We start from the raw sequence: 64,533 nt of genomic DNA on the forward strand, positions 1-64,533 counted from the left end.
TGGGACTGGGGCACAGGGGACACTACTCTTTTGTAATAGCCAGCCTTTATGAGACTCTACAGGGACCCAGGGGTCCACTCTGCTGACTGTCCAGGGACAGAGCAGCTTCAGTGGCCTTTGGCTTTGGAGAAAGAATAAGGAATGATTATAATGACTTCAACACCAGGAGATAAAATTGAGAATTAGTATTCTAGGAATCAAGTCTCCTAGAAAGGACAGGGAGAAATATGTGCTCTGCTGGCCCATGGACTGAAGAAGCACACAGGATTTTTCTACTTTTTCTCTAGACACTAGCCACCCCTGTCTCTGCTCCTCTGATGGGAATGACCCTTCTTTCTTTCATAATGAAATCAACTACTTATGGTGAAGAAGGACGAGGGTGATGAAGGCAAGGACCAGACAGTGTCAAACTTCCCTCCTTGGTAGTTTCACACAGAGGAGCTGTGGCTCAAAATATCTTTTCTATGAATCCTCCTTCCTTTCCTGAGAATGGTAGAGCAAATGCTAATGTGGAGTAGTGGATACTTCAGAGTGAGAAGGCTCTGGGTTTAAATTCCATCTAATTCAGGCACACTGAGCCTCCGTGTCCTCCTCCATAACAGTGAGACTAAGAAGTGTGTACGCTGAATCATTGGGATGTTTAACTGCAGACTCACAATAGGCAGGGAAGAGGGCACAGCTTATCGTTAAAAAAAAAAAAAAAAAGGAGGATCCTAAAGGCTTTAGTCACTCCACGCAAATATTTTCTGTTCTGCATACGTGTAAGGAAAGAGACCAGATTCTGCAAATCAGACCTTATCCCTATCTTTCCTATTGCCTTGCTCTGATTGCATTTTGTTAAGAATGGGAAGGGGAGGTAGACAGTATGGTTTATGCAACATGACCCCCCTTCTGACACCTGGCCTGTTGGGTTCACACAGCTTTGGATTCCAGAGTCATGGCCAGGCTGGTGGGAGCAAAGAGCAACCTGGTGTTTTGCAAAGAGAAGCTCAGGTGACACACTCCCAGCCCCTGAATTTGCATAAAGAGCTCCCACAACATGAGTCCCAGAGAGGAAGATTGGATTTCACAAGAGCTGACACCTAGAATTGTTTGCTTATGTGCAAGGTCCACATTTTGAGCCTCAGCTCAGCAATCTCTGGAGGAGACAGACCTAAACTCAGTCTGAGAGATCTTGCCGAACTGACACCATCAGAGGGAAATTTCATAGCCTGGAAGTCTGCTCTTCATTTGTTCCTGGGGACACCTGCAAAGATTGGTGTGGAGACAGCTTTCCAGGTGGGGGCTCATACCAAAAAAAAAAAAAAAAAAAAAAAAAAAAGATAGTCATTGCTTTGTGACATCATCTCCACTTACATGAGACAAATCAAAATGCCCATACTGTGTTACATCAGAATATGATGGCAAACATACTTAAGGGAAAGAAATAACTTTAACTTAAGAAACCTATATCTAGCACTTACTCTGTGAAGGCTAACTTGCTAGGTACTATGAAAAGTTCTTACAGGTCTCTGATTTGAACTAATAAATGAATGAGGAGAGATTTGGATGCTTTCTGGAAGCGGCGGGGTGGGGGTGAATGGAGTCTTTAATGTGTGGAGACACTGCACATATTACCATATTTAATCCTTCTGGTTGTATTACCAGGTAGGCAGTTTTGTTCCCTGCCTGTGATTCCTAAGAAGGTTGCCGTACTTAAAGTTAGAAAAGAAATAAGTGGATGAATACAAGTGAACCTTGTCTGATCAAGCTTCACCTTGTTGTGCTTTGCAGATAGTGTGTTTTTTCAAACTGGAGATTTGTGGTGACCCTGCATCAAGCAAGTCTATTGGCACCATTTTCCAATAGCATTTGCTTCTTTTGTGTCTCTAGGTCACAGTTTGCTAATTCTCACCAATATTTCAAACTTTTCCATTATTATTATATTTGTTGCATTGCTCTGTGATCAGTGATCTTTGGTGTTACATTTCTAATTGTTTGGGAGGTGCCACCAACTGTGTGCCTATAAGATGACAAACTTCATCAATAAATGCTGTGTGTGTTCTGACGGCCCTTAAATTGTCTCTCTCCTCCTCCTTGGGCCTCCCTATTTCCTGAGACAAACAATATTGAAATTAGGACAAGAAATCACCCAACAATGGCCTCTAAGGGTCAAAGATAAAGGAAGAGTCACATGTCTTTCACTGTGAATCAAAAGCTAGAAAAGATTAAGCTTACTGAAGAAGGCTTACCGAAAGCCAAGACAGGCCAAAAGCGAAGCCTCTTCCACCAAAGAGTTAGCCAAGTCGTAAATGCAAAGGAAAAGTTCTTGAAGGAAATAAAAAATGCTACTCAGTGAACACATGAATAATAAGAAAGCAAAACACCCTTATTGCTGATATGAAGAAAGTTTTAGTTATCTGGGTAGACAATCAAATCAGCCAAAATATTTCCTTATGTCAAAGCCTAATGCAGAGCAAGGCCCTGGGTCTCTTCAATTCTATGAAGGCTGAGAGAGTTAAAGCTGCAGAAGAAAAGTCTGAAGCTAGCAGAGGTTGGTTCATGAGGTTTAAGGAAAGATGTCTTCACAACATCAAAGTGTAATGGGAAGCAGCAAGTGGTGATACAGAAGCTGCAGCAAGTTATCCACAAGATCTAGCCAAGATATTAATGAAGGCAGCTACCCTAAACATCAGATTTTCAATGTAGATGAAATAGCCTTCTGTTGGCATAAGATGCCCTCCTGGGACTTTCCTAGCTACAGAGAAGAAGTCAATGCCTGGCTTCAAAGTTTCAAAGGATGGGTCGTCTGTCTTGTTAGGGGCTAATACAACTGGTGACTTTAATTTTTTTTAACGTTTATTTATTTTTGAGACAGAGAGAGACAGAGCATGAACGCGGGAGGGTCAGAGAGAGGGAGACACAGAATCTGAAACAGGCTCCAGGCTCCAAGCTGTCAGCACAGAGCCCAACGCAGGGCTCAAACTCACAGACCACAAGATCAAGACCTGAGCCAAAGTCAGATGCTTAACAGACTGAGCCACCCAGTTGCCCCACAACTTGTGACTTTAAATTAAAACCCATGCTCATTTACATTCTGAAAATCCTAGGGCCCTTAAGAATTATGGTAAACTTATTCTGCCTGTGCTCTAGAAATGGCACAAAACAGCCTGGATTACAGCACATCTGTGCACAGTTTGCTGAATATTTTAAGTCACTGTTCAGACCTACTGCTCAGAAAGGAAGATTCTTTTCAAAATATGACTTCTCACAGACAATGCACCCACTCCCCCAAGAGCTCTGATGGACATGTGCAATGAGATTAAAGTTATTTTCATGCCTGCTAACACAACATCCATTCTGAAGCCCATAAGTCAGGGACTAATTTTGACTTTCAAGTCTCATTCTTGTTATTTAAGATATAAATTTCATAAGGCTATAGCTTCCACATAAGGCTACAGTGATTCCTCTGATGGATCCTAGCAAAGTAAATTGAAGACCTTCTGGAAAAAATTCACCATTCTGGACGCCACTAAGAATATTCGTGATTCATGGGAAGCGGTCAAAATATCAACGTTAATAGGAATTCAGAAGAAGTTGCTTCCAATCCTCATGGATGACTTTGAGAGATGTTCAAGACTTCAGTGGAGGAAGTAGCTGCAGGTGTAGTGGAAAGAGCAAGAGAACTAGAATCAGAACTAGAGCCTGAAGATGGGACTGAACTGCTGCAGTCTCATAATAAAACTTCAATGGATAAAGAACTGCTTCTATGGATGAACAAAGACAGTGGTTTCTTGAGCTGGAATCTACTATTGACGAAGATGTTGTGAAGACTGTTGAAATGACAACAAAGAGTCTACACTATTACATAAACTTAATTGCTGAAACAGAGGCAGGGTTTGAGGGATTGACTCCAATTTTGAAAGAAGTTCAGGGACATGTGAGTGGCTCAGTGGGTTAAGCATCCGATTCTTGATTTCAGCTCAGGTCATGATCTCATGGTTCAGGAGATTGAGCCCCACATCAAGCTCCTCGCTGACAGTGCAGAGCCTGCTCAGGATTCTCTTTCTCCCTCTCTCTCTCTGTCCCTCATCTGCTCACATGCATGCATGCACACTCTCTTTCTCGGTCTCTCTCCCTCAAAATAAATAAACAAACTTAAAAAAATAAATAAAGAAGCTCTACTGTGGGTAAATGCCATCAAACAGCATCACATGCTACAGAAATCATTCACAAAACAAGAGGTCAATCGATGTGGTAAAATTCACGGTTGTCTTTTTTTAAGAAATTGCCACAGTCACTCAACCTTCAGCAACCGCCACTCTGATCAGTCAACAGCCATCAATGTCAAGGCAAAAAAAAGATTATGACTCACTGAAAGCTGAGATAATGGTTAGCATTTTAAAATTAAGGTTATGTACATAGGTTTTTTTTTTTGCAGCATAATGCTATTTCACATTTATCACATAATGCCATTTCATCATTTTGTTTTCTTCAAATGATTGACAGGGACTTGGAAGGAGACAGAGGACACACACATAGAAAAATCAGGAACATTTGACGATCTACACATTACCCAACATGTTAAAGCAACCAAAACATAGTGAAATCTTTGTAACCTAGATATGTTTTTCCATAGAAACAAACTAATATTGGTTCCACTTTTGCAAAACCAAATCTTTCATGACCACCCTGAAAAACTAGTAGTCTGAGGAGCTAAGCTGAAAAGGAGAAGTCTCTGAGTCCTAGGAAGTCAAAGCAAACAGTGAACAATCCAGTAGGAACAAATGCCTCAGAGCTAAATATTTAAATAAGTGTCAATAACTTTTTTTTTTAATTTAAATTTTAGTTAACATACAGTGCAATATTGGTTTCAGGGGTAGAATTCAATGATTCATCACTTACATACAACACCCAGTGTTCATCATGACAAGTGCCCTCCTTAATACCCCTCACTCATCTAACCCATCCCACCAACCTCCCTCCATCAACCCTCAGTTTGTTCTCTATTGTTAAGAGTCTCTTGTGGTTTCTTTCCCTCTCTTCTTCCCCTCCCTTCCCATATGTTCATCTGTTTTGTTTCTTAAATTCTACATATGAGTGAAATCATATGGTATTGTCTTTCTCTGACCTATTTTGCTTAGCATAATACACTGTAGCTCCATCTACATCATTACAAATAACAAGATTTCATTCTTCTTGATGGCTGTGTAATATTCCAGTGTGTGTGTTTCTGTGTATCTGTGTGTGTGTGTGTGTGTGTGTGTGTGTGTGTGTGTGTGTGTGTACCACATCTTTATTCGTTCAGCAGTCAATACACATATGCGCCCTCTCCATAGTTTGGCTATTGTTGATAATGCTGCTATAAACATTATCAATAACTTCTAGTCAAAGGCCATGTAGAACACACCTGTAACCCAGCAAAGTTGGGATTTATTATCTGTTGCAACAAAAGGGAGAGCACACTATAAGGAAGGAAATGTGGTACACCTCAGTAACAGTGTCAGGAGGGACTTGACACACGATTTGGGGAAGGATTCAAGGAAGCATGGATTTGCTCTGCCTTGAATATTGTCAGAAAACACTGCAATTGTATGGAAGACTTTTGTCCATGAAGCAGGAAGAAAGATTAGGGGTAAAGAAGTGGCAGCCACTTGTTACCTGGGGAGAGTATTTGGCTGTTTTTGCAGATAAGACTGCCTTCTTGTTTTGTCCATGCTCAAACATGATTGTGGAATGATCTCGTTTTTGTCCCCTTCCATCAAGGCCATTGAATGACCTTGCCAGGTTCTGCTGTTCTGTGAAAATGTTATGTTTTGGGTGCTGCTTTTTTTCTTTCTCAAATTCATAAAACACCCTAAATGGAATGGGGATCTATTTTTAGATAAATGACCTGGGGAGCAGAAAGTAGCAGAGGGACAAGTAAGTATAGACAAGAGTGACTTTCTTCTAACGTCTACATTTAGAAATTTACAACTACTGAGTCTATCAAGAAGTAATCTTGACTGTTTAAAAATAATCAGCACCATTTATTGAAAAGAATATCCTATCTCCCATTTGTCTGGATATTTTTGTAGCAAATCAATTGACCACAAATGTCTATCAATTTCTCTATTCTGTTTCATTGGTTTGTCTATCTTTATTCCAAGACCACTCCATGATGATTACCATAGCTCTTTAGTAAGCCTTGATATCATGTAAATTTTAGAATCTGTGATTTCTACAAATAAAACTTGAAACGTTTTATGGCTAATTTGAAATTGTAGATCAATTTGGGGGATAAATGGTGACATACTAGCAATAATAAGTCTTCTGATCCTTCTTGTTTTTTGCTCCATGCATCATTGTTGATAGTTTCAATTGCTGCATCTTCAATCTCACTGATCTTTTCTTTTGGAATGTCTAATCTAGTGCTAATCACATCCACTGTATTTTTTATTCTAAATGCTGTATATATTCATTTCTATAAGTTCAATATGCATCTTTTGTAGCTTCCATTTCTCTTATCATGATGTGTCCCTCTATCTTCTTAAACATGAAGAGCAGCATTATTACAGCTTTTTAATGGCTTTGCCTGCTTGTTGCAATATATCTGCATCTACTCATTTTTATTTATTCAGGTAAAGAGAAACCTTATTTGCAAATGTTGCAAGAAGGTGAGAGAAGGACTATTGCATCATGGAGAAGCACTGTTGCAACAGAAAAAAACATTTTGATTGTAGGTCTGACAGTGTCTCCTCTGGGCCTGTCTTTACTGATTTGTGTTTGTCTTCTGCTTCTGAATCATATTTTACTGCTTCTTTCCATCGTATCAGTTTTTATTGGAGGTGAGACAATATGAATTATATACTGTTAGTTGATAGATTTTGTTGTACTTGCATTTTTAAGTACGTTTTGTTCTGGTGCACAATTAAGTTATTGGAATCAGATGGATCATTTCAAGACTTTCTTTTAATCAGTGCAGGGTGAATTTAGAACAGACAAGTCTGAATTTAACCCCCTTGTTGAGCTTCTTACTCAATGCCCTTATGCTACAAGGTCTTTTCACTTCAGTGTGTCAGAACATAAACTATTCCCAGACTTGTGTCAGCTATAAGAATTTTTCCACCTGATCTTTTCCAGTGGTTCTCTCCCTAGGCCAAAGCCCAAGGTAGTTTCCCCTTATACAGTTCAGTGATGAGCCAAAGACTCTAGGAGACTGCTCTTTCCCAAAGATCTCCAGAACTCTCTCTCATTCTCCCTCTCTCTCCCTCATTTTCCCTCTCTCATGCATTCTCTCTCCTTCTCGTTCTCCCTCTCTCTCTTTCTCCCTCTCTGCTTTGTCTCTTTCTCAAGTTCCACACTGGCCTCTACTTCTATATGCTCAAGTCATTGAGACCCCAGTGATCTGGTCAGGCTCCATTTCCCTGAGCTGCAGTCTTCCAACAATAAGCTATGCAATCATTAAACTCACCTTTTCTTTTTTCCTTTTCTTGGGGATAGTGGCTCTGCTCTGTGCAATGCTGTTTCATTTACTGTTTAGTTTTGTCTTTTTTTTTTTTTTTCAGGTGAGGAGGTAAATCCAGATCCTGTTATGCTCTCTTGGCCAGAAGTAGAAGCCTCCTCCGTGCTGTTGTAAAATCAGCTACCCAGTTCCGACCTGGAGCATGGAATCTCACACACAGCCAGTTTTAATGCAACATCCTCTCTGAACACTTCTTTGGTTCCTTCACTTAGAAGTGATGTATTCCTCCAGGGATCCTGGTTCCAAAATAGAACGCTGTGACACAGCCCTTTCTGCTTTTTCATGTAGTTGGGGTTTTATAGAATGTTTTGGTAAATCCCAATTTCACGCAGTGAATCAAATATGTAAAAATGCTATTTTTATTCCACCTCGTAATCCGTACAATATGCAAGACACATGCAAGAGTGAGATACAGTAAGACTAAAAAAAAAATAGGGTGAAAATACCAGCTTGGAATATAGCTTGGAAATTTTTTAAAAGGTTGTTTATATTTTAGACCATGTCCAAATGCCCACATTAAAAAGATTGCAGCAAAATGTACTGCAGTAAACAGCACTTTAACTCAGGTGGCAAGGAGGAGGAGGAAGAAAAGGAGGGGATGAAAAAGGACAGGAAGGAAGAGGAGAGGGAGGAGGAATAATAAAATAACATGTTCAGTGCTTTTATACAAGAGATACTCTTTTTCTTTTTAGTGGGCTCCATGCCCAACATGGAGCTTGAACTCATGATCCCAAGATCAAGAGTCACATGCTGTACTGACAGCCAGCCAGGAGCCCCTGACAGATACTATTCCAAGCACTTATTGACTCCTTTAATGTAATAACTCAGTTAACCCTAAAAAAAAGTCTGTAAGTTAGATGGTGCTGTTATCCCATCCACCTTCGAAGTGTGAAAATCAATAAAAGGAATCCTCTGGAATGGAGTCAGGAAGCCAGCAGCGGGGAGCTCTTGCCATACAACTCCTGCTTGCATTCACCGCAGACCCAACAGGAATAGAGCGCCTTCCAAATTCCATTTTATTTATAATTATTTTTTTAATATAATTTATTGTCAAGTTAGCTAACATACAGTGTACACAGTGTGCTCTTGGTTGGGGGGGGGGGGTAGATTCCTATGATTCATTGCTTCCAAATTCCATTTTACTCTAGCTACTACTTTCCTACTGAGCAGACAGGTTTCCTCCTCCCTTCAGCAACAGCCCAGCCAATGAGAGAGTCACCACTCAGCCAAGAAAAAGCCCTGATACTGGGAACTCCACCTTTCTACCAATGGACTTTTTGTTTATAACAGTCCTCTTCCTCTCCTTTTTATAAAAGAATGTTCCTCTTTTTTGTTCTCCAGACTTGCTTATAATTTTCTATAGCTTCATTATCTGGTATTGCAGTTCCCTGCTATTTCCAAATAAACCATTTTTGATGGTAAGATAGTTTTATTTTTGAGGTTAACAGAGGCAAGCAAGGCACAGAAAGAGTAAATAACTTCCACAATGTTATACGGCTTATTACTGGTGGTGTCACGAGAATCACTAATGGCAACTAAATTTCAAAAGATGTTATATGTACTTAAAAATGCGCTTGTTAACCTAAAATGAAACAGATGGCTGGAATGCATTGAAATGTAAGGAAGTGAATTTAAAAATGTATAAATCCTCCCACCCCCCATGCGTTCTACCAGTCTTGTCCTTCCTTAGAGTTGGTGAGAGCTAGTGAAGACTTTACTGAAGGTGACACAGATGAAGAGACACTGAAGGGGGACCTCGCCATTAGAAAAGAACTTCCTACTCATATTTCTGAATCTCTTCCAGCTTCTTCTCATTCCTAGCTGTTTCCTGTTTCTCTATTTAGGCTAAGGTACCTTCCATGATGTTCCCACTGCAAGGTGCCCAAATGCTGCAGTCACTGGAGAGGTCCTTGAGGAAGAGCCTTCCTGAATCCTTAAAGGTGACAATGGAAAATTCTGGGTGGAGAGTAAGGAATAGAAACCCCATGAGTCAAGAAGAAAAGAGACTAACATTGAGCCTCTGTCCTGTGTCCAGCATTAGTCCATGTTTTCTCTAGCTTAGTTTGCATTACCTCTCTAGAAGATATTTGCTACTATGTCTGTGTTACTGATGAGAAGATGGATCTCAGTTAGGGTGATTTAGCCAATATCACACAAATAGTGAGTTGCAATGCCATGGCATGAACACAGGTATGCCTGGGACTTCACCAGCTTTTGCTCTGTCATTCATAAAGTGTTCCCTTTCTCCTTTCCAAAAAACATTCCATAATAACATTGGTGTTTTCCTCAAAAGTTGGCTGAGGGTTTTCCTCAAAAGTTGGCTGAGACGACGTATTAGTGTTAAAATTGTTCTTCTTAAAAGAACACTTGCTAGGTGAGAGGTTAACCATCAGGAGTCTTCTCTAAAATTAATAAGGAGTCAATTCCAATTTTGACTTAAATTTCCCAATTTCCCTGAGCTGACTGCATATCAGGCTATTTTATGGTGTCTCCTTTAACCTAGTACAACTAGGTGTCTCCTTTAACCTAGTACAACTGATTAGAAATCTCAGAATTAACTAAGATGTACATGTAAATACTTACATCCAGAACTGTGCAAGAGCAACTCTAGTGATAGGCTATGGTACTTGCTTGTGTTTTTTTTTTTTTTAGCAACCAAAGGCATAGGGTCCGTGTGTGTGTGTGAGTGTGAGTGTGTGTGTGTGTGTGTTAGAGGACAGTTACTTTTCCCTAAAAAAACCTCTGTAGACATAGAAATTAGATTTTTACTATTTTATAAGACATTCCTATAAGATGCATACAATTTAGATAAGATAAATGCATTTGCCTCCTTTACTCCCTTATAGCTCTGCTACTCCCTTCTTTCAGTATAAGGAGAAAAATATTAGCATTATTTTATTTGTAGATCACAAGGCTTAATTTTCTTTTATTTATTTATTTTTTAAGGCTTAATTTTCAATTATTAGAAACAGACTAATGAAATAACTGTTCTTTAGTTCCTACTAAAAAAAATGACTTCTACCACAGCTAACCCTTAAATATGTGAGTTCACTTATATTCACTTGGATTTTTTTCAACAAATATAGCACAGAACTGTAAATGGATTTTCTCTTCTTTGTAATCTGATTAATAACATCTTCTTATGTCTAGCTTACTTTATTGTAAGAATAGAGTATATAACATACTGTACATCTTAATCAGCTGTTTAAATCATTGGTAAGGCTTCTGGTCAATTGTAGGTGATTCGTAGTTAAGTTTGGGGGTAATCAAAAATTCTAGACAGATTTTCCACTGCAAGTGGGGGATCAGTGCCCCCCAACCCCCATGTTGTTCAAGGGTCAACTGTGATCTAAAACTAAAGTTAACCACGTTAGTAGATTCCTACTACCATTAATCTCTACCACCCACTATTTAACTCCTTTCACTTAATAATCCTTAAGATCCAGGCAACCTTACAATCAATTCTGCGGGGTTGGGAGGGAGGTTACATCAGTTAGAAACTCTATAAACAGTTGCCTAAGATATTTTTATGGTGAATAGTTATTTTTAACAATTCTTCAGGCCAAAGTTTTTTTTTCCCCATGAATTTAGTGTAGAATTTTGTCACTTAAATTTCTCTTTACTGCTTATGTTAAGTTGAGCCCAAATATTTTGAGAAAATGGTGCATTCCAAGTGTCCTTTCTTGGAAGATCTCTGTGGTAAGATAAGGTGGCCCTAACAGCACCTTCAATTTTTGGTTGCATATTAAAGACATACATTGCCCCCTAATTAAAATCCAGAATATGTGTAGTACTTGTAATGGATGTATAACCTAAAATTCAATACTTATTTGAGTCTCAGTTGAGAAAAAGCCCAGCCATTCCTCTTAGTGCTAGATATTAAATACATTTTAGTGCGTGTATCAACTCCAGTTGAGTCAACTTAGAGTAGCTGGCTGGTATGTTCTGAACTGAGCAGGAAAAAAGAAATTTTTTTAATTAATTAGGCCATGGGAATAACAAAGAGTAACAGTTCTACGTATTTTCAGATCCTATAATGGATAATAGTATAGTGTAAATCAGTTTTACAGGGCCCAAATGCAAATATGTAAAAAGATAATGTCTCTATTTTCCCAAATTATGCTGAATTCTATATCAAGCCTCCACTCATGGCTGAAAACAAAATAAATTCAGATAAATTCAGTCAACTGAGCTTTTTTCCCCCTTCTGTCTAACATCAATAGTTTATGTGGGGTGGAGAGTGGCAGGGGGAAAGATACAGGCATAGTTCTTAGTCATCATGTATCCAAGGTGGAAATATTAATGCATATACCATCTTTTTGACCTCAGGTCATTGGCATGCTTCCACGCTGGTATCTGCAGAGGCTTCATGTTCACAGTTGCCCATGCTAGTATCTGCTGCTGCATTCCAATCCCCCAAACCACAAAAACACAAGACTTGTTCTCATTCATTCTCTCCCCATCTTCCTGTCTCTCAACAGCCTGCACAACACAAATGGGGGTAGGGGGATCCAAGACTGGACTTGGACCCCAGGCCATGGGACCACACAGCACATTCTGTTGAGCACTACGCTGTAGCCTGTTTGTTGGTGGAAGTTCATTTAATCCTTCCAGAGAATAACGTGGTCATTTATGTTAAGAAGTTTTAAACATGTGCATAACATTTGAGCCAGCAACTACTCTTCTGAATATTCTAAGAAAATATCAGGAGCCCATGCAAATTTTCTGTCAAGCATGCTCTATGAAGAATTATTTGTCAAAGTGAAAAGCTGGAAACAGCTGAAATGACTATCAATAAGCAAATAAATGAACTGTGATATATCCATACGATGGAATCCTATGCAGCCATCATAAAACAATTGAAAATGTTTGTGTTTATGAACATAAAAATATGCTCACAATGCATTCTGGGGGAGGGAACATGTATCAGATCATTTAATTTTTGTAAAATTGTGTCTATGTGTATGAGTAGAAGAAAATCTTGAAGGAGAAAATTTTAAATCCTAAAATGAAGAATGGTATTCTTAAAATCAAATTTTATCTGGCCAAACATTTTACTATATGCATGTATGATTCATATCGGGTGGGGAGAAAAAGCTCTTCTCGTTTGAGGTTAAAAAAAAATGTAGTACATGGAGACTGTTTGACCTAGATGCCCTACTTGGCCCTTTTCCAACATAAAATTTCATGATAGAAATGATCCTTGTCCTGACCAAACAAGGCACTTTACCAGTCCTTCCTAACAAGCTGACCCTCTCCCTTTCTTGGGATGCTGCAGGTTTATGGGACTGTCTTCCACATGAACCAGGGAAACCCATTCAAGCTGAAGGCTCTAGTGGACAAGTGGCCTGATTTTAACACAGTGGTTATCCGCCCTCAGGAGCAGGTAAGGTGCCAGACGTGGAATGAATATGCCTCTGTTCATTTTTGCAGTGTACCTGCCATGTGCTTGACAATATGGCAGCCCAGGGATACAGAAATGAATTGTGTGACGGAAAGTAAGTCCCTCTCTTCAAAGAGCTCAGAGCCTTGGAAGAAAAGATCAATAAGCAAATAAATTCCAATATAGAGTGAAGTGTGTGGGAAGAGAAGATGTACAACACAGAAATAGCGAAAGCTGATTCAACAACGGAGGCTGGAGATGAAGGTTAAGGTCTGAGACACTTCCCGATGGGAGGTTTCACCTGCACTGGATCTTGTACATATTTTGTAGATACTGTTAGGCTGACAAAAAAAAAAGAGGACATTCCAACAGAGAAAACACAAGGGGTAAAGATAGGAAGGTGTGAGACAGTACAGTGAGTTAGGGCAATTATAAAAAGCAAACTTATAATACTATAATCGCCATATGCATTTTGAGGAAACATTTAAAAACTAGCAAAACTAAACAGTAAACACATTTCAAAGACAAAAATTCACAAGCTTATTTTTAAACATTCAGTAAAATTATAAATTTATAAAAATACAAATATTATACCTTTCATAGAAATAAAAATTTATTTGAAAACCACTAAGTTAAACAATATATAAAGAAATCTGTATTAGTAGTAACAACTGACCTGAAATAAAATTATTTGATCTTTTATCTTAAATGTGATCTTAAGTAATAAAATGTATTAGTGGATATCCTTGCTGACTTGTCAGTGTATTTTTGGGCAACATTTTCCAACCATTTTTTAACGTTTATTTATTTTTGGGAGAGAGACAGAGCATGAACGGGGGAGGGGCAGAGAGAGAGGGAGACACAGAATCGGAAACAGGCTCCAGGCTCTGAGCCATCAGCCCAGAGCCCGACGCGGGGCTCGAACTCACGGACCGCGGCTCGAACTCACGGACCGCGAGATCGTGACCTGGCTGAAGTCGGACGCTTAACCGACTGCGCCACCCAGGCGCCCCTCCAACCATTTTTTAAAAAGCTTTTGAATTCTGCACTGAGTTGTGGTAATATTTTCTTGTGCCTCCCACTTCCCAATAATCTCATCTGTTTAGTAAGTTGAGAGGGTCTTCTTAAATAAGTACTCTCTTTATTTTTCTGGAACTACCGTTTGTTTAACTATAGCATTGTTTTAAGGAAGCATTTCTAATTGGTTTTCATCTTCTTTGGCTTCATTAAGTATAGATGGAGATTTTAATCCAGAAATATCTATAACTAAATTTAATACTGTGATGTTCATGGTTGGCATGTTCTGCAACTATCTGAACTGTTTACTACATGGATTCTTGCAACAGAAGTTTTGCTTTTCCTTGTCAAATGTTTTTCTCTTCTTCCCACTGAGAATAATAGAAGTATAGAAGAATGCTTCCTAATAATTGTGTCTTTGTTTGATTTGTTCCAGTTCTGTGAAAAATGCTATTGGTATTTTGATTTGGATTGCACTGAGTCTATACACTGCTTTGGGTAGTATGGACATTCTGACAATATTAATTTCTCTGCCCCATGAACGTGGAATATCTTTTCCTTTGTGTCATCTTCAATTTCTTTCATCAATATTTCATAATTTTCACAGTACAGGTCTTTCACTTCCTAAGTTTATTCCTAGGTATTTTCTTTCTTTCTGATGCAATTGTAAATGGAATTGTTTTCTTAATTTCTCTATTACCTAATTGTTAGTGTATAGAAACACAACCAATTTCTGTGAATTCTGTATCCTGGAACTTTAATGAATTCATTTATTACTTTTAATAGTTTGTGGGTGAAGTCTTAGGGTTTTCTTTGTATAGGATTATATCACCTGTAAATAGTGACAGTTTAACTTCTTCTTTACCAATTTGGATGCCTTTTCTTTTTTTTCTTGCTGGATTGCTGTGGTTAAAACTTCCAGTATTTTGTTGAATAAAAGTGGCAAGAGTGTAAATCCTTGTCTTCTTCCTGACCTTACAGGAAAAGTTCTCAGTTTTTTACCATAAGGAGTTAATATCCAAAATACATAAAGAACTTTTAACTAAACACCAAAACCTAAAGAATCCAATTTAAAAATAGGCATAAATACATGAAAGACCCAATGGTAATACCATCCTCAATGGGGAAAAATTGAAAGCTTTCCCCCTAAGGTCAGGAATAAGACAGGGATGTCCACTCTTGCCACTGTTATTCAACATACTATTGGAAGTCTTAGCCTCAGCAATCAGACAACACAAAGAAATAAATGGCATCCAAATCGGCCAGGAGGAGGTCAAACTTTCACTCTTCGCAAATAACATAATATTCTATATGGAAAACCCAAAAGATTCTACCAATAAACTGCTATAACTGACCCATGAATTCATCAGCAAAGTGGCAGGATATAAAATCAATGCACAGAAACCGGTTGCATTCCTATACACCAACAATGAAGCAACAGAAAGAGAAATCAAGGAATCAATCCCATTTACAATTGCACCAAAAACCATAAAATACCTAGGAAACTCTAACTAAAGAGGTGAAAAATCTATACACCAAAAACTATAGAAAGTTTATGAAAGAAATTGAAGAAGACACACAAAAAATGGAAAAACATTCCATGCTCCTGGATAGGAAGAACAAATATTGTTAAAATGTTGATACTACCCAAAGCAATCTACATATTCAATTCTATACCTATCAAATAACACCAGCATTCTTCACAGAGCTAGAACAAACAATCCTAAAATTTGTATGGAACCACAAAAGCAATCTTGAAAAAGAAAACCATAGCAGGAGGCATCACAATCCTGGATTTCAAGCTGTAATACCAAGCTGTAATTTTCAAGATAGTATGGCAATGGCACAAAAACAGACACTCAGATCAATGGAACAGAATAAAAAACCCAGAAATGGACCCACAAATGTATGGCCAACTAATCTTTGACAAAGCAGGAAAGAATATCCAATGGAATAAGGACAGTCTCTTCAGCAAGTGGTGCTGGGAAAACTGGACAGTGACATGCAGAAGAATGAACCTGGACCACTTTCTTACACCATACCATACACAAAAATAAACTCAAAATGGATGAAAGACCAAAATGTAAGACAGGAAGCCATCAAAATCCTAGAGGAGAAAGCAGGCAAAAACCTCTTTGACCTTGGCCACAGCAACTTCTTACTCAATACATCTCCAGAGGCAAGGGAAACAAAAGCAAAAATGAACTATTGAGACCACATAAAAATAAAAAGTCTGCACAGCGAAGGGAACTTCAGCAAAACTAAAAGGCAACCAATGGAATGGGAGGAGATATTTGCAAATGACATATCAGATAAAGGGTTAGTATCCAAAATCTATAAAGAACTTAATCAAACTCAACATCCAAAAAACAAATAATCCAGTGAAGAAATGGGCAAAAGACATGAATAGACACTTCTTCAAAGAAGACATCCAGATGGCCAACTGACACATAAAAAATGTTCCACATCACTCATCATCAGGGAAACACAAATCAAAACCACAATGAGATACCACCTCACACCTGTCAGAATGGCTAACATTAACAACTCAGGCAACAACAGATGTTGGTGAGGATACAGAGAAAGAGGATCTCTTTTGCATTATTGGTGGTAATGCAAGCTGATGCAGCCACTCTGGAAAACAGTATGGAGGTGCCTCAAAAAATTAAAATTCTAACTACCCTATGACCCAGCAATTGCACTACTAGATATTTACCCAAAGGATACAGGTGTGCTATATCAAAGGGGCACATGCACCCCAATGTTTATAGCAGCACCATCAACAATAGCCGAAGTATAGAAAGACCCCAAATGTCCATCAATGGATGAATGGATTAAGAAGATGTGGGGTATATATATACTCATATATATATACACACACATATATATGATATATATATATATATATATATATATTTATAGTTATTTATGTTTATACACACACACACACACACACACACACACACACTGGAGTATTACTCAGCAATCAAAAAGAATGAAATCTTGCCATTTGCAACTACATGCATGGAACTAGAGGGTATTATACTATGCGAAATTAGTCAGAGAAAGACAAATATCATATGACTTCACTCATATGAGGACTTTAAGACACAGATGAACATAAGGGAAGGGAAGCAAAAATAATATAAAAACAGCGAGGGAGACAAAAATATGAGACTCTTAAATATGGAGAACAAACAGAGGGTTACTGGAGGGGATGTGGGAGTAGTGATAGGCTAAATGGGTAAAGGGCATTAAGGAATCTACTCCTGAAATCATTGTTGCACTATAAACTAACTAACTTGGATGTAAATTTAAAAAATAAATTAAATACAATTTAAAAAAGAAAAGAAAAAAATAGGACAACATGAATTAGATATTTTCCCAAAAAAGACATACACATAGCCCAGAAACATGAAGGATCCTCAACATTACTAATCACCAGGGAAATACAAATCAAAACCATAATGAGGTATCACCTTACAGCTGTCAGAATGGCTATAGTCAAAAAGACAAAAAACAAGTGTCGGTGAGGATGTGGAGAAAAAGGAACCCTTGTGCACTGTTGGTGGAAATGTAAATTGGTATAGTCACTGTGGAAAACAGTAAGGATGTTTTTCAAAAAAAATTAAAAATAGAGGGGCATGTGGGTGGTTCAGTCAGATGAGGGTTTGACTCTTGATTTCAGTTGAGGTCAAGATCCCAGGGTCGTGGGATCGAGTCCCACATGGGGCTCCATGCTCAGCATGGAGCCTGCTCAGGATTCTCTCTCTCCCTCTGCCCCTTTCCCCTGCTTGTGCTCTCTCTCTAAAAGAAAAAAAAATAGAAAAAAAATTAAAACTAGAAATACCATACGACCCAATAGTTCTACTACCGGGTATTTGCCCAAAGAAAACAAAAACACAAATTTGAAAAAATATATGCACCCCTATGTTTATAGCATTATTTACAATAGCCAAGATGTGGAAGCAACCCAAATGTCCACCAATAGAAAAATGGATAAAGAAGATGTAGTGTGTACACACTCACACACACACACACACACACAATGGAGTATTACTCAGCCGTAAAAAGAATGAGATCTTGCCATCTATGACAACATGGATGGACCTAGAGGGTGTTATGCAAAGTAAAATAAGTCAGACAGAGAAAGACAAATACTGTATGATTTCCCTCATATGTGGAATCTAAGAAACAAATGAACAAACAAAAATCAGAAACAGACCCATAAATACACAGAACAAACTGGTGGTTGCCAGAAGGAAGAGGGCAGAGGGATGGGCAAAATGGGTGAAGGGTAGTGGGAGATACAGGCTTCCTGTTACAGCATGAATAACTCATGCTATAAAAGGTAGAGCATAGGGAATATAGTCAGTGGTGGTGTAATAGTGTTATATGGTGACAGATGGTAGCTATAATTGTGAGCACAGCATAAAGTATAGACTTGTTGAATCCCTATATTGTACACCTGAAACTATTGTAACATTGTGTGTCAACAATATTTCAATGTTAAAAACTCACAGTATAGTGGAATTTAGAAAAAGTATTGCAATAGTGAAATATAAGTAATTTGTTTTATCTCCCTTTTCCCAATGATCATAGGAGATGACAGATGATCTTGATCACTACACCAATACTTACCAAATCTACTCCAAGGACCTCAAGAACTGTCAGAAATGTCTTGTCTCACCAGAAGTCATCAACTGGAAACAGCATTTGCAGATCCAAAGTAAGAGAAATGGGATGGGTGCGGACTCACTTCTCTGTCCTGAACAATTTTCCCTATGACTCATATCTCCTGCCCCCAAGCTCCAGACCCTCAGCCTGCTGCCAATTTTTTAACTCCCTCATAAAGGGAGAAAAAAACACCTTCAAAGCTTGCAAAAAATGGGCTTCATATAGGGGAACATAATATAATTCCTGGAGAGCCAACGATTTATGGCATATTTTGTAGACATATGCAGGATCCCTTAGGGTAACTGGGTACCAAAGGAGGGCTTCACCCAAGGTCTTCCATTCCTGGAATGAGAATGATGACTTGTGCCATAAAGCACCTCCCAGATCATAAAGGACAACTGTCATGGTGTGGATATGCCCCCTGCCCCGAGTCAGACTCCCTAGGATGGCATCTGCCTGTTACTTGCTATGTGATCCTAGCCACATGACTTATCCTCTTGGAGACCATGACTTTCATATACATAAATGAGGATAACAATAGTTCCTAGAACACAGGGGCATTGAAAAGATTAAATTAAATCTTGAATAGGGATTTCTTACTATAATACCTGGATGTGTAGTTGACTTTTGCTGCATAATTCTGTGAATCTACAGTTTGTATTAGGCTTTGCAAGGCAGTTCTGCTGGTGTCTCTTGGGCTTACTCATGCAATTGCCATCAGTTGATGGGTGGACTATGGCCTGATTGCTCTAACATGGCCTCAGTCACATGTCTGAATGATGGTTCTGGCTGTCAGCGTTGGCTGCCATGGTGATGGAATGATAGGAGCACCTGACCTCAGCAGGCTAGCCTAGGCCTATTTGTATGGTATTGGTTTAAAAGTAATTGAGATCACAAGGAGAGGGCAAACCCCGATGTGCAAGCACTTTTAAGCTTCTCTCTGCATCAAGTTCATTCTTCCCCATTGCCAAAGCAAATCATATGGCCAAGGTCAGATGCAGTGCAGACGAGGACTACCCCAAGGAATGGATACAAGGAGATGTGGGCAAATATAGGCCATTACTGCAACAATCTACTACACTGGGAACATAGTAAATACACAATGGATATTGTCTACTACTTTTTAAAAAAAACTTCTCTCCTTTAATTATCAAAACTACATGATTATGTAGCCCAGAAAACCTGGTTCCAGTCTCGCTTTGCCACCAATGGCTTAATGAATTTCTGGGCATGTTTTCCCTTACATAAAACAGGGAAAATTGCACAAATCCTGACTACTTGACTCTGGTTACACAGCAGCAGCACTGAGCCCAGAACCTAGGTTCTCTGACTGTAAATCCCAGACACTTCCTACTCCAATGGGGAGCTTCTCCACAGCATATACTTATTAAATCATTGTCTCTCCTCATAATCCCATCTAGGTTCACAGCCCAGCCTGAATGAGGTGATACAAAATCTTGCAGCTACTAAATCCTTCCAAGTCAAGCAAACACATTGCATTCTCTATATGATGGCTGAGACGATAAAGAAACTAGTTCCTTCCCTGCTGGAGGGAAAGAACTTATCACCCAACAGTGGCAAACCCGAGGCCATGTGAGTTGGATACAAATCACTCTGCATCACTTACTGCTCTCAGTACTGAGACAGCCTCCAATTTTCCCACCCTGCTTTCACTCTGGCCCATCTGCTGTCAATATTCTTCAAAACAGTCAGAGTAATCTTTTCTTAAGATGTAATTCATACCATATTCCTCCTTTGCTTAAAATACTCCACCATTTCTTTTCTCATCTGGAATATATCTGATTTCTGCCAGCTTCTTCGACCTATCCTGTTCTTCCTGCTCACTCATTCCAACAACAGTGGACTTTTCCATCCCTTTGTCATCACAAACTCACCTACACTCCAGGGCTTTGTGTTTCTTATTTCCTCTACCTACTCTGCCTCTCAAAACAGTAGAGGGAAGAACAAATAAAAACCTCCATACTCACAGACTTTGCTTTTCCTCCATAGCTGCCAAGAGATGTTTAAACCCTCCTCCCTGGATGTTACCCACGCTGCCTTGGTGAATAAATTCTGGCATTTTGGCGGCAATGAGAGGAGCCAGAGATTCATCGAGCGCTGTATCCAGAACTTCCCCACCTTCTGCCTGCTGGGGCCTGAGAGGACGCCTGTATCCTGGAACCTGATGGACCAGACAGGAGAGTTACGGATGGCGGGTACCCTGCCTGAGTACCGGGCCCACGGCCTTATCACCCAAGTCATCTATTCCCATAGTCACTATCTAAACAAACTTGGCTTCCCCATATATTCTCACGTTGACAAGAGTAACACAACTATGCAGAAAGTTTGTAAGAAACTTGACCATATCACCATACCCTGTGGCTGGAACCAGTGGCACTGTGTGCCCCTGTGAAGCAGCCCTGCACAGAAGACCATGTCAGATAGGCCTGGGAAGACACAAAGAATAAGTTATAACTGTGATCATCAGTAAAGGAATGGCACTGTTTGGGCTCCAGGGAAGCAGTGTGATTGGTCAGCAAGACCACCCCAGTCCCTGCACTCGAACTGCAGATGGGATTCCTTTAGATTTATCACTATGAAGCAGCCCAGGTACTCCTTCACTGGGCCCCACAGAATTTAGCCTCCCATACTTCTGGGATCTCTGTGATGCTCCTTCATCAGCTACCTGGTGCCCCAAATAGCTTCTCCTAGAACTCCCAGTACACGGATTGGTAGAGCCCTGCCAAATCTTCCAGGAAACGGTAATATTTCCTGGGCACTATAACTTATTCCTCTTTCTTTCTATGGCCTTTTCCTTAGTACTCAGCAAGCATATTCTGCTCATTAGGTCTGTAGAGATTATCTTTTCCTCTGATTACTGCTTTAGAGGTACACTAAATATATACAAGTACATAGGAGAAATTAGGTTAAATGTGATACACATGATATAGCAGAAAGGGTTAATAAGACAAAGACTTAATGGTAGCCTGTCTGTCCCCTCCTCACACTCACACCAGGGAAAATGGTTCAATATTGTTTCTAAAATTTTTTTCATGTTTGTTTGTTCTTGAGAGAGACAGACAGACAGAGCACAAGTGGGGAGGGGCAGAGAGAGAGACCTAGAATTCGAAGCAGGATCCAAGCTCTGAGATGTCAGCACCAAGCCCAACGCCGGGGCTCGAACTCACAAACTGTGAGATCATGACTTGAGCCAAAGTTGGATGCTTAACCAACTGAGCCACACAGGTGCCCTGGCTCAATATTGTTTCTAAAAGCAGACCTTCCTAAACCCACCTGAAACCCCAGACAATAAAAAGATTTTGTGTTTCACTGTATAGGTTGAAACAAAGTGATTCATAATGGAGAGTGCATGGGTGAGTTTATGGAGAGAGAGAAGTAGGAGTGCCAAGACCTAGGGAGTGGATATTAACTGAGAGAGACAGAAGGTGATGGGGAGGGCATGGTTACCCATTGCCCCCACTTGCCCTGGGCACGTTATTTCAGGATGCCTGGATTCTGTGAAGTTCTGATAATTGTCTCATGGGAGAGTCTAGTTGGGAGTGTGGAGGGATATTCTTCCTGGTGGTGACAGGTGAGCTGGGAGGGGTCCTTGCCCCAACAGTTCAAAAGAAATAGCAAAGAGAACACTGGAATGAAGGTAATCACCTGGATTAAGAACCTGTTGGGGCGCCTGGGTGGCGCAGTCGGTTAAGCGTCCGACTTCAGCCAGGTCACGATCTCGCAGTCCGTGAGTTCGAGCCCCGCGTCGGCTCTGGGCTGATGGCTCGGAGCCTGGAGCCTGTTTCCGATTCTGTGTCTCCCTCTCTCTCTGCCCCTCCCCCGTTCATGCTCTGTCTCTCTCTGTCCCAAAAATAAATAAACGTTGAAAAAAAAAATTAAAAAAAAAAAAAAAAAAAAGAACCTGTTTCCTTCTGGTCCACCTAAGCCTGGCATTAGGCTACAGATTGAGAATGAAGTCCCTCCAACCCTCAGAAACTGACTGAGGTTTAATTTCTTGGCGAGTTAGGGTTTCTCAACCTTGGCACAATGGACATTTTAGGCTGGACAATTCTTTGTTGTGGGGTGAGGGCTGTCTTGTGCATTTTTAGAATACTTAGTAGCACCCCTGGCATCCATCCACTAGATGCCAGTAGCACCTTCTGTCCCAGTTATGACAACTAAAAATGTCTGCAGATATTGATAAATGTGCCTTGAAGGCAAAGTCACCTGTGACTGAGAGCCAGTGGTCTAGAGGAAGGATTCTCAAATTTGAGCCTGCATCAGAATCACAGACTGTGATTTAACTGTCAGACCTGTTAAAACACAGACTGTGAGGCCTATCTCCTAAGTTTCTGATTCAGTAGATTTTGGGTAGAGCCCCAGAATTTAAATTTCTAACACCTTTCCAAGTGATCCTGATACTGGCATTGGTCCACGAATCGGGCTTTGAAAACCATTGGTTTAGAGAAATAATTGAACATATTTTATGTCCTAGAACAATAGATGAAAATTCATATTGCACACTACTTAGGTATATCATTTTACTTTTGTAATTATAATTTCCATTGTGCTTTAATTGATTGATAATATTACTTCATTACAAATTCTTAAAGCTTCTATAAACGTTGTCATTAAAGAGTGCATTAGGCAGACATCAAACTACACTTTCACTACTTCTTCATAAAACGTGGTCACTAGAAAATAGCATAGATTAATTTTTAATAAAGCAAAATAATATCTTCAGCTGTTGAGAATTGTGCCATGGAAAAACAAGATCTTTCAGTGCTATGAGTTGGAAATGTGACCTGAAGGATCTTTTGTATTCAGAGTAACATCTTTACTGTCTTCCATGGCTTCAATTCAAGGCCACATTCTCCATCTACACTGCTCAGCACCAGCTCAGCTTCCCAGTCCCTTGTCTTGAAGGTCCTTCACACCACTCCATGATCAGTCATATCTACAATCTGGCATTCCTCAAAGTTCCTTGAGAACTAATTGGGTTTAGTGTTTTCACATGCAAAACTATAAACTTGGAGAACTTTTTGGATCTGAAGGGAACCACTGAGGGATGCTTGTATTCTTTTGTACTTAGGACATCACAACTCCTAAGGATATCTTTTAAAAAATCTCTAAAATTTGGATATTTCATATGGCTTTGGAGATTTCAAATACAACATATGAGTTTTTTAAAGTGCCTCCTTAACCAGGTGAACAAAATTTAATATCATCAACCGTAGGACCTATCATGGGTCTCTGGATGTGATTCACCAGTGAAGAAATAATAATGTTAATATATTACCATCTAAAATGCATAACCTGAAAAAAATAAAATTTATAACCTGAATATGGTCAATAGGAAAAAATTAAATACCTCAGAAAAGAATACAAGAGCCAAAATTAAAGGACATTCTATAATACAACTGACATGTACATGTAAAAATGCTAAATATCATGAAAGAAGAAGGAAGGTGGAAGAAGTGTTCCAGAGAAAATGAATCTAAAAAACACAACATCTAAAAGCAATCTGAGGTTCAGGATTGGATACTGGATCAGAAAAAAAAATTCCATAAAGGATACTATTGCCATAATTGGCAAAAATTGTACATGGTCCGTGTATTAGTTACTAGTAGTAGAGAAATATTAAGTTTTATGAATTTGATCATTATACTATGGTTATATAAGAGAATATCCCTATACTTCCATGATACATGCTAAAATATTTGGAATAAATTGTCATAATGTCTGTAGCCTACATAAGAATTTAAAAGACTTATACAGAAAATATGGCAAACTCTAATTGGTGAATAGAGGTGAAGAGTATGTGTGTGTTTAATGTAATGCTTTTGCAATTTTTCTGAGTTTTTTTTTTAACAAAATAAAAGTTCAAATAGAAAAGAAAATGCTGGGACATACAGAAAAGGAGTTAAGATGGTGGAGCAGTAGGGGGTCCTATGCTTTCCTTGTCCCTCAAACACAGCTATATAAATGCCAAATCACTCCAAACACCCAAGAAATTTATCTGAATGCTGAGAGAACAAACTGCAGAACCAGAGGGAGAAAAGAAGCCACACTGTGGAAGATAAAAGTTGTGGAGATATGACTGGGGAGAAAAGAACTGTGGGTGTTGCAGAGGGGAGGGAGCCTTGATCTTGGAGAGAGGAGAAAGAGAGAGAGAAACAGAGAGAAGGTGACACACAGGAAATTGCACAAGAGAAACATTCCCCCAAAACCATTGACTAGGAAAAGTAGAGAGGCTGATTATCACAAGTTTTTACAAGCAGGGAAGCTCAAAGTCTGAAGTTTTAGGAGTCTGCACCACCCCCAGGTAAAGCCTGGCAGCAATAGTGGTACTCCTGTGGGGAAGGAGCCAGAGGCCCCGGAGTGGACAGTGTGGTTTGAGATCCTTTGGATTGCACTGGAAAAGACAGTTCCCCTCTTGGAATGCATTTGGGAGATGTGGTACAGCCTCTCAGGAGGCAAAAATGCTGGCAGGCACCAATGTGCTGCCCTGTTCATTAACATAGGAGCAGAGACATCAGATGAGAGTAGCAAACCTTGGTGCTGTCTTCTTTCGGTGCTTTACCATGTAGTCTGAGCCCTTGTGTGATTGTGCAACTGCTTTTCTGGGACAAACTAGCACCAGCCACAGCATGGTAAGACCCTCCCCCAGATGATCAGTGTGAGTCCACAATGTGCCAGTCCCCAAAATTTGGAGTTTTGAAACCTAGCATGCACCTGAGGTATAACACAGGACTGGCTTGGACACAGGATGAAGGCAGGGATCTAATAGAAGCCAGGGACACAAAGGGGAGATTCTTCACTCTTCTGTGAGGGCTTCCTGAACAGCAGCAGGCATGAGTGCTCCTCTCCAGGGATGAGAAAGCCAGGGAAATAATATTTTCCCCCTCTCCCATCAGCACTGCTGACAGACTTCCATGAGCAACACAGCACCCCAGTGGAGGCTGGAGCCATTTATACCATGCCCTGCACCCTGTGCTCTGCAGATGCTTCTGGACTAGGGCAAGTGTGCCTGAGAACCAGTGCAGCAGGCTCCTACCCTAGACGACCAGCACAAACCCTTGCACACACCAAGTCTACTGTTCATAGAGTGCTGAAAAGCTTCAGCTCTAGTGCATATAGGATCAGACTTATTTTAACAATGAGACCAAAGCATAACTAGTTAAAATGCCACACACTGGACAAAGTCCAAACACCCCACTGCAGGCAAGGAGAAACTCTGCAGAGGATCAACTGAGGGTAAGAGCAGCCAAAACACAAAAGCAGAGTACACACTCCGAAACACTTCCTGAAGCATCAGCCCTGGACAGTATAGGACCTCTTCTTAACATAGCCGTTACTCTCAGGAGAAGGAAATAAAACAGGCTTTCCTAACACACACACACACACACACACACACACACACACACACACACACAGTGACCTAGAAAAAATAAGATGGAGGAATTCACTCCAAAAGAAGAACAAGAAGAGGTCACAGCCAGTGATTTAATCAAAACATGTATGTAATATGCCTGAACCAGAATTTAAAACAACAATCTTAAAGATACTAGCGGGGCTTGAGAAAGGCATATAAGACACTACAGAGTCCCTTACTGCAGAGATAAAAGAACTAAAAACTAGTCAGGCAAAAATTTTAAAATACCATAACTGAGATGCAAAACTGATAGGATGTAATGACAACAAGGTTGGAAGAAGCAGAGGAATGAATAAGTGATAAAGAAGATAAAATTAGGGGAAATACTGAAGCTGAAAGAAGAGGGAAAGGAAAGTATCAGATCACAAATGTAGACTTAGAGAACTCTGTGACTACATGAAGCATAATAACATGAGTATCATAGGAGTCCCCAAAAAAGAGAGGAAAAGGGGAGCAAAAAGTTTATTTTAGCAAATTATAGCTGAAAATTTCCTTAATCTGGGGAAGGAAACAGACATCAAAATCCTGGAGGCACAGAAAAGTCTCATAAAAATCGACAAAAGCTGGCCAACACCAAGACATATTGTGCTAAATTTTACAAAATACACAGACAAGGAAAGAAGGCTGAAAGCAGTAGGGGAAAAAAGTCCTTAACCTATAAAGGAAGACAAACCAGGTTCACAGCAGAGCTCTCCACAGAAACCTGGCAGGCAAGAAAGGATTGGCATGATATATTCAAAGTACTGAATGGGATGGGGCACCTGGGTGGCTCAATCAGTTAAGCATCTAACTTCGGCTGAGGTCACACTGGACAAGACAGACTTAACAGATATATACAGAACATTTCACCCTAAAGCAGCAAAGTACACATTATTTTCTAGTGCACATGGAACATTCTCCAGAACAGATCACATACTGGTCACAAATCAGGCCTCAACAAGTACAAAAAGATTGAGATCATACCGTGCTTATTTTCAGACCACAACTCCAAGAAACTTGAAGTCAACCACAGGAAAAATATCAGAAAGAACCACAAATACATGTAGGTTAAAGAACATACTACTAAAGAATTAATGGGTTAACCAGGAAATTAAAGAAGAGATCTAAAATATAAGGAAGCAAATGAAAATGAAAACATGACAGTCCAAACACTTTGGGATGCAGCAAATGCAGTCCTAAGAGGGAAGTATGTAGCAATATAGACCTACATCAAGAAGCAAGAAAAGTCTCAAATACACAACCTAATCTTCCACCAAAAGGAGCTAGAAAAGGAACCTCAAATAAAGCCTAAAGCCAGCAGAAGAAGGTAAATAATAAATATTAAAACAGTAATAAATAATATAGAAACAAACAAAACCACACTATAACAGATCAATGAAACTAAGAGATGGTTCTTTGAAAGAATTAATAAAATTGATAAACCCCCAGCCAAACCTATCAAAAAGAAAAGAGAAAGGACGCAAATAAATAAAATCACAAATAAAAGAGGAAAGATGACAACCAATACCACAAAAATACAAATAATCATGAGAATATTATAAAAAATTATATGCCAAAAAACTGGGCAATCTGGAAAAAATGGACAAATTCCTAAAAACATATAAACCGCCAAACTGAAACAGGAAGAAATAGAAAAAAATTTTTGTTTAATTTTTACAACAATTTTCTTTTTAATATAATTTATTGTCAAGTTGTCTAACATACAGTGTATATAGTGTGCTCTTGGTTTTGAGGGTAGATTACCATGATTCATCGCTTACATACAACACCCAGTGTTCATCCCAATAAGTACCCTCCTCAATGTCCATCACCCATTTTCCCCTCTCCCCTGAAGAATTAGAAAATTTGAACTGACCCTTAACCAGCAAAGTAATTGAATAAGTAATCAAATATCTCCCAAGAAACAAAAGTCCAGGGCCAGATGGCTTCCCAGCAGAATTCTACCAGACATTTAAAGAAGAGTTGATACCTATTCCTCTCAAACTGTTCAAAAAATAGAAATGTAAGGAAAACTTCCAAATTCATTCTATGAGGCCAGAATTACTTTCATTCCAAAACCAAAGACCTCACTAAAAAGGAGAATTATAGGCCAATATCCCTGATGAACATGGATGCAAAAATTCTCAACAAGATACTAGCAAATTGAATCCAACAGTACATGAAAAGAATGATTCACCATGGTCAAGTGGGATTTATTCCTGGCCTGCAGGGGTGGCTCAATATCCACAAATCAATCAAGGTGATACACCACATTAATTAAAGATAAGAACCATATAATTCTGTCAATAGATGCAGAAAAAGCATTTAACAAAATTCAGCATCCATTCTTGATAAAAACCCTCAACAGAGTAGGGACAGACGGAACATGCCTCAACATCATAAAGGCCATATATGAAAGACCTACAGCTAATATCATCCTCAATGGAGCAAACTGGTAGCTTCACCTCTACAGTCAGGAAAAAGACAGGGATGTTCACCCTCACCATTGTTATTTAACATAGTACTGGAAGTCCTGGCCTCAGCAAACAGACAACAAAAAGAAATAAAAGGCATCCAAACTGGCAAAGAAGTCAAACTTTCACTATTTTCAGATGACATACTTTACATAGAACACCCAAAATACTCCACCAAACAATTGCTAGAAATGGGGTGTGTGAGTGGCTCAGTCAGTTAGGCATCCGACTCCTGGTTTCAGCTCAGGTCATGATTTCACAGTTTGTGGGATCAAGACCTATGCTGACAATATGGAGCCTGCCTATAATTCTCTCTTCCTCTCTCTCTCTCTCTCTCTCTCTCTCTCTCTCTCTTTCTCTCTCTCTCTCTGCCCCTCCCCTGCGCATGCTCTCTCTCTCTCTCAAAATAAATAAAAAAACTTTTTTAAAAACCCAAAACAAAAAATTACTATAACTGATAAATGAATTCAGCAAAGTCCCAGGATATAAAATCAATGTACAGATATCTGTTGTATTTCTATATACGAATGATGAAGCATCAGAAAGAGAAATCGAGGAATCAATCCCATTTATAATTGTACCAAAACCGTAAGATACTTAGGAATAAACCTAACCAAAGATGCGAAAGATCTGTACTCTGAAAACTATAAAACACTGATAAAGGAAACTGAATAAGACTCAAAGAAATAGAAATATATTCCATGCTAATGGACTGGAAGAACAATTGTTAAAATGTCTATACAGTTCAAAGCAATCTCGGGGCGCCTGGGTGGCGCAGTCGGTTAAGCGTCCGACTTCAGCCAGGTCACGATCTCACAGTCTGTGAGTTCGAGCCCCGCGTCAGGCGCTGGGCTGATGGCTCAGAGCCTGGAGCCTGTTTCCGATTCTGTGTCTCCCTCTCTCTGCCCCCTCCCCCATTCATGCTCTGTCTCTCTCTGTCCCAAAAATAAATAAACGTTGAAAAAAAAAATTAAAAAAAAAAAATAAAGCAATCTACACATTTAATGCAATCCTTACCAAAATACCAACAGCATTTTTCACAGAGCTAGAACAAATAACCCTCAAATTTGTATGGAACCACAAAAGACCCTAAACAGCCAAAGCAATACTGAAAAAGAAAAACAAAACTGGAGGTATCACAATTCCAGATTTCAAGCGATATTACAAAACTATAGTCATCAATACAGTATGCTACTGGCATAAAAACAGACATATAGATCAAAGGAACAGAGTAGAAAACCCAGAAATGGACCCACAACTCTATGGTCAACTAATTTTCAACAAAGCAGGAAATAATATCCAATAGAAAAAAGACAATCCCTTCAACAAATGGTGCTGAGAAAACTGGACAACATGCAGAAGAATGAAACTGGACAACTTTATTACCTACACAAAAATAAATTCAAAATGGATGTAAGACCTAAATGTGAGACAGGAAACCATCAAAATCCCACAGGAGAACACAGGCAGCAACCTCTTTGACATCAGCCATAGCAACTTCTCTCTAGATATGTCTCCTGAGGAAAGGGAAACAAAAGCAAAAATGAACCATTGGGACTTCATCAAGATAAAGAGTTTCTACACATCAAAGGAAACAATCAACAAAACTGAAAGACAGCTTATGGAATTGGAGAAGATATTTTCAAATGACATATCTGATCAAGGATTAGTATCCAAAGTCTATAAAGAACTTATCAAACTTAACACCCAAAAATAAATAATCCAGTTAAGAAACGAGCAGAAGACATGAACAGACATTTTTCCAAAGAAGACATACAGGTGGCTAATAGACACATGAAAAGATGTTCAACATCACTCATCATCAGGGAAATACAAATCAAAACCACCATGACATATCACCTCACACCTGCCAGAATGACTAAAATTAACAACTCAGGAAACAATAGATGTTAGGGAGGATGTGGAGAAAGGGAAACCCTAGTGCACTGTTGGTGGGAATGCAAACTGGTGCAGCTACTCTAGAGAACAGTATAGAGCTTCCTCAAAAACTTAAAATAGAACTTAAAATATTTCCTTAAAATTAGAACTACCTTGAGATCCAGCGATTGCACTACTAGATATTTACCCAAAGGACACAAAACTAGAAATTCAAAGGGCCACGTGCACCCCAAAGTTTATAGGACATTATCAACAATAACTAAACTACAGAAAGAGCCCAAATGTCCATCGAGCGATGAATGGATAAAGAAGTGGTGTTAAAGGGGCGCCTGGGTGGCTCAGTCGGTTAAGTGTCCGACTTGGGCTCAGGTCATGATCTCACAGTTTGTGGGTTCAAGCCCTGCTTTGGGCTCTGTGCTGACAACTCAGAGCCTGGAGCCTGCTTCGGAATCTATGTTTCCTTCTCTTTCTGCCCCTCCCCCGATCATGCGCTCATGCTCTTTCTCTCTCTCTCTGTCTCTCAAAAATAAAATAAATGTTAAAAAATTTTTAAAAAAGAAGGTGGTATACACACACACACACACACAATGGAATACTACTCAATGACAAAAAAGAATGAAATCTTAACATTTGCAACCATATGGATGGAACTAGAGTGTATTATGCTAAGTGAAATAAGTCAAGAGAAAGACAAATATATGATTTCACTCATATGTGGAATTTAAGAAACAAAACAGATAAACATAGGGGAAGGGAAAAAAAAGGTAAGCAAACCAAACTGACTTTTAATGATAGGGAACAAATTAGGGTTGATGGAGGGAGGTGCATGGGGGATGGGTTGAATAGGTGATGAGGATTAAAGAGGGCACTTGTGATGAGCACTGGGTGTTATATGTATGTGATGAGTCACTAAATTCTACACCTGAAACCAATATTACATCATATCTGAACTAACTAGAACTTAAATAAAAACTCGAAAAAAAAGAAAAGAAAATACTGTCTGTTGTAGTTAAGATTAATTTTCACATTTTTCAATGATTCAATAGGTAAATAATATCACACTTTTTGAGACTTTGTCAGTTTTCCCTGAGTATCTTTTTGTGTGTCACACAGACTCAATTTTCAGATTCAGTGTATTTGAACCTCAGTCATAACTCTCCATTATTACAGCTTCAGCCTGTAGAACATCCTGTTCGTCTGGTCTTTAATTCCTAATTCTTTGGACATGGCCTCATTAATGTTTGAAAGCTTTCTTGCTTTCTGACACATAAAATGGCTCAATGTACTTCGCATTTCTATACAGGTAAACATAGAATCAATCACTCAGTCAAGAGGTCTTGGTTCTGAGCACCTGGATGGCTCAGTCAGTTGAGCATCCAACTTCGGCTCAGGTCATGATCTCATGGCCCATGGGTTCAAGCCCCATATCAGGCTCCCTGCTGTCAGTGCAGAGCCTGCTTCAGATCATCTGTCTCCCTTTCTCTGCCCCTCCATCCCTCTCTCTCTCAAAAATAAATAAACAAGAAAGAAAGAGAAAGAAAGAAAGAAAGAAAGAAAGAAAGAAAGAAAGAAAGAAAGAGGGAGGGAGGGAGGGAGGGAGGGAGGGAGGGAGGGAGGAAGGAAGGAAGGAAGGAAGGAAGGAAGGAAGGAAGGAAGGAAGGAAGGAAGGAAGGAAAGCATAAGAGGCACATTCAGTCCAGAGTCAATAGGCATACAGGTTTTAGCAAACACAGCTCAGGGCTATTATTTATCAGAGCTAGATGATGCAATGCTTTGCTGGTTGACCCTTGATTCTATACTGATTTTTTGCTAAGTGTATTGCCAGTGTGAGGACTACTGCAACACGAGGCAGTTAGGAAGGGTACTGGGGACTGAGAGCAACCGTAGCTGACTCTTGGAAGAGCAGAGGGCCTCACACAAAGATGGCAAACTTTAGTCACATTTTGTAACATGTCCCATCCCACCCCACCCCCCCATGCCAGGACAGGCAACAGTAATGTCCTTTTTAAAAGTGTGAAGAGGAACTCTCAAACTCAAAGATGAAAAGAAAACCAGGAATAACTAAAGACATGACAACCAGAGAGAGGAATGAAACACCTGTAGATGAAGTCACACCTGCTAAGAGAGAAACAGAGCAATTAGAAGACCTCAAATAAGCGTAACTGTGCTATTTGTTGCGTGCATAAAAAAGAATCACGTATAGATTTTGGAAATGAAATACTGGAACTCTGAATAAAAAATCTCAATAGAGGGAGTGAACAGCAAAGTGGCAAAGTGGATACAATTGACAATCACAAAGCTGGAAGATCTAGAAGATTCTCTCAGAACACAACCTGAAAATGAAGACGAGATGGAAAACACGAAAGAAAAGAGAAGCGAACAACGCTGACAAGTCTTAACATCCATCCAAATGGAATTCCAAAAAATGAGAACAGAGCAAATGGGGTGATATAAACAATTTAAAAGGAAAAAGAGGAAAGAGGTAGCAGAAGCAGCAGATTTTCAAAAAATGAAGAATGCCTTCAGATTGAAAGAACTCACTTAAAAGCTGAGTGTGAAAAGAACTCATTAGATATATTACTATGGAATTTCCAGCATCAATGATGCTGACAAGATATGATAAGCCTCCAGAAAGAGGGAAGAGGCTGGTTATGTTCAGAAGAATAACAATCACACTGACTTCAGGGTCCTCATGAGCAGCCCCAGATACTTACCAGAGAAGTGATAACATTTAAGTTCTCAGGAAAGGTTCAGCTCTAATTATAAGGTTTAATTTAAGGCCAACTACAGACATAAAGACAGGCAAAACACTTAATTAGAAGGACGGATTAAAATAATTTTTGCACATACAGTAACTTGGAAAGCTTAACACAGAGAGTCTTTTAAAATGAGGTATAATTGGGGCGCCTGGGTGGCACAGTCGGTTAAGCGTCCGACTTCAGCCGGGTCACGATCTCGCGGTCCATGAGTTCGAGCCCCGCGTCAGGCTCTGGGCTGATGGCTCAGAGCCTGGAGCCTGTTTCCGATTCTGTGTCTCCCTCTCTCTCTGCCCCTCCCCCGTTCATGCTCTGTCTCTCTCTGTCCCAAAAATAAATAAACGTTGAAAAAAATTTTTTTTAAATAAAAAATAAATAAATAAATAAAATGAGGTATAATTTACAAACACACAGATCTTAGGTTATAGTTCAGAGAGTTGAAACAAGCTTACACTCTTGAAACCCGCATCCCTTCCAAAAAATAGAACAATTCTATCACCTCTGAAAGTTCTTTTATGCCCCCTTGCCAGTCAATTCACAGCCTTACTAGACACAACCATGGTTAAGATTTCCTTAGTGATTCGTTTTTCAAGTTCTTGAACTTCATAAAATTAGCACCACATACTGGGTACCATTTTATGCCTGAGATTTCCATTCACCAAAATGCTTGTGAGACACATCAGTGCTATTGCACATCTCAGTATTTCACTTGGTGTATTGCTGATAATGTCCCATTATATCCCATCATCTATGGGTATGATCTGTTCACCCACAGGCCCATGTCACAACGGATAGCTCCATCAAACTGGATTGCAATATTTTGCATTCTAAACTAGATAAATATTGGAAAAGACAAGTCCAGTTAATTCTGTACTATTTTCAGTAGGGATAGCCTACCTTTCCTCAGCAACCATATGATCAGTCCCCACATGATTGTTTAGGGGCGCCTGGATGGCTCAGTCAGTGAAGCGACCAACTTCAGCTCAGCTCATGATCTCACGGTTCATGAGTTTGAGCCCTGTGTAGGGCTCTGTGCTGACAGCTCAGAACCTGGAACCTACTTCAGATTCTGTGTCTCCCTCTCTCTCTGCCCCTTCCCCACATGTGTTCTTGCACACTCTCTCAAAAATAAACAAACATTAAAAAATAAGCATTTGAAAAGAGTTTATTGGGTAACGGAGTAGGGAGAGGAAGACACAGGAAGACCCACTGCTCCCCCTCTCAATTCAGAGTCCCCTGAGCTGTGAAGGGGACTGGTTTTTTTTTCTTACACGGCTCTGGTAGGAGGTCCGTGACAGAACTCCGTACAAGTGGGGCCACATCTGGGCCTGGCTGTGTGGGGCTGGCTGTATAAAGATGGCCAGCCTACTTTCAGTTACTTGGTGTGACCCTGAAGACAGGAGATGGATGGCCGAGTTGTGGATCTGGGTCAGGGGTTCTTGTGAAACACTGGTTCCAGCTCCTCTACAAGCTCCCCAGGGGGCATACTGGCAGCCACCTGCAAGGACTGGAGGCTGTCCACCTGCAGTGGTAGGGCAAAGTTGATGGCAGGGTTGATGGCCAGGCTCAAGGGTGAATGCGGACCTCGCTGGACCAGTTCTGTCCCCAAGTCCTTCCAGTAGCTTCTGGCAGCGGGCCAGCTGGGCCTTAAGTCAGTCTTCACGTTGACATAAATGTCACTGGGCCTCCGGGGCAGTCAGTGGGGGAACTGCTTCCGAAGAGTGTGCTCCACCAGGTCCAGTTCTGTCTCAAGGGTCCCACGGGGCTCTCAGTTTCCTGCCATGCTGGGTGCCTCTCTCCAGTCCACGTGCCTTGTCCTCCACATTCACGCAGCCCACTCACCCCTTCCCACAACTGGCCACTCAGCGTGGTGTGCATGACCCCGGGACCCCAGGAGGGGAAAAGAAGGAAAGAAAGCACGTAATGGGAAGCCCTGGGCTCTAGAGCCAGCTGCCGGGAGTGTGCACAAATTGGATGGATTCTTAAGAAATGCAAATATAGAAGACCTCCCTCTGTAGCTAATGTTTCATTCTCTCCTAGTCTTAGGAGCATACAACTACTGAGGATATTTAAAATGAACAGAATTTTGGACATTTCACAAGGCTTTATCAGTGTCATTCTACCGCCACCTCTCCTTGCGTCAGAAAACACAATCTCGTGAGGTGGACACCACTAGCCAAGCCATCAAAGTCACCAACATCCTGTGCTTTGATGCGATGCATGGAGAAAAACACAATCTTGAGTTTGTACATCAAGTACGTCCCGCATAACTTGAATCGATTAATGAGTGAACATTCAAACCCAAATTGGGGGTATTCTGAAAAACACTGGCCTACACTTTTCAAAAACATCAACATCATGAATGAAAATGAAAATGTGAAAAACAGTCTCAGGTTAGAGAGGGCTAAAGTGATTGCAGTTAAGTGCAAAGTGTGTCAACAGATAAGAAGCTGCCAGAAAAATAAATTGCTATAAAGGGCATTATTGAGATAAATTAGAAAAATTTTAATATGGACTATGTATTAATAATATTGTTAATTATATTGTATTAAAGCCAAGTTTTCTGATTAAAGCCAACTGTTTTGCGGTTATATAAGAAAATATCACTGTATTTATACACTAGTTAGGGGCTAAAGGATCATGACGCCTAAAAATGTGCCAAATGTTGATGATTTTGAATCCAAATGAAGAGTACCAGGCTGTTCAATTTACAACTCATGGACTTCATTAGGTCTGAAATTCTTCAAACATACAATCGTAACAACAACAAAAAAGCTATTTAGCATTAGAAATTTTCTGATTTTTAAAAATGAAATAAACGAACCAACAATACTCATCAACTTTTTTTAGACCCATTCATGTTTTCTTTCTGTAACTTTCTGTGGATCATTGTGGGCTCAGATTGAACACCCCCCTACATTCTACAATCATTACTCTCCTTTCTGAGCTCAAATTGTGACAACTTTGGTCAGTGGTTTCCCTTTTAGGTCAGCTGCTGTGTTCATTTGACATGACCTCATTAATTTTAAGACATTTTATTGCATTGTAGAATGAAAAACTTCCTAGAACTTACCAAAAAAAGTTGGTCTTATAAAAATCTGCCTTATCCAAATGTGAAATCAGCTATTTTTCCAACAACTTTTTCAGTGTGAATATGGTTTTAGAGACCATAATCTCTATGGAGCCACATAGAGATTAATCTCTGTGGAGCACACTGTCATCTGCAGAATCTGAAGAAATAGCGCACATATCTCACTCAATTGCTATAAATACTAAATGAGGTAATTTATATATAAAGTACTGAGCAGTGTCTGAATTTTAGTAAATACTCAACATCTGCTTTCCCTTCCCCTTTCCTTTTTCCTCCTCTCACTTCCTCTTTCACTAGAATAGAAGAATTCAGGGAACCCTTCAAGACAAGTGTGTCCATCAAGGAAAAAGAAATATACAAATCCTACTGATGGGTCCAATAAAATGAGAACTGATTGTTGACCACTGGGTATATGAAGGTGGAAGTTACCGGTAAACTCTGATGATGCCCCTCCATAAACTGAAGGGGACTGAAGCCTGACTGGAGCTGTTCAAAGAGACAACTGTAGAAGAGGAAACGGAGACACCAAATACAGACAAATAGGAGCAAAGGAATGAAGTGTAAATGACTCGAGAAGTTATTTCTTTTATGACAGGAAAAATCACAGTCTTGTATGCTGGAGGTAATGACCCAATAAGAGCATGAAAAATCAATGATTCTGGGAAAAGGGGGAAATGGCTAAAGTGATATTCTTGAGAAGGCAAGTGGGGGTGGCTTTAGCAGAAAGGAAGTAAGGTTCACTTGTATTAATGGGTAGCTTGGAAGAGGATGTGCGGCAGATGGTGGGGTGTTAGACCGCCATCTTGTGTTAATTCATGGAAGTTCTCTTTAAGCAGGAAATGAATAGAAAATGGGTGAACAACCTGAATCTCCCTCTAGTTGGGCTGGAATGTCTCTTAGCATATAGCCTAAATGCTATTTAGTCTGCAATCATCTCCCTAATCGTGTTGCAGGTGCCCTGTGGAAGCCCCATTGTTACTGTGCCCAGACGCCTCTGATCAAGAATATTAAGTGTTGCCACTAGAACTGCTTGCTGATACTCCCAAGTCCCTGGCCACCAGGCTGCTTATCCAAAGTCAAGGAACAGCGCATATAATTGGTAGAGTCTGTGTCTGGTGCCTGTGTCCTAGCTATAAATGAGGCTGGGAGCCCCTGTAGTCAGCATTTTCAACACCTTCAATATTGGGAGACTGGCTTTGCCTTGGAGGGTGGGAACATGCTCCAAATATTTTTTAAAAGGCTTTTGAATTTTGAGTATCCATGATAGAATGGCAAACACAAAAGACAGTAAACCTTCCCGCAATACATACCATCAAGTATGGATTATTTTGAAACAAATTCCAGATACCATATCATAGTACCTGCAGATACTTCATTATGTATCTGTAAAAGATGACTTTTGAAAATATACCCAATGCAATTAACATGGATAAAATAATTAATAATCTCTTGCTGTTACAGAACATCCTGTCAGGGTTTAATATGCCTGTAAGCACCTCTTTACGGTTGATTTGTTTGAATCAAAATTCAAACAAGATTTCTCACTCGTGTTCTTATCTTCATTCAAATTATTTGTTGAAAAAATTTGTCCAATAGACGTTCCCCCATTCTGGATTTGTGTAACCTGTTTTTCTGAAGCCAATGTGTTGTTTAACCTGTTTTTCTGCAATTTGTATTTCCTGCAAACTTGCAATTAGATGGAGAATCTTAATCAGGATCGGGTTTAAATCTATAACAAGAACACTGCCTGACTGTGGTTGTGAACTTCCTAGTGCATCTCATTAGGGTACACATAAAGTGTGACCATCTCTATTTTTGTGATGGTCAGTACTGATCCGTGGGTCCTGACTTTTCATCAGACTTTTCCAACCATTACAAAGTTCCCCGCTGGCTATTCACCTATCAGTTTTAGGAGCCACTGATGACATTTGCTGGAGTGCATTAACAATTGGTGTTTTGTTTTGTTTAGATTGATAGGCTTTATTTTTTAGAGTATTCTTGGGAGTCTAAGAATTCCCAGGTAATGTCGATGATGCTGTCTGAGGGACCAACCTTTGCAAAGCACCGCTCCAAATCAAAGTCTGTGTCCACTCTCAGCAGCACCTTCTGGCCTCATGGTGAGCTGGACCATCCATGGTGTTTCCTTCAAAACCATGCTCCAGAGAGGTGCCGTCCAACAGCCATAGAACACAAACCAATGTGTGTGATATTCTAATTCTGTTATTCCTTCTGCATTCACCAGCTAGAATTCTCCTCTAGAGAACTGTCCCATAATACTTATTTGGCGAGACAGCATTAATTAGGACAGGAAAAGCAGAATCAATTCTTAACTCTTTTCCTTTACTTAGCAGCTTTCAGAACAATGAGTTGGTTAGCAAAGATCTTTATATTTGTGGTATCATTATGAACCCTTGGGTTTTGTCATCTTCGAAAAGTTTCTGTCCATTGAGTTCTTGGTCAGTGGGACTCCCTTCATGTTAGCTTCTGAGCCCTTTGACACGATTCCACTATTCTTTGACAACTTCCTTTCCTTCAGCTTCAAAAAGGTCTTCCAGGCTTATCTTGTTAATTCCCTTTCTCAGACCTGCAATCAACCATTTCTTCAAGGGCAATGGTTTCTTCCACTGGGAAATTATCTTAAGAGATCATAACCTGGGTTGGTCATGGTTTCTGGGTTTTTTCCAGCCTGGACATGAAAAATATGTGTGATCTGAAAACATGCATTTGCACTTTATTTTTCCTAAGGGTAAAATTCATCATGAGTTCACACTGATCTTTTCCAATGCAAATTTCAGATTACATGGTTTTTATTTAATGTCTTTGTTTTTATCTGTAATTCTTCCCTCTTACAGTGACAATCTTGGATCCTAATGACATTAGTAGAATTATTTAGATTGCTAACATAATTGTTTACTTAACTGCCTAATCATGTATAAGTGTGTGTATATATATATATAGCAACTTCAGAACAACAATGTTGATAGCATTACTAATAACGTTATCACTGAAAATTTTATAAACTGTTATTGCAATTCTATTTATTTTTATCCTCGGGGTATATCATGCTAAAGCCATATAATAAACTGCTGTGCTTTAAAGTCAGTTGCAGTAATTTTTCTCTGCATGGTTCAGCTGTCAGAAAACAGTTTGGTTTTGTTCAACTCCCATCTGCAGTGACTTGGTTCAGAAACATGGAGATTCTCCTCTGCAAGGACCCAGGCAGCCTCACTGTACATTTGCTGGGACCAGCTCAGAGATGCTGCTGGGACCAGTGGCTCTTAGCCCCGCTATCTCCACCCCATCCACAGTAAAGGACACGTAATCAGAACACAAGATGCAGAGCCTGGCAGCCAAGAGGGTAGGTCAAGGCTCTCCACCAAGCTATAGCTCAGGAAGAAAGAGCCTGGGGCTCAGCAAGAAATCTTTTTTTTTCCTAAATGTTTATTTTTTTTGAGGGGAGGCAGAGGGGCAGAGAGAGAGAGAGAGAGGGAGACAGAATCTGAAGCAGTCTCCAGGCTCCCAGCTGTCAGCACAGAGCCTGATGTGGAGCTCCAACTCACAAACAATGAGATCATGACCTGAGCTGAAGTCAGATGCTCAACCAACTGAGCCACCCAGGTGCCCTTCCTTTTCTTTTTTTTTAAAAAATTTTATTTTTAAGTAATCTCTACACCCAATGTGGGGTTCAAACTCCCAACCCTGAGATCAAGAGTCACATGCTCCTCCAATTGAGCCAGGCAGGCACCCCAAGAGATCTTTTTCTGAGGGATTTCTCAGAAAACTTCTTATAGACCTCAAGTCTAATATCTAATTTCGTTTTTCTTTCTTTTTCTAAACCATTTTTGGATGCTGTTAACCCTCAGTTGCTTTACATCGTTGCCTTTTATTGTGTATTTTTTACTTTTATCTTAAACATAACTGAGCAGTGAGGATTAACTCAACAGGCTTGGGTTGCTAGTACCCTGCACATTCCCAAACCAGCAGCTCCTGGCAGATAACCTCTGAGCCCTTGGACTATCCAGCCTGATAAGGATGTCTTTGTATATCTGAGACAGTGGCCTCTGCTAGATAATTTCTGCTAACAATGTGATTTATGATTAATCCTTCTTTTCATTCACCTGAAGTCTTGAGCCACACTGTCTCAGTCTGACCTCTGGGGCTGGCCTCCATGCCTATATGACTGAATCCAAAAAAAAAACTCTGACACCAAGACTCAGGTGAGTTTCCCAGGTTGGCCGTTGTACATGCCGTCACACATCACTGGTAGTACATCACTGTCTGTACAACTCCATTGGGAGAGAACAGCTAGAAGGTCATGCCTGCTTTCACCTGGACTCTACCCTATGTGCCTTTTTCTCTTTGCTGATTTTAATCTGTATCCTTTTACTGTAATAAATCAACCATGAAGAAAAGTTTTTCTGAGCTCTGGAAGTCTGTCCAACAAATCACTGAACCTGAGAGTGGTTTTGGGAACCGATGACACAATACTTCTCTTAATTTTGCTTTGCTTTGTGACATAAGAAGAAATGTATATATTTGGTCTGTCCCCAGTTCCTGGCACTGAGCTCCTAAAGCCCTTGGAATTTCTTAAGCAATGGGATAACAGGAGAATCTTTTATTTAGTTACCAATGGTCAATGATTTAATCAGTCATGCCTATGTATTGGAACCTCCATAAAAATCCTTAAATGAGGGGCTCCTGGGTGGCTCAGTCAGTTGAGCATTGACTTTGGCTCAGGTCATGATCTCATGGTTCATGACTTCGAGCCCCACATGGAGTTCTCTGCTATCAGTGCAGAGCCTGCTTTGTATCCTCTGTCTCCTCCCTCTCTCTGCCCCTCCCCTGCTCACTCTCTCAAAAATAAACATTAAAAAAAAAAAAACGTAAATGATAGGACTTGGAGAATTTCCTGTTTGGTGAGCATATTCACATGACTCGTCCCAACACCACAGGGACTGGAGCTTCTGCACAGATGTTTCTGGAACTCTCTGTATATGCCTTCATCTGGCTGTTGATTTGTATCCTTCCTAATAAATCAGTAAACATAAACAGAGTGCCTTCCTGAGTTCTGTGAGCCAACTGGCAAATTATCAAGGCTGAGGAGGGGGTCATGGGAAGATCGGATATAGAGCCGATCTGCCAGGAGTACAGGTGCCCAGGACTTAAGACGGACATCTGAAGTGGGGACTGTCCAGTGGAACTGAGTCCTTAACCTGTGCATCTGTGCCAACTCTGGGTAGTGACAGAATTGCTGGACATCCAGTTGGCATCAGAGAATCCAAGAAGTGGTGTTGGAAAAGACACTATGTAGTTGGTGTTAGGAGGAAAAGAAAAGCACTCTCATTTGATGTCAGAAGTAATGTGAATAGGGGGCTTCTAGGTGGTTCAGTTGGTTGAGCTTCCTACTCTTTGATTTCTGCTCAGGTCACAATCCCAGGGTCATGGGTTCAAGGCCCCGTATCCAGTTCCATGCTGAGTGTGGAGTCTGCTTGGAATTCTCTCTTTCTTCCTCTGCCTCCCTCCCCTACTCATGCTCTCTCTCTCAAAAGAAAAAACAAAAGTAGTAATGTGAATGAAAACAGCTGAAGCTTTTCATCCAATTTTGAGTGTAGGCTTTGCAATCAGACTTCCTGGGTTGGAATCCCATCTTTGCCGCTCCCTAACTGACCCTGAAAAAGTTGTTTTATCTGTCAGGCCTCCGGGTGATTATCTTTTCAGTGGGAATAACTACTGTTATTCTTGGATAGTTCTTGTGAGGAGCGTGTGAGACCCATGAAGTGCTTAGACAGTGCCTCATGTACAACTACAGAAACGTTTTTGGCTATTGATAGCTATTGTTATGAATATTATTTTCCTTTATTCAATCTTATTATTGATGAATTTTATTTAAATTTTGCTCTCACTAAAAATGTTCTCTCTTCCTGTTTTTGGATGCTTAGACTTTTAATACCATCTTTTTAATTTATTCTTTGCTATTTTATACCAATTTCTTTTTTTTTTTTTTAATTTTTTTTTCAACGTTTTTATTTATTTTTGGGACAGAGAGAGACAGAGCATGAACAGGGGAGGGGCAGAGAGAGAGGGAGACACAGAATCGGAAACAGGCTCCAGGCTCTGAGCCATCAGCCCAGAGCCCGACGCGGGGCTCGAACTCACGGACTGTGAGATCGTGACCTGGCTGAAGTCGGACGCTTAACCGACTGCGCCACCCAGGCGCCCCTATACCAATTTCTAACGTTAAGCCTGCCCTAACTTGGCATGACTATTCTCTTCTGTTCTCTTGGTTGATGGGTTGTTTTTTTTTTTTTTTTTTTTTTTTTTTAGCCCTTTTTGTGTTTGGCCTCTATAACGGTTGCCAGAATATGAGTATAAGGAGAAGTAAACAGTAGAGCATTCACATTATAAAAGTGGTTTAAAATGAAACAGAAAGAGAAAGGAAGAGAGAGAGAGTAGGGAAGAAGCTCCTCCTTAAACCCCTCCTGTCTCTGAAACAGATGTCTTACACCAAAGTTCCCAGCCTATTTCAAAATGTGTTATCAAAGAACCCCTGTTCCAGGAAATGAAGGGGCATGAGCACACACTCCCCAAGTCCCCTGGCCATTGCACATTTGGTCAGTTGGGAAGGAGATGTTTACAGCCCTTTTGCTAACAACTCATGCTGCCCAGTGCTCGTCCAGTCACTGGATTCCAGGCAAAAATGGATGAACTACAATGTCACTGACCAGGAGGGGTGCCTTGGAGCAGAGCTACAAGCTCCCAGCCCGCCTGTGATAGGGAACCACATGGAATCAGGCTTCCTAGAGACAGGCCTGGAGCATGTCTGTCCCGGAGCATGTACTGGGGCCAGGCATGTGGCTCTTCTTTTATTTATCCCACTCCATTTCCAGCATGTCCTGGCAAGTTTCCCCACACTGACAGAGGCAAAGGTGGATGCTCGAAGGTGTGGCACTGCTGAGCCACCCTCACTCCTGGAGTTTCTTTGAAAATGCAGGAATGTTTGGGTGCAACACCTTGTTTGCAGTTTTCCAAGACTTCAGCTCCTGTACCAGGCAATTTAGGCCTGAGAGAGAAAGACACATCACATGGGGGACAAGCCAAGCTCCTATGTTAACTTTATATCCACACTTGCCTTCCTGCCTTCCCATCGTACTCCTCCAGAAGGACACACCAGAAGCTGGACTCCGGAGGCAGTGTGCCAGCCTTGCCAAGTGGAAAAGGTTGCAGTGGTGAAGATGCTGTCCACACAGCCCAACCTTGGCAGCCCTGGTATGAATTTATTTCAAGATTTATTCACATGCTCCCATGTCTGGAGTCTCCCTCTTATTTGGGCTGCTACAGGTTTATGCTGCAATCTTCCATGTAAACCAGAGGGGGTCACTGGAGTTTCAGGTGCTGGCAGATGGGTGGCCTAAGTTAACACAGTCATCCTCTGCCCACAAGAGCAGGCAGGAATGGCTGGGGTTTTTTTTGTTTTTTTTTTTACTTCTGACATTTTATTAATTTATTAATAAAAATATATATACTTTTTTAAGAATAGAATTTAGTGGTTCATCACTTACATATAACACCCAGTGCTCATCCTCACAAGTGTCCTCCTTAATGTCCATCACCCATTTAGGCCATCCCCCCACCAACCTCCCCTCCAGCAGCCCTCGGTTTTTTCTCTGTATTTAAGAGTCTCTTATGGTTTGTCTCCCTCTCTGTTTTTATCTTCTTTTTCCTTCCATTCCCTTACGTTCATCTGCTTTGTATCTTAAATTCCACATATGAATGAAATCATATGATATTTGTCTTTCTCTGACTTATTTTGCTTAGTTTAGCATAGTTCCATCCACCTTGTTGCAAATGGTAAGATTTCACTCTTTTTGATCCCTGAGTAATATTCCATTGAGTATACATACCACTCTTCTTTATCCATTCATCAGTTGATGGACATTTGGGCTCTTTCCATACTTTGGCTATTGTTTATAGTGCTGCTATAAACATTGGGGTGCATGTGCCTTTTGGATCAGCATTTCTATATCCTTTGGGTAAATTCCTAGTAGTGTAATTGCTGGTTGTGGGGTAGGTTTTTTTTTTTTTTAATTTTCTGAGGCACCTTCATACTGTTTTCCAGAGTGGCTGCATCAGTTTGCATTCCCACCAGCAGTGCAAAAGCCTTCCCCTTTCTCCTCATCCTTGCCAACATCTGTTGTTGCCTGATTTGTTAATGTTATGTTAATTTTAGCCATTCTGACTGGTGTGAGGTGGCATCTCATTGTGGTTTTGATATGTATTTCCTTGATGATGAGTGATGCTGAGCATTTTTTCATGTGTTTGTTAGTCATCTGGATGTCTTCTTTGGAGAAGTGTCTATTCATGTCTTTTGCCCATTTCTTCACTGGATTCTTTGTTTTTTGGGCGTTGAGTTTGATAAGTTCTTTATAGATTTTGGATACTTACCCTTTATCTGATATGTCATTTGCAAATATCTTCTCCCATTCTGTCTATTGTCTTTTAGTTTTGCTGATTTCCTTTGCTGTGCAGATTTTTATTTTGATAAGATCCCAATAGTTCATTTTTGCTTTTGTTTCCCTTGCCTCTGGAGACATGTCAGTAAGAAGTTGCTGCAGCCAAGGTCAAAGAGGTTGTTGCCTATTTTCTCCTCTAGGATTTTGATGGCTTCCTGTCTTACGTTTAGGTCTTTCATCCATTTTGAGTTTATTTTTGTGTATGGTGTAAGAAAGTGGTCCAGCTTCATTTTTCTGCATGTCACAGTCCAGTTTTCCCAGCACCACTTTCTGAACAGACTTTTTTCCATTGGTTATTCTTTCCTGCTTTGTCAAAGATTAGTTGGCCATATGTTTGTGGGTCCATTTCTGGGTTCTCTATTCTGTTCCATTGATCTGAGTGTCTGTTTTTGTGCCAGTACCATACTGTCTTGATGATTACAGCTTTGTAATATAGCTTGAAGTCCAGAATTGTGATGTCTCCAGCTTTGGTTTTCTTTTTCAGGATTGCTTTGGCTATTCAGGATCTTTTCTGGTTCCATACAAATTTTAGGATTGCTTGTTCTAGCTCTGTGAAGAATGCTGGTGTTATTTTGATAGGGATTGCAGGAGTGGCTGTTCTCTTATTGGAATCTGAGCTTATTCCTCTATGATATTTACACCAGAGATGAAATGAACACATTTTGTGTTTGCATAGATTCTCCCAGTGTTCCAAAGTCCATTCTACTTCCTTTTCTGTTTCTAACTCACCTAGGAGATGACATATGACCTTGATCACTACACCAACACTTAGCAAGTCTATTTTAAAGATCCAGGGGTTTTACAAGAGATCCCTGGCTGGCCAGGAATCATTCACTGGAAGCAGCATTTGCAGATTCAAGGGGAGGGCATGTTCAGGGCCATTGTGAGAACAAGATTGGTCCAGTGGGAGCACAAACCGTGGCAACCAAGGTGGAGGGGTGAAATTCTGCTACTAGGCTGACTAATGAATTAACTTTTCTGCTAGAACACCCTTCTATCTGCTGTTTGAGTAAATTCTGTTCATCCTTCAGGGTTTAGCTTAAAGCCCACCTGCTAAGGGACATCTCTTCCAATTGCCTACAAGAATATAGACTTGGCCCAAATGTGGGTCAGATCCCAAATGGGCAGCAGCTGGAGGCTGTGAGCTCACCACCAGCCTCACAGCACATTCCCTCTTGCAGGGAGAGGTGAGCTGCACCTCACCACTGATGCCACTCTCAATGTTTTGAATGTGAATTCTTTTTTCTTCCTTGAGTCATTTCTTTTAATCGGATCCCCAGATGTGGAAACACCGAGTTACAAGGGGCATATGAACAACATCCTGTCTTATGCATACAGCCAAGACGCCCTTCGCAGGGGCTGCCTGCTGAATGGGTGTGCTGATTTCCTGCTCCTTTCCCATCCTTCAGTTAACCCCACAGGTCCAGTGAATGCATGGATGTGGCTCACACAGGCAGAAGTTGAAGGAAGACACTGATGCCCCCACTTCCAAATACATGACGTACCAAGAAGTGTGCAAATCGAAGAAGAGGAGATTTGCGCCATCTGCATATTGTGCAAAAGGCAAAACTAATCATTCCAAGAGGGAAGTTAAAGTCCAACGCATACCACAGCATGGATGCACCTTGAAAGACATTATGTTAAGAGAAGCCAGCCAAACACAGACAAGCTCTGGATGATTTCACTTATCTGAGCTTTCTAGAGCATTCAAATTGCCAGAAACAGAAAGTAGAATGGTGGCTTGCCAGGGGGTACACAGAGGAGAAAATGGGGAGTTGTCCTGGTCCCGATCTATGGCCTTCAGTTTTGTAAGATAAAAAAGTCCTGGAGACTGTTTGCACAACAATGTGAAGATACTTAACGCTAAGGAACAAAGGAACTACACAATTAGAAGTGGTTACAACGGTAAATTTTATGTTATGCGTTTTTACCACAATTCGGATAACAAATTTTAAAAAGTCGCTCCATCACACCAAACCACCTGCAGTGATGTCACTGTCTGTACTGCCCTCTGCTGGTCAGTGAAGCTGATGCAGTGAGGAAAATCCCGGGCTTCTATAACAAAATTGAACCCTCACCGCTCCACAAGTCTTTTATTTTATCGTCACTCGTGGCTTTTAAAGCAGGCAAAAAGTATGCTCATGGTGTAAAAACTCAGTCAAAAGCTTGCCCCATAAACTGAAAAGGTTGAAAGCCACCCCACTCTTCACTTTTTCCTCTTATACTTGCCCCTGTGATTATACCTCCATATCCCTCAACAGTCATCCCAGCCTCTACCACACAAACCATAGGACTTTTAAAATGAAACTTACTGGGGCGCCTCGGTGGCTCAGTTGGTTAGGTGCCCAACTTTGCATTTTGGCTCAGTTTGTGAGTTTGAGCCCTGCATCTGGGTCTGCACTGACAGTGAGGAGCCTGCTTGGGATTCCCTCTCTCATATTCTCTCTCTCTCTCTCTCCCCCCACCCCCCAGCCTTTCCCTGCTCATGCTGGCTCTCTCTCTCTTTCAAAATAAATAAACTTTTGGGGCACCTGGGTGGCTCAGTCGGTTAAGCGTCCGACTTCAGCTCGGGTCACGATCTCGCGGTCTGTGGGTTCGAGCCCCGCGTCGGGCTCTGGGCTGATGGCTCAGAGCCTGGAGCCTGCTTCTGATTCTGTGTCTCCCTCTCTCTCTGCCCCTCCCCCATTCATGCTCTGTCTCTGTCTCAAAAATAAATAAAACGTTAAAAAAATTTTTTAAATAAAAAACAAAATAAATAAGCTTTTAAGAAATGTTATAAGGAATGAAACTTATTTAGGGGTTCAACCCAGAATCACCATCAGCTTTAATTCAGGATGAGAAGAGCCTTAAGACCCCATCTGGAATTCGGGCCCCCTGGACCACCCCTGACTGAACTACATATGAGCCCCCCAGACTGAAAGTCCCCCAGACCTCTCAGCCTATCTGACACTTAGCTGATGTAATCTTGGTTAAATTACTTTGTTCCTTTCCTCCCCGTCACATTCATAGATGTTTACAGAAAGGAAGTTCAAGGAGATTAAGTCACTTGCCCAAGGTCACAGAGCCACTGAGTGCAAACCTATATCCCAAATGCAGTTCTGGCAAACTCTTCCTATTTATTTCCTTTTTCATTATTGCCTCTTCCTCTCTCACGAGAAGCATGCTTTTCTCAAGCAACATGATCTCCCTTGTTCTTATTTTTAAAAACAGACAGCGAGGAGATCCAACATGGCAGAGAAGTAGGGGGGCCCAAAGTTCCCTTGCCCCTCAAACACAGCCGTGTTGAAGCCAAAGGACTTTGAATTCCAAGAGTCCGGGCTGCAGAGTGACAGAGACGTCTCCAGGGACCCACCGGGACAACCTGGTGGGTCTTAGGTGCGTGATGGCGAACTGGGAGAGATAAACCAAGTCGAGTAGGCACAGAGGGGAGGGATCCCCTTCTGCAGAGAGACAAAGGGAGGAGAAAGAGAAGCTGCAAAAATGTAGGACTGAATCTGGACAAGAGAAAAACCACGGACCAGGATGGAGAAAGATCCAATCTCTAACTGCGGAGCTTTCTCTGGACTGGGGCTGACTTCCCAGTTCTCATACCTGGGGAGGAAGGGAGCCAGCCCATGGCTCAGTAACTAGCTCAGAAGCACAGTCCGCAATGGGAGAAAGCGATCCACTCCCTGAAGTGCTGTGGGAAGAAGGTATACAACCATTCAAAGGACAAAGACCGTCTGCACCCACCAGCCAGAGGTCATACAACGGCTGCACACAGCAGCGCTTCCCCGAAACCTGGGCGCACGGAGTGGGACCCTTTAAGACATTGGGGTTTAAATCCCAGCCGAGCGCCAGGGAGGAGCGGGATTCGGCGGAGCGGGACAGACCGCTTCCTTCGCACCTGCGGTACAGACTGCTTTGGGACACCCGGTCGGTGGAGGAGAGACTGGGGTGTCGCCATTCTTCTCCCCATCACCAACAAGGTGGGGCCTCAGGGAAAGGTCAGCGGGCCCACAGTGGAGGCGGGCCCCGCCCACACCAAGCCACGCCCCTCCGCACCTGGTAACTGCGGATCCGCCAGAGCCAGAGAGGGACTGACGCTGACCAACCAGACAGCCCCTCCTCCAGCCCAGCGCTGCCACGGCTTCCTACCAGTTTTGCATTTCCTGATTTAATTCTTGAATAATTCCTATTATATGTATATATTTCTTTTTCTTCCTTTTCTCCTTATTTCTTCCCTCCTCTAGTCTGGTTATTCTGGTTGTTGGTTTGTTTAAGCAGACATATTTAATCTATTCTCTCTATACCTGTTCTATATCTCCTTCGTTATTTTCCTCTCTCTCTCTCTCTCTCTCTGGACCAAGCCATATAGTTTCTCTGCCTGGTCAATTTTCTTTTCTTTTCTTTTTCCCCACCCCTGTCATTTCTCTCTTTGTATGGGATAAGGCCTCTTACATTAACACCATCCCCATCTCATTGTTTTTTTGTTGCTGGTGTTTTGTTGTTGGTGTTGGGGGCGGGGGGGGGGGGTTGTTTGTTTTTTGTGGGGTTTTTGTTTGTTTTCTTTTCCAGGGATACTTCAACGAACAAATCAAAGCACATCTGACAAAGCACAGAGTTACAACAACAGAGAGCAAGTAACACACTTCAAAAAACAGCTCCTGAAGGGACAGGCCGTGGATAGTGTATGACCCCTTTTTAACATAGTAGTGCTCACAGGTGCAGGACACATAACAAGCTTTTAAAACACATAAGACACAGAAAACTAGTCAAAATGATGAAACAGAAGAATTCTCCTCAAAAGAAATTCCAGGAAGAAATGCCAGCTAAAGAATTGATAAATACAGGGGCGCCTGGGTGGCTCAGTCGGTTAAGCGGCCGACTTCGGCTCAGGTCATGATCTCGCCGTCCGTGAGTTCGAGCCCCGCGTCGGGCTCTGTGCTGACAGCTCAGAGCCTGGAGCCTGTTTCAGATTCTGTGTCTCCCTCTCTCTGACCCTCCCCCATTCATACTCTGTCTCTCTCTGTCTCAAAAATAAATAAACGTTAAAAAAAATTAAAAAAAAAAAAAGAATTGATAAATACAGATATAAACAATAAAACTGATCAAGAATTTAGAATAATAGTCATAAGATTAATCGCTGGGCTCAAAAAAAGCATAGAAGACAGCAAAGAATCTACTGCTGCAGAGATCAAGGAACTAAAAACTAGTCATTATGAATTAAAAAACGTTGTAAATGAGATGCAAAATAAACTAGAGGCAGTGACAGTGAGGACTGAAGAGGCAGAGGGGAGAATAAGTGAAATAGAAGATAAAATTATGGGAAAAAACGAAGCTAAGAAAAAGAGAGAAAAAAATTCTAGACCATGAAGGGAGAATTAAAGAACTAAGTGATTCAATGAAATGTAATAATATCTGTATCATAGGAGTTCCAGAAGAAGAAGAGAGAGAAAGGGGTAGAAGGTGTACCTGAAAAAAATCATAGCTGAGAACTTCCTCAATCTGGGGAAGGAAACAGACATTGAAATCCAGGAGGCACAGAGAACTCCGTTCAGATGTAACAGGAATCGATCTTCTGCATGATATATCATAGTACAACTGGCAAAATACAAAGATAAAGAGGGAATTCTGAAAGCAGCTAGGGACAAATAGGTCTTAACCTACAAGGGTAGACACATAACGGTAGTAGCAGATCTATCTATTGAAACTTGGCAGGCCAGAAGGGAGTGGCAGGAAATCTTCAATGTGCTGAATAGGAAAAATATGCAGCCAAGAATCCTTTATCCAGCAAGCCTGTCATTCAGAATAGGAGAGATAAAGGTTTTCTTAGACAAACAAAAACTGAAGGAGTTCATCACCACTAAACCAGCCCTAAAAGAGATCCTAAGGGGGGACTCTGTGAGTGGAATGTTGCAAAGGCTACAAAGGACTAGAGACATCACTACAAGCATGAAACCTACAGATAACACAATGACTCTAAATCCATATCTTTCAATAATAACACTGAATGTAAATGGACTAAATGCTCCAACCAAAAGACATAGGGTATCAGAACGGATAAAAAAAAAACAAGACCTATCTATTTGCCATCTACAAGAGACTCATTTTAGACCTGAGGACACCTTCAGATTGAAAGTGAGGGGATGGAGAACTATCTATCATGCTACTGGAAGTCAAAAGAAAGCTGGAGTAGCCATACTTATAGCAGACAAACTAGACTTTAAACTAAAGGCTGTAACAAGATATAAAGAAGGGCATTCTATAAAAATTACAGGGTCTATCCATCAGGAAGAGCTAACAATTATAAATGTTTATGCACCCAACTCGAACACCAAATATATAAAACAATTAATCACAAACATAAGCAATCTTATTGATAAGAATGTGGTAATTGCAGGGGACTTTAATACTTTACTTACAGCAAGGGACAGGTCATCTAGGCAGAAAATCATAAAGAAACAATAGCCTTGAATGATACACTGGACCAGATGGACTTGACCGATATATTCAGAACTTTTCATCCTAAAGCAGCAGAATACACATTCTTCTCGAGCGCACATGGAACATTCTCCAAGATAGATCACATACTGGGTCACAAAACAGCCCTCGATAAATAGAAAAGAATTGAGATCATACCATGCACATTTTCAGATCACAATGCTATGAAACTTGAAATCAACCACAGGAAAAAGTCTGGAAAACCTCCAAATGCATGGAGGTTAAAAAACAGCCTAATAAAGAATGAATGAGTTAGTCATGAAATTAAAGAAGAAATTAAAAAATACATGGAAACAAATGAAAATGAAAACACGGCAGTCCAAACCCCTTGGGATGCAGCAAAGGCAGTCCTAAGAGGAAAATACACTGCAATCCAGGCCTATCTCAAGAAACAAGAAAAATCATAAATACAAAATCTAACAGCACACCTGAAGAAACTAGAAGCAGAACAGCAAAGAAACCCCAAGGCCAGCAGAAGAGAAATAATAAAGATCAGAGCAGAAATAAATAATATAGAATAAAAAAAAAAAACAGTAAAATAGATCAATGAAACTAAGAGCTGCTTTTTGAAAAAAATAAACAAAATTGATAACCCCCTAGCCAGACTTCTCAAAAAGAAAAGAGAGAGAACCCAAATAGATAAAATCACAAATGAAAATGGACTTATCACAACAGATCCCTCAGAAATACAAACAATTATCAGAGAATACTATGAAAAATTATATGCCAACAAACTGGACAACCTGGAAGAAATGGACAAATTCCTAGCATTTTCTTTCTTCCTCTGTGGTGTTATTTAAGACCATTTTGCATCTTTCTTCCTTTCTCCCCACCTTCCTCTCTCCTTCTCTCCCTCCCTCCATTCCTGTATCCCCTTCCCAACTATGCATTGAGACACAGGTACAGTGTGAAATTAGACCCCTACATGCAGGGCCAATATCCAGCCAGTAAACTCAGGAAGGCCATTTGCAACCAGTGTGGGTTCTGATGGGCTGGGAGTGCATCATGCAGGGTGTTAAATATTTGGACTATTTCCTCTGCTTATCCACAAGGGTAACTGTATGGGTGTCCCCTAGAGTGCTCTACTGGACTATGCTGGGCCCTGAGGCTGTGAGGCAGGGCTGGGCGTGGCCTGAGCCTGGGACCTGGAGTCAAAAGGCAGGGACTTAGATGCAGCCCTGCTACAATCTACCTTTTGTGTGACCTTGTGCACACCACTTTCTCTGGGAATCAGTTTCTCTGTGGGTAAAGCGAAAGTGTGTAAGGCCTGTACCATTTTTGTAAAAGAAAACACTGTGTGTAAATGTGCCTGGTGCACACACAGAAACATGTGTGAAAGGAGATACACCCACCAGTTCACAGTGGGTCTCTCTGGGGAGGAGAACTGGCTGAAGGAGGTCTTTTTAACTTTATCTAATCTTTTTACTCTTTTAATTTTTCATAACAAGCATTTGTTGTAATTTTTTTAAATGCTTATTTATTTTTGAAAGAGAGACAGAGTGTGAGCAGGGGAGGGGCAGAGAAAGAGAGAGAGACAGAGAGAGAAAGAGAGAGAAAGAGGGAGGGAGGGAGACATCTGAGGCAAGCTCCAAGCTGTCAGCACTGAGCCTGACGCAGAGCTTGAACTTGTAAACTGTGAGATCATGACCTGAGCTGAAGTCAGACGTTTAACCCACTTAAACAATTGAGCCACCCAGGCACAGCCATTTGTTGTAATTTTTGAAGTTAATAGCAAAGAAAGTCCTATTTGTTCCTGTTTTGCAGGAAATCACACTTCTTATCTGAGGTCACAGGGCCTTGGCATCTAACCCAAGGCTGTCCTGCCTATATGTTCTGTATGCTGCCTCTAAACAATTAGGGGATGTGAGTTCTGGGCACTATCTGACCCCCTAATCCCTGGGCCTCAGCAAATGCTGCCCAGGGCTGGTAACAAAACATCTGCAAAGTTTTCCTTGCCCTTCTCCTGCTTGCATCTGACCCCCATAGCAAATGCTTACCCACCACCCAGCGTTTATCTTCTCTAGTGTCCACTGCTATAAAATGCCCAAACCTTCCCCAGGTCCTGGGAAAGAGCTATCACCAAACATGATGAATTTCCAAACTCTTGGATTTACAATGACACAGGTGTTTGTTCTTAAGTCACACGCCCAAAGGACTGAGTGGGATGTGGGAAAGCAGCATGATTACTTGTCCTTGTCATAGGAAGACACACCAACAGGGGAACAAGGCATTACTGTCTCCCCAAGATAACAGTCTTCTCTCTAGCAAATAATCCACCCCAAATTACCTTATGAGAAATCAATTACACTTTTTAATAACAGAATGCCAAAATAGAGAGTGGAAGGAACCACATGTAGGTAGAAAGAGCACTAGGCTTTGGACTCAGACCAACCTGGGTGCAAATCCAAACCCTGAACAAGTCACTTAACCCACTTTACTAAATGGGCACCTTATTTTGTGCCAGGCACTCTGCTGGGCATTTTACACTAACAGCTCAAGCCTGAAGAGGTTTGTATTGTTCTCAACGTGTAACAAATGAGAGAAGTGGGACTCTGGGAAGAAAGCCACAATGTGGGAGGGCTCAGCTGATGAAATTGCTAGGGCCCAGATTCCAACTCATATCGGGAAGTCAAGGCCAGCAGCCATTCCTCTGGCTGGTGCCCCCTCTCCCACACATGATGCAGGAGGTGGGGCGGGGGGGGGGGGGCAGGGTAAATTTGCTCCAAGCACACTGTGGAAACCAAGTCTAACCAGGAGTGCTACCACTGGGTTAAGCGCTCCCCAAATCCAGACCCTGACTTTGAATAGGAAGGCAGGCACAGATCAGTGGATGGAAACTGTGCTTTGGCATTCGATGCACCTAGATTTCTATGTTGGCTCCACTGCGTACTGAACTGTAACCCTGGTACTTTACCTGACTTCTCTGGGCCTCAGATTCTTCAAATGTAAAAGGCAACTGGTGACAGGTTAAACTAGGATTATACAACATCTCAGCCAGAGTCACATTTAGAAGAGCTGCTGATCTTAGGGAGAGGAGATGGAGACCTCCAAATTGGAAAAGAAGGATGAAAGTTCTTGGACCCTGGACTATTCAGAAGCAGCCTTTAGAAGTTCAGTCCTGCCTATACACCAGGGCTCTGAAGCAATGATGCAGTGCCCCCCCCCCCCCCCCCCCCCCCCCCCCCCACTTCTTAGAGCTACTGAGAGCCTGCCCCAGCCAGAAAGGAGCTCCTTTCTGGAACATCTGCTAAAGGCCCACAAGGAAATCAGCCTGCAGTAAATGTGACCTCCCAGCCACAGTGCCTCACACACGAGCTGCCTGGTCAATGGGCAAAAGACCCAATTTTCCAGGCTTTGCCCCTAACCCACTTCCTCATTCAGTGCAGTAGCAGGACCCTACCTGCACCCCGTGGCCAGAAGCCAGTGAGAGACTAAAATAGTGGGTGCTCAATTAGATTTGATTTGCTTCACAGAGGTCAATTGGGAGGGCCCTGGGGCAGCCTGCTCTCCACCATCCTGGTCCACCTGTCCCTGGGCCTATGCCTAGTTTCACTCCCCTTGGTGCTTCTGATCAGGAACATGCTTTCCTCTGAAGATGTCAAGGGGGGCAGCCTGAGAAGGGACTACTCACTGGGGAGGGGCCTAAGTCTTGCTGAGTCACTGTCCCGTGATTGGACATACTTCGGCTCCCGGGGCCATGTAGTTGCTGAAGGGCTGCAGGCTGCCAAGGTAAAGCTCTCCAGCTTCTGCCCCTGCCTCAGGCCCTGCTTTTGGGGCAGGAGGGGGTGGGGAATGGTGGCCCGGAGCACAGGGCCGCAAGCAGGCTCTGGCCTTGGGCTTGCCTGGAGCGCTGTGGGGTGGGGGGGTGGGGACAACTTGCGCAACCTGGAGCCTGGGGCCTCTGCACCACGGAAGCAGCGAGAACCTCACCCCAGACCACGTGCACGTGGGGCGTGGCGGGAGGGCGGCGGGAGACCCGTGTCCGAGCTCACTGCCCACAGACTCGGCTGCACCGACACCTGACATCTGGGAGGACACCGTCAATATCCCACGCTCCTTCCTCCCCAGCCTCCACGGCGCGTTCTCCGTCCGATGCCGGGACGTCGAGTGGTACAGCCTGGGCCCAGGGGCGTGTGGCGCACCTATTCGGGGAGGGCTCCGAGCCCGTCCCCCTTCTTCCAGCCCGCCATCCCGCAGCACCTGCTGACCCTGCGCGCGTAGGTGACCAACGAGGCCGAGAGGCCAAGCCTCTAACAGGGACGCCGTGCCGAGGCCCGCGCGCGCGCGCGCGTACTCACCCCCGCGGACGCCGAGAGGCTGGAGCCGCACGGCCCGCGGGTAGAGCGACGTCACATGCGCCGCCTCCGCCGCGTTTGCCCACGCGGTCGGGGCAGGCGCAGAGCCGGCACCTGCGCGAGCACCGCGGCCTCCGGTAGGCGCAGCCTCGGCCGGTCGGGCCTGCACCTGCACGCGCTTCTCCGCCCCCCCCCCCCCCCCCCGCCCCGCCCCGCGCCACTCCGCGGGCCACGCGCTCCCTGGCTGCTTGAGGCGCAGGGCGGCAGCCGAGCCAACTGACGCCTGGAGGCGACTTCCAGGGGGGGGGGGGGGGGCGGGGGCGCACCCTGAGCCCGCTCCGCCGCGACACCTCTTGCCCCGGCCAACCCGGCCCAGCGAGCTGAAGACGGGCCTGTCCCCACCCCCATCCCCCCCTCCCCGAGTGCCGGCTCTTCCCGGGCTGCCGGGCCTGCGCCCCGCCGCCAGCAGCACAGCCTGGGGTGCCTGGCCATACCCCCTTCGTCCCCGTTGCGCCTCGCAGGCCTCCCTGCCCGCCACTTCGGACATCTTCTCCAGAGACCTCTACAGTCCTCAACCCAAACCGGCTCACCAGGGCCCAGGCCTGCACCTGCTACTTCCACCCACGAGCGCTCTTTGGTGACCTCAAGGTGGTCAGCAGCGGCTCAGAGCTGTCTCCTTTGGGGGTGTCTTTAGCTGCTATGCGGGACACCCCTTGGTGGGCCTTGTGAGGGACCAGAGCCCTGGGCCCCTGAGGGAGATGCTCTACCAGGACAGCCCACAGACCACCCCGTGAAGTGCCTCACAGGGTACGGCCAACTTGGGGGTTGCCTCAGCCATGACTGCCAAATCCTCTACTGCCTCAGGACTGGGCCCCTCTTGGGCCAGCAGCGGACAGCTGTCCGGATCCCCCCATTTCTTCCCAGGCCCCCCTTGCATGACAGCAGCAACACCCACAGGCTCTCTGTCCTGGTTGAGTCCAGTGGTCAGCAATCAGGGTGAGGCTGCAAAACCAGTAACAGGCCAGCATCAGTGACCCATCCCTGCCGGTCAAGCTCTTGAGCTGGCCAGGCTCCTGGGTGGGCACCATTGTGGCTATGGTGGCTCTTGCTCTGGGCAGAAGCTATGGCTTCAGTTGCTTCGAGAAAGGGGGCTACAGGAGACTGTGGGGAGGCATCCTGACAGAGGAACAGAGGGCCTATGGGGTCACCCAAGCGACTGCAGAGCCCAGTTCAGTCTGAATACATAGATGATGACAAGAATTCTGTCCAAACTTAAAGATAACCGAACAGGACTGCTGACTCATTACTAATTAAGGCTTTAGCCCCCTCTCTTCCTTCTACCACCTAGATAAAAAGTTACCCAAACATAGAATTGGCTGCACTTTCAGAAGGTACCAGTGTAGAAGTAAACCATGCTTCCTCAGACCCTCCTCCAAATCACCCAACATAGACTCAAGACATGTCAATCCCTTGCCCTGATACCCTCCTGCTGAGAAGCCCCACCGTTCTGTGGGGCAGGTTCACATGTTGCCCAGCCTGTCTTTTGCAAGGAGCCAATAAGCCCAACTTTGTTCAAATACAGGTGTGTTCCTGATGGACTTTGGTAGGAAGGAATCAACAGGGAAGGTAGAATTGGCCTTGACCCTAGGACATACAATATAACTGAGGTTGGAATTTTTTCCCTAATTGTTATAAAATTCAATCTGTTTTCCCAGAATCATTGTCTTGTACCCAAGGACCCAAAAGTTCTCTCTCATCATCTAAAAGGTTGTTTCGTTTGTTTTTTTCCAAATAGGGCCTGACCTATTTGTGGATCATGAAATAAATTAGGTTATGATCAGCATTTTAAAAAATGAAATAGAATAAAAAAATACAGTGCATTCCATGAAATAAATACAGGAGTTGCTTTTGGGAAATTTTGTTTTAGTTATGAAGTTGAAAATTGCCCATATCCAATCTTTTTTGACTCACAAAAAAATGGCAGTTTTTTAGGATTTAAACTAAAATATGTGGGGGCGCCCAGGTGGCTCAGTCAGTTAAATGTCTGACTTTGGCTCAGGTCATGATCTCACAGTTCGTGAGTTTGAGCCCCACATTGAGCTCTGTGCTGACAGTTCAGAGCCTGGAGCCTGTTTTGGATTCTGTATCTCCCTCTCTGCTCCTCTCCCTGCCGCCCCCCACTCACACTCTGTCTCTCTCTCCCTCTCAAAAATGAGTAAACGGTAAAAAAAAAATTACAAAAATAAAAAATAAACCAAAATATGCGTATCAGTATACAGTGTCACAATGTAAAAGACATTTCAAACTGTGAGCACAGTCAAAACAGTTGAAAGCCACTGTTTTTAATGCTTGTTCTGTGGAGCTTAGCTTTGGAAAACTTACATGTATCCCCCAAATCTATCTCACTCCCAACCATCCCTATTGGAAAGCCTTCCCTTCGGAGTTCCTGTTTAGCTCAGGTATGCCAGAGAAAATTGCCGTTCTGTAACCCAAGACAGCAATCTCTTAGGGATGCAGTTCAATTTTATAATGTTCTTAGACCACAGGCCTTATCACAATGGTTGTCTTTGGTTGTCACAAGAACAAACTGAGGGTGTCCCATTAAACCCACAACCTTAGAACCACAGGGCATGCAGAAATCTAGTTCAAATGGCTCCTTGGGATGTGAATTTTTAGAGCCAATTCTGAAGGCACATGGAGAGACTCCCGGTGCTGGTAGTCGGGAAGTATGGCCTCGCCCGGTTGGCAAGACCCCACTTCCCTGACTTGGGTAACCCTAAGAGAGTCATTTTACTTCTTGGTATTTCAACTGCTCAAGCTACAAATGGAAAGCTATCTGGATACTGATGAGATAGTATTGGTGTAGACCCCAAATCCTAAGAGGAAGAAGCAACTGAAATCCAAATAACACTGGGGATTTTAAGATCATCTCTCCTGTTGGCCTGGTGTGTGCACATTGGAGGTGACAGCTAAGGACTGACTTACTGTTGCCTCTCCTGTGCCTTCTCTGGACTTGTGATCACTACCATTTTTAAAGATTTTCTCTATGTGAAAAGTACCTTTCTAATAGCATTTCACTTTATCTTCACAAACCCTAAGGTTGGTAAGTAATTCTCATATGAGGAGACTGGGACTCAGAGAAGTTAAGTGACTTGCCCAAAGTCCTGTGACTCCAATACCTCAAATGCTAATGCCCTGTACCTACTGAGTATTTAGACTTTACCCTTTGTAACGGTTATTTCATTTAATTCCTTGAAAAATGACTTTAGGTAAGCACTGGGAATATCCCTATTTTACCGGAGAGGAAACTGAGGCTCAGAGAAGTTAAGTAGATTTTATAGGAAACTGCAGCTGAGTATAGCAGTAAAGCTACGGGTTTGGTCTGGTTCAAATATCAGCTCCTAGTAATTCCTCTGTGCCTCAGTTTGGTCCTCCATAAAATGGAGTTAGCACATTAAATTCCCATGTTACTTGAAAAGTCTAAATGAGCTAGTGAATACAAAGCATTATGGAATAGCCCAGGCTTTCTAAATTTAAATCTATGACACTGGGGCACCTGGGTGGCTCAGTTAAGTGTCTGACTCTTGATTTTGGCTCAGGTCATGGTCCCACAGTTCGTGAGTTGGAGCCCTCCATTGGGCTCTGTGCTGACAGCAAGGAACCTGCTTGGGATTCTCTCTCAATCTCTCTCTCTCTCTCTCTCTCTCTCTCTCTGCCCCTCCCCCACTCATGCACATGCACATGCTCTCTCAAAATAAACAAATCAATCAATCAATCAATCTATGGCACGAACACTATGGGGTCTGATTTGCCACCGCTTTAAAAGTGGAGCCCCACAACCAAATCAGACAGACATGAGTTCAAGTCCCACTGCTCCTGCTTATGAGCATGGCCAAATTGTCTCACCTCTCTGAGAACTAATCCTATCTATAAAATGGGGATCATTCTGAAACTGATATCATAAATTGTTATATGGATTAAACAAGATAATGCAAGGAAATCCCTTAGTACAGTCACCCTGGCATGTCACCCTGAGCTGTCACACAACATGCAGATAATTCTGATGGTGATGTGCGGAGGTGAGCAGGGGTGAGCTGGACAGACACTATCACCAGGGCTCACAGCTGAGTGGAACAGACACCCACACAACCGAAATTACTCATTGTGGAAATGTCATAGAGCTTCCAACAAAACATCATGGGAAAGTGAAAGAGGGACACAAATTCTGAGTGGGAGGGGGCTGGCAAGGCTCCTGGGATGAGACAGGACTCTTGGTCTCAGCCAGGCACATTTTCACATGTGTTCAGTTCCGTGGGCCTGGGAGGATTCAACAGCAACTGAATGCTCCTTTCTGATGTTCTCAATCCATTTCCTCGAATAGGCCTCCCCACCCCCCACTGAGCTCCCAAAGTGAGCCTCTCCACAATGAGGTATGAGCTGGGGATCAGGGCATAATGGAAGTTTTGGGCCTGAGAGAAAAAAGAAGGGGGGCAGAATAGACCACCCTGTGTGTAGGGTGACCATAGAATTCATCATCCAAATCTGGATTCTTGTTGAGGCTCAGAGGAGGTGCTATTAAGTAATTACATGGGACATGTTTACCTAAGCATATGTCATTCCACTTTAACAGGTGACGGTTTGCCATTGGACCCTGACCTATCTTGTCACCCTGATGTCCAGCTAGCCTTTCCCCATGTTATACACCCATTGCTACACACATTGATCCCCACCTCATGTTAATTCCTGGCTGTGCCTTTGCCTGATGAATTCATACTCATCCATCAAGACTGTGTTCAAATGTCACCTCCCCTGACAATACACTTCTGTTTGTCCCTTCCTCCCGTACCTCATACACTCCTTCAATCTCCCAGGAGGAATCATCTCTTACTCTGCTTAACCTCTTTAGCAGCATTTTACTGTGAGTTTGTCACTTTGCACGAGTTCTTTATCCAAACTGACTATGAGCTCTTTGGATGGGGGGAGGGAGAGTGTGCTCACTGTAGTTACTTCCAGAGCTCAGCATCAGCCAGGACACCCAGGTAGGTTCTCTACAAATTTGCTGAATGAAAGAAAACAAGAAGTGGTCCTGTGAGGCCCCGAGTGATAAGAGCCACCCATCAAATCCTTTTAAGTTGCCTGCCCCTCTTAGATTCTTAAATGTATTATTTCATTAACAAAGCAGTTTTAAGCCCCTTTTTGACCATTATAAGTGTTTGAATAACAATGGGCATGGGATCAAACATGAATAAAGCTCACACTTCACTGTCTCAAAATATCCTAGGCATGTAGGCAAAAAATAGAACTAAAAGGAATGAGTGCAGGGGAGGTGGCAACCTGGTGCAACCATTTGGCGTCCGAGGCCCTTTTGGGACTCTGGGTAACAGTGGAGAGGCTGCCACAGTCCCATCCCAGCCCATGACAGAATGGAGACGGCTAGGCGACTGTTAGGAAGTTGTTCCTTGGACACTGTACAATGTTTTCTCCTGGAGCAGGCTCCTCTTGGACAACTGAGTTGTTGCTACCTTTTTTTTTTTTTTTTTTTTTTAACGTTTATTCATTTTTGACAGACAGAGACAGAGCCAGAGGGGGCAGGGCAGAGAGAGAGGGAGACACAGACTCTGAAGCAGGCTCCAGGCTCTGAGCTGTCAGCACAGAACCTGATGCGGCGCTTGAACCCACGAACTGTGAGATCATGGCCTGAGCCGAAGTCGGATGCCCACCTGACTGAGCCACCCAGGCACCCCTGGGTTGTTGCCATCTTAAGGACACTTCAGGTCATGTAAAACAAAGAGGTCTCTGTCCTTATTTTGACTTTTAGATAGCTTAAAACCAAATTTTGGCCTTTTCTATACTTTTTTTTTGCTAAATTCAATCTTAGTTCCAACCTGGCTATAATGAAAACCTTCTTGGGAGATGCGAATTTGCCCAAGTTGGGAGGTGGAGAGCAGAGCGATTTCTTTATATGTCTTAGAACGACAAAAGCTCTGGGGACTGTCAGAATCACAGGAGGGTTGGGGGGGGGGGCTTGCTCTGCATTTGGATTTGGACAAGGGGACCCTGTCAGTTCCCTATAGAACTAAGGCAGAAGAACTGACCTATCTCCTGGTGGGTTTTCCTTATCTTTCCTTCCTTCGGGTCTTGGGTCTTCTGTTATGCTGACTTTGAGGATCACTGATATAAAACCTTGAATGATTCCTCATTGCCTATGGGATAAATCTAAATACCTTAGCATGATGTTCAAGGGCCTTATGGTTGAGCCCTAACCTTCCTATCCACTTCATTCCCAGGTGCTCACCTCCCGACTCCTTCTTCCATGATTGCTATGCTCCACATTCAACTCAACATATTTAAAAACCAGACTGTGTTCTCCTATGCTACCTCCAATACCTGTCCTCCGTCCGTGTTTCTTGCCTATTCACTCTCCTCTTGGTTGCAGGGGGTATTCTTTGCTTCTTTCCTCTTCCTAAAGCTCAGAGTCCTTCTCTCCAGCTTCCCATGCTAACTTCTCTGCCATGATCATCAGAGTTGTCCCCTTTTCTCCATCCACTGTCACATTTTTTTACATTTATTTATTTATCTTATATTTATATCCAAGTTAGTTAGCATATAATGCAATAATGATTCTAAGAGTAGATTCCAGTGGTTCATCCCCTATATATAACACCCAGTGCTTATCCCAATAAGTGTCTTCCTTAATGCCCCTTACCCATTTAGCCCCTCCCCTGACCCCTAACGTCTCCAGCAACCCTCAGTTTATTCTCTGTATTTAAGGGTCTCTTATGTTTTGTCCCTCTCCTTGTTTTTATATTATTTTGCTTCCCTTCCCTTATGTTCATCTGTTTAGTATCTTAAATTCTTCATGTGAGTGAAGTCATGTATTTGTCTTTCTCCGACTAATTTCCCTTAGCATAATACCCTCTAGTTCCATCCACGTAGTTGCAAATGGCAAGATGTCATTCTTTTTGATTGCTGAGTAATACTCCATTGTATGTGTATATATATGTGTGTGTATGTGTGTGTATATATATATGTGTATATACATACACACACACACACACACACACACACACACACACACACATATATATACATACACACACATAATCTTTATCCATTCATCCATCGATGGACATTTGGGCTTTTCCCATACTTTGGCTATTGTCAATAGTGCTGCTATAAACATTGGGGTGCATGTGCCCCTTTGATATAGCACACCTGTATCCTTTCAGTAAATATCTAGTAGGGCAATTGCTGGGTCATAGGGTAGCTCTATTTTTAATTTTTTGAGGCACTTCCATACTGTTTTCCAGAGTGGCTGCACCAGTTTGCATTCCCACCAGCTGTGCAAAGAAGATCCTCTTTTTCCACATCCTCATGAACATCTGTGTTTGCCTGAGTTGTTAATTTTAGCCACTCTGGTGTCCATCAACTGTCACTTTTAATTCAGGTTCTCCATCATTTGTGGATTTATTTATTTATTTATTTATTTATTTATTTATTTATTTATTTATTTATTTATTTATTTATTTATTGCTTGCACTCTTGCCCCTATAAACTCACCTGCTCACAGGGACTCTTGAGTACTCATTTAAAAAATGTAAATCCTATCACGTCACTTTTCTGCTTGAAAATTTCCAATGGTTTCTCTCTGTAGTGTCAATACCCTTTAGCCAAAGACCCCTAGGACAACACCTGTAGTCCAAGTTGGGTTTATTGGCTTGTTGCAATGAGGGAGACAACACATCATGGGGGACTTTGGGACACCTCAATAAGGGAATGTTAGCAAGGATTTGTGTTAGGCTTCAGACTCAGGTTAGTTAGTTTGGGAAAGGGTAAAATGTAGTTTTGCTCTGAATTGGATGCTGTCAGAAAGCAAGGGTAATTCTATGATTGGGGTCATTTTTATCTAGGAGGAGATGCTGTCTGTTGTCTATGTGGAAATACTAACCACACACGGACTTCTGTCAGAGTTGGTTATACACCTGCTGTGTTCCAAATCCCTTTCCACACTTACTCTCACTGCTAGTGAGAGAGAAAACTCGTAGCCCCTGATGCACAGCATTGATCTGACATTCACAGCTGGATCTCAGTGTATCACAGGCTGGTCTGAGGCTCACAGCCAGTGAGCCTAACTGATTGAAACAAACTCATAGAAGAATAACTTCGCACAAAGCTCCCGGAGATCGTGATAAGGAAACAAAGCCACTTCATACTTTTGTCTAATCACAGACAAAATGAAGCTGCCACCCACAAAATACCCAATCATAGAATTGCCCTCACTTTCTGATAGCATCCAAGCTAGAGCCAACCTCTCTGCTTTCTCAGGCCCTTCTTTCTTTCTTTTTTTTTTTTTCTTTCTTTTTTTTCTTTCTTTTTTTTTCTTTCCTTTTTTTTTTTTTTTTTAATTTTTTTTCAACGTTTATTTATTTTTGGGACAGAGAGAGACAGGGCATGAACAGGGGAGGGGCAGAGAGAGAGGGAGACACAGAATCAGAAACAGGCTCCAGGCTCTGAGCCATCAGCCCAGAGCCCGACGCGGGGCTCGAACTCCCGGACCGCGAGATCGTGACCTGGCTGAAGTCGGACGCTTAACCGACTGCGCCACCCAGGCGCCCCTCTCAGGCCCTTCTTTCAATCACACAACCAAAGCCTAAATCCTACCATAAGAGCTAACACCGTCTTACCAAGATACCCCATAGCTTCCCATGGTGTCCATTCTTCCTCGCTGTTACAGGTAATAAAGCCACCCGTGTAACCACAGGTTTGTTTCTCCTGGTCTTTGGCTGAGGGCCTGCACACTGGCATTGCTCCCTTGCCCTCCTGGTTTCAGCCACATTGGCCTCCTTTCAGTTCCAAGAAAATGGGAAGCTCATTCCTGCCTAGGGGCTTTGCACTCAGTAGTTCCCTGTGACCCTGGTACTTCCTCTCAGGTCGCTTGGTGGTTGGCTGTCATCATTCAGATTTCCAGGAAAATAACTCCTTGGGAAGTTCTGTCATGGCCTCCTCTCTAATTTTATACCACTTTTTGATTTCCTATATAATTCTCATCCC

At 42.1% G+C, this 64,533-nt stretch overlaps 1 protein-coding gene and 1 pseudogene across 2 annotated transcripts; one reads left to right on the forward strand and one right to left on the reverse strand.

Moving 5' to 3' along the window:
* Positions 1–1,039: 1,039 nt before the first annotated feature.
* GLYAT (glycine-N-acyltransferase) lies at positions 1,040–21,895 on the forward strand. 2 transcript variants are annotated; one of them, XM_086677333.1, is made up of 7 exons: positions 1,142–1,278; positions 7,527–7,697; positions 9,328–9,423; positions 12,762–12,869; positions 18,486–18,612; positions 19,982–20,153; positions 20,571–21,895. In XM_086677333.1, exons 3-7 carry the CDS (start codon positions 9,343–9,345, stop codon positions 20,971–20,973), a joined length of 891 nt encoding a protein of 296 aa, XP_086533459.1. In that variant the 5' UTR covers positions 1,142–1,278; positions 7,527–7,697; positions 9,328–9,342; the 3' UTR covers positions 20,974–21,895. The 2 variants fall into 2 exon arrangements, with proteins under 2 accessions (XP_086533458.1, XP_086533459.1); XM_086677332.1 differs by lacking the exon at positions 7,527–7,697 and having other exon boundaries at positions 1,040–1,278.
* A 12,579-nt stretch (positions 21,896–34,474) lies between these two features.
* On the reverse strand, positions 34,475–34,886 carry LOC112865073 (ribonuclease P protein subunit p20-like; annotated as a pseudogene).
* Between the last annotated feature and the right edge of the window lie 29,647 nt (positions 34,887–64,533).

Source organism: Puma concolor, chromosome D1 (assembly GCF_028749965.1).
Source record: "Puma concolor isolate L17-30 chromosome D1, mPumCon1.1.hap2, whole genome shotgun sequence".
Classification (NCBI taxonomy): Eukaryota; Metazoa; Chordata; class Mammalia; order Carnivora; family Felidae; genus Puma; species Puma concolor.

Excerpts from the sequence above, each read along its gene's own strand:
- GLYAT (XM_086677332.1), top strand. The coding sequence starts at position 1,099 with ATGTGCAAGGTCCACATTTTGAGCCTCAGCTCAGCAATCTCTGGAGGA. Across the intron at positions 18,613-19,981 it reads ACAGCATTTGCAGATCCAAA|GTTCACAGCCCAGCCTGAAT; the intron begins GTAAGAGAAATG and ends AATCCCATCTAG. Across the intron at positions 20,154-20,570 it reads AGTGGCAAACCCGAGGCCAT|CTGCCAAGAGATGTTTAAAC; the intron begins GTGAGTTGGATA and ends TTTCCTCCATAG.